The sequence below is a fragment of the Myxocyprinus asiaticus genome, chromosome 7, assembly GCF_019703515.2.
Source record: "Myxocyprinus asiaticus isolate MX2 ecotype Aquarium Trade chromosome 7, UBuf_Myxa_2, whole genome shotgun sequence".
Lineage (NCBI taxonomy): Eukaryota > Metazoa > Chordata > Actinopteri > Cypriniformes > Catostomidae > Myxocyprinus > Myxocyprinus asiaticus.
In genome coordinates, this window is record NC_059350.1 from 15,356,000 (window position 1) to 15,428,088 (window position 72,089).

The 72,089-nt window shown below is 39.4% G+C and overlaps 2 protein-coding genes across 4 annotated transcripts; both read right to left on the reverse strand.

The window, feature by feature from the left end:
- Positions 1 to 22,532: 22,532 nt before the first annotated feature.
- Positions 22,533 to 43,047, reverse strand: LOC127443892 (carboxypeptidase Z-like). 3 transcript variants are annotated; one of them, XM_051702926.1, is made up of 11 exons: positions 42,904 to 43,047; positions 41,834 to 41,863; positions 40,734 to 41,108; positions 39,941 to 40,156; positions 38,867 to 39,102; positions 37,803 to 37,964; positions 30,533 to 30,694; positions 30,287 to 30,422; positions 29,719 to 29,858; positions 27,190 to 27,289; positions 22,533 to 25,062 (listed from the first exon to the last, which is right to left on the reverse strand). In XM_051702926.1, the coding sequence occupies exons 3-11, from the start codon at positions 41,005 to 41,007 to the stop codon at positions 24,716 to 24,718; spliced, it is 1,773 nt and encodes a 590-aa protein (XP_051558886.1). In that variant the 5' UTR covers positions 41,008 to 41,108; positions 41,834 to 41,863; positions 42,904 to 43,047; the 3' UTR covers positions 22,533 to 24,715. The 3 variants fall into 3 exon arrangements, with proteins under 3 accessions (XP_051558886.1, XP_051558884.1, XP_051558885.1); XM_051702924.1 differs by lacking the exon at positions 42,904 to 43,047 and adding an exon at positions 42,499 to 42,749; XM_051702925.1 differs by lacking the exon at positions 42,904 to 43,047 and adding an exon at positions 42,499 to 42,749 and having other exon boundaries at positions 22,534 to 25,062; positions 38,906 to 39,102.
- A 2,342-nt stretch (positions 43,048 to 45,389) lies between these two features.
- Positions 45,390 to 50,742, reverse strand: LOC127443921 (G-protein coupled receptor 26-like). The gene is made up of 3 exons (XM_051702992.1): positions 49,730 to 50,742; positions 49,506 to 49,619; positions 45,390 to 47,629 (listed from the first exon to the last, which is right to left on the reverse strand). Exons 1-3 carry the CDS (start codon positions 50,395 to 50,397, stop codon positions 47,368 to 47,370), a joined length of 1,044 nt encoding a protein of 347 aa, XP_051558952.1. The 5' UTR covers positions 50,398 to 50,742; the 3' UTR covers positions 45,390 to 47,367.
- Between the last annotated feature and the right edge of the window lie 21,347 nt (positions 50,743 to 72,089).

A 72,089-nucleotide genomic window follows, 5' to 3' on the forward strand; every position in this document is an offset into this window, starting at 1 on the left:
CAGACATTTACACTCAGAGTCATTCAAACTGCACTTTTCATCAAGCTGTCTTTAGTCCATTTTGGAAAACAGCACAGGACACTGAATAACTCCCGAAAATATGACAACCAGGGCTTCATGCATTTCATATCAATTGCAAATTAAGTAATCCAAAGAAGAGTGCTGCCATTTTGTCATGCTATTTTGAATATTAATTTAGCAGCTTCTAAAACTCAGCTTGTATATATATTGTTGCCTCAGTATCTTGACTTACATTTTACGTTTGTTTCACTGGGTTTCAATGGCCTTTGGGCATCTAAACCATTAAGCTATTCAGAGGAGTTAATGCACCTATAACGAGTCACTGCATTACCTTGCAAAATGTTCGTCTGAGTTAACTTGGCAAATACTCTTTGTGGTGGAGAACAAAAGAAAGTGGATACAATAACACAGAGCACTCATTTTCTTTAATAATAAGGCAAATTGAAGATAAAGAAAAAATAAACCATGAACTGCATTTTCTTCATATCCTGTAAACCAGGTGGGATTTTGGAATGCCTTTCATAAGAGAGTTAGTGCTCCAAAAGGTAACTAACAAACTAAAGGTCAAAGTAAGGCCATAACAATATTATCATACAGTATGCATTTTAAAGATATGTAATATGCAGTATCTGCTTAGGATTTACTTATGTATATTACATGGATGACACACTAAATTCACCAGAATTTGCAGTGTACAACCAGATTGCAACAGTTATATTACATTTTGCACAATGCAACATGTCTGCCTCTGTTTGAGTTCTTAGTACATTTTAGTACCAGTAATCAGGCTAACATAGTCTTATGACAACTCGTAATAATTCATATGAGATGGCGAAATTGTAAGATATCATATGACTTGGCTCGTACGAAAAGATATACAACATTTAGACCAACCAATCAACAAACACAATTTCATAAAATTTTAGCTAGCTTCCTATCCAACACTTCATTTTATGAAAGGAAATGTCTGTGAACAAATTTGTTTACTCATTTCATATTTATTAATATAAAACAAATGACTAATGTATGTCAGTAACCTGGAATACGCTTCCTTCGTCTTCCCTGGTACAAAAGGTATTTTCCTATTAAAATCATGGTTAGGTTTAAGGTTTGTGTAAGAGCTTAGACTTTGTCCTCCTGAGACCGAGCGTGACTGCTGTGTGCATTTTCCATTTCCCTTTTTGATTTGTAACTAGTAGCACCTAATAAACATGCAAAAATTCTAAAAGCAAACAGTTTTCCAAAAAATGTATGTCCACATATGTGGACAGTGGGACTATGCTGTGAAATTTTAAATAATACCAATCTATAGAACGTCAGATGTTTATTTTATCAGATTATTTATTATGATTCCAGGAGTGTTGGTTATTCATGTTTTTAAGACATTACATACATTACAGCTAATTTTCTGTAAAGCTGCTTTGAAACAATGTGTATTGGGAAAAGCACAAATAAAAAAACTATACAAATAAAATTTTTGACTTGATTTGACTTTTATAGGGGGTTTTTTCTACTTTGGCAACAAAATCTCAATGTTCTCTCTATGCACTGTCAAACAAACAAGTGATAGTCAGTGCTGGAGCATTTTAATCAGAAATTAGCATAATTTATTCTGATACAAGTAATGGCCAGCATCATCCAATCACTGCAAACTGTGTTAAAAATAATTTATACATTATAAATTGTGAATCTACTGTATGTACTGATTACCATTGTCCCATGTCTGCCAAACATGCTGAGTGGTTCAAACATCATCTGCAGCCTGAAAATGAACTTTTTATAAGAAGTTTGGATCGAATGCACTTGGTTTCATAGGAAAGCTATAGGACGCACCTTATTTAGTGAATGACCTAACCTCAACTGTGCTGTCTGTATGGATTGGTCTCAGAACTGTTTGAAATGCACCGTATTTTCTTCCTAACACCATATAAAGCCTCTGAAAGCAAAATATTTTTCTTGATGTGAAAATGAACTGTAAATATAGGATTTCTAATGAAAACCCAGTGCTATTGTCCACTATAGTGTACATTGTGTTTAGCAGCATGGCGTTTTGCGATGAATGGCTTAAATTTTAAAAATAGCATATAGATGAAACTAGAGACTCTAATCTTTTGACTCAAACAAGTTTCAATGTAAAAACTTAATTAGGGTTTCTAACTAGATGTAGTTTTGTTGGCGATTCTCCCAAAGACAAAAGGTGTATTCGATTTGAATTGCATCTCAATTTACTGATCTGCGAGATTTGTCAGTTGCAGTCAGTGGAGGATTTGAAAAGAGAGCCGTCAAGCTGGACACTTTGCGCTTCCCATCATCTGCTGAACCTACACCAGTCACGGAAGATTGCGCAATGTTTGCAGACGAGGTTGAATTCAGATAGACAGATGCTTGAATTTTACACAAAATAATCAGAAACATTGATCATTTGAAAGGTTTATGTGCTGCTTAATACAGTGCTTGCTGTGTGTACAAGAAGAAAGTCCAGTAAAAGCCTGTGTTAATTAAATACCAATAAAGGATGTATTTTTTATCATTTTGAATGTTTTTTATGAATAAACATGATATTAATATGACAAGCATAATATAACATGATATAAACATGATGTACTGTTATAAAAACATGGATTTGTGAGAGTTTTCACCAAACTGGAGTTGTCAGAATAAACACCTTGGTAGTGGAAGACTACTTATTTCTGCCATAGACTGACATAGCAGAAGTAGTTAGAGTAGTATGTGAAGCATTCCATTGCGAACGCAGCCAATGAAACACTTGTAACCATTGTCACGTTGTGAGTCTGGCCAATTGTGAATAAGCTGTGTTGTCATTCAGAACTCTTGCAGTACTTTGATGGCATACGTCACGGTGATGCGGTGGTGGCACCGTTTCAAGTCGGACAAAATTTCTAACTGGCATGCACTGCTTCAAGTATGGCGACGATTGGTCTGCGCAGCACTGCATGAAGTCGAACACACCTAAACTCTGCTGTGATCGGCGCCATCTTGTTTTTTCACATGACGTGGATAGTTTAACCCCAGTTTTTTACTGACAGCCCAGAATTCTCTGAACTGAGATCAGCTGGTTTAAATTAATTTATATTATGCGTACCGTATAGCGAAGTCAAAATACAACGTACATGCATGTCTACATTGGGTTGCATGATGGTTAGTTAGGTTTAGGTTTTGGTTGGGGGTTACACATAATAACATTGTTAAAAGTAATAACATTTTTCGCTGGTTAAATTATTTTTCTCTATGGGAGTAAAAGTCGTAAATTTTTGAACAAGCCAACTTTCTTACATTACGACTTTACCATCTGCAATATTATTATTACAACGAGTCATGAGACCGGCTTGAATCAGGCACTTGGTATATCATGTGAAAACCATTTAGTATTTTATACTACAAGAGTATTTTACACTATTTAAAATCTCATTACACAGATAGACAGTTATTTTAAACATTTTTCTTTTCTTTTTTTTTCTTTTTTTCTTTTTGTTTTTGTTTAGTTTTTTTTGTTTTTTTGTTGAAGAATGATCTGTCTTAAAAAAATCATCAAGTTGTCAATTTGGTGGAGGCAAATGTGTGACAGTGTAATATCTGGGAATATTCCTAATGCCTCATGATTTTATGGCAGTCATTACATTCTAAACATCATACATTACTTATGTCAAAGGGATTATGTCAATTATCATCAAATCATATCAAATTACATATCAAATGTAGAATTAATACTTATCAGTTACCTTATCAGTAATGTCTGTAATTGTCTGGTTGAACTGCTTCAACAGGGAAAATATCAACAGAGCCTCAGTTCTCAAATAATCCCAAGACAAAAGGAAAGGAAAAATTCCAGGAACTTTTTATTTTCCTTTAATCAACCAGATATAGGAAAACAGAGTGTTAAAAATAAATCATAACAAATAGAGGGGAAAACGTAAAGGAAATATAAACAAACACTGTTGGTTGAAACCTCAACTGTGAAAAGACTTAAGCTGTCAAATTACTTTAGGGGTCAGAGCCTTAACTACGCATGTTTTGTCAAATGACCTTTGGTCGTCATGCCTCTAGAGCTGAAATCAAATAAAACAATACCCACATTTCAGAGAAATCAGAGAAATTTCACTAAGCACATGATGGCCATTGTGATTTAAGGATGTGTAACTACTAATGTGTTTTTGACTAAATTGACTTGCACACACACACATATACAAACCATCCAAAACCATCACAAGTACCTCTTGCTCCCTTTTGTGTTGGAGACAGTAACATAACAAAGGCTCAGCATACCTCTAACCTAACTAAACCTGGTTTTGTGAAGCCTCAGGAGTTGTGGACAATAGTCTCTTACAAGACCACAGTGTGTGTGGTCAGATCTGCATTGTTCCGTTTCTACTCTTGATCGTGTTTATACATATATCTGTTATAAGTTACCATATACTGTATATGCTACCCTTTTCATCAGCATAAGCACGTTATTGTGTTCAATTGCAACACATTTTGTAATGTGTATCTATTAGAATGGCTGTCTCTCAGTGTGGACACACATTTGTCTTTGTGAGCATGTGTTATGTAGCTTGTACTGGACAGAGCGTATTATCATTAGCTCTGCATCAGAGCTCCACCGGACCTTCGCTGATGCTGCGAGAGAGAGACAGAAGGAGAGTGGGGGGCATAGAGAGAGACAGACAGAGAGAAGGCCCCGTAATTACTGCCAATGAGCAGCAGGACTCAATTGAAGACGACACTGGACCTTTATTGCAAAATCAATGCTGTTTTTGCAAATTATGCTGGTTTGGCTGAACACAGAGAATCAGACCCATTGAGACTTAAATCATTCACAAAGTGCAAAGGGCTCGCCTTCTGCAAACTCAGCCCTGAACAATGGACACTTTTCTTTTCTTTTCCTCTCTTTACACAGAGTGGGGTGAGAGTTTTCGGCAGACGTTGAACAAACCACTTAATGCGTCTGAGTGACTGGTGTTATGAAAGCTATAGTGATGTGAGAAATTCTGAATTCCAATCCCAAATTTATGAAATTTGTTTGTAGAAATAATGTTCATCATGGTTCATCATGAACTCTGGACAAATAATAGACACATAAATGTTTATGATTGTGGGTAGTTACATTAAATACTTTTTGAAACACTTTTTGGAAGAACATGGAATATTTTTTTTACTTTTAAAAAAACATTTGTCACTTTGCTGGATCATTTATAATGAACTAGTGAAAGCAAAATGGAAATTTAAAATGGTTAAAAACTTATGAGAAATGATGACCAGTCAGAGCACCTAAAAATACACTTTCCCTTACACGTTCATTTAAATTTTAACCTCAAATCTTGATGTTGATTAAATAAAAAAGTTAATGGACATCCCTTTACGTTACTTTCTATGCTTCAGCTACATTTACAAAGATCCTAAACTCTATATAGAGCAATAGCAAATCTTACAATTCATTTGAAATGAATGTAAAGTATAGATTTTAGTAAAGAAAGGTGCCAAATCATGTTTTTATCCCTACAGCTGAATCACAGCTGTGCTGATGTGATGTTGTGATATTCTTTAAAGCTGAAGTACATACATTTTTTAGTGTTAAAAAAACAACTGTAAGTAGTTTAGTAACTGTAAGCTAAACAGCGATCTGTTTAGACCCCTCCCAACAACATTACTCAACCAGTGGTGTGGGTTGGGGGAGGGTAAGCTCTTTTAAAAACATTTTTTATTTTTGCAATTCCGTTCGGTGGTGCTAGTGTCGCAGAATTTCATACTTCAGCTTTAATTGTGAGTAGTGAATTCTATCCATCTTCTTAAAATAATAAAACATGTTAAGATTCTGTGTTAATTTGTTTTATGTATGTCTCCAATTTCCTTGTTTCATGATGACAGTACCTCATGTCAAAAACAGTAGGCTGCTTGGATTAAATATTTAAAATGTCTAAAACCAAAAACTGCTTGGTGACTTTTTTATACATTTTTACAATGCAGTTATTTTAAATGATACATATTGCATGACTGGCCTATAACTCAAAAGATCCACTGAGCTGTAGTGAGGTCTGACTGGTGACTTCCTACCTGTAAGCAAAAAGACATTAATTCAACATGGCAGCTGTGGGTTGGCCCCTGCATCTTTCTCAGCCTCCCCAAGTAATTGGTGGCCCCTGAACTCTAGCTCACATGGGGGGAGCTGTGTGTATGTGTGTGTGTGTGTGTGTGTGTGTAGAGAGAGAGAGAGAGAGAGAGAGAGAAATATTTTGAGCTCTCTGTATAACCCTCCTTAACAGCTTTCTTCTCATACTGTTGGGCCTCATGTACACAAAGAGGAGACAAAGGCAGGCCTACATACAGTCATAAAGCCTGACTGTGGCCTATACAAACACCCAAAGCCTGATAACAACAGCAGTGCCAAAATCAAACAATGGGAGTCCAAAACAGACTACAGATCCCATCAAGACTTGCGCACTTTACACCTAGGTGTGAAATTCTGAAGGATCAAACTCTCAACTTCTATTGGTTGAAACACACGACAAAAGGTGTCCCTCCACCATGAAGTCATCGAGAGTATAAAAACCTCAGAGATCTTTCTAAGCTTTGCTTAGGAGGTTTACATCTGGGCAGAGATAGATTATTATAGGGTGTTATTCTTGTGTATCAAGGTTCACTATCTGTCACTCACTCGATGTTGTGTCGATGTAGTGACACTAGGGGTCACTCTTGGGAGCCCCAAACACCTCTGCTTTTTGAAAAAAATGGGAATTGGCGAGTGGAATTTGCATGCCACTCCCCCGGACATATGGGTATAAAATGGGCTGGTATGCAACCACTCATTCAGATTTTCTCTTCGGAGCCGAGCGGTTCTATTCATTGAGCTGAATTCATCCGCCAAGTTCATTCACCTCATATGCTGGATTTACGGCGCATTTCAGCGGCTACTCCCCCTCTGCACCTGTGGAGTGCAGAGAACGCCCCTGGGCGCTTCGGCAGAACAACAAAAAGAGTATATTCTAAAAAAGAGTATATTTTCAATTCTAAAAGAGCGGCACACACGGAACGTCTTTTTAAAGATGCCTTTCCGTTTGTGTGTTATTCCTGGTTGCAGTCGTTATCTCTCCGCTTCTGATGGCCACGATTGCTGTTTTATGTGTCTGGCCGCTGCCCACGAGGAGACTTCATTCGTGGATGGGTCTTGTCCTCATTGCAAGAACATGACCATGGCAACGTTGCAGTCGCGGTTTGCCTTCGTAAGAAAGAAAGCCACCCCATCGGCTCCCCTCGGTCCTTCTACCTACGGGTATGAGGCCACATCGGTTAGCACTGGGGGCGATTTGGAGACTCCAATGGGACCACCTCCACCGGGTAACCCCCCACGGAACACCCATTCCTCAGCACGCTCGCTTGCCCCGGTCGGGCTCTTGGATGAGATCGACGGCTCGTTTCAGGGCGAGTTCGCAGCATCGGAGAGCGGGCTCATCCACTCTGAGCCAGAGGCTTTGGCTGGGCTTCCCCCTTTGGGGTGTGGTCGCCCAGTCTGACGGACATGCTTTCCTGGGCAGCCGCGAGCGTCGGGCTAGAGTGGAACCCTCCACTCTCCTCTGAACCCTCACGGCTCGATGATTGGTTCCTGGGCCCAGAGCGCCACTCACGGCCGCGCGCCGCCCCGGTTCCTTTCTTACCGGAAGTGCATGAGGAGTTGACAAGATCGTGGGGGGCACCTTTTACTACCCGGTCCTGATATTTCAGCTCCCCCGCTCTCACTACCCTCGATGGTGGGGTGGCCAAGGGGTATTCGGTGATCCCCCAGGTGGATAAGGCACCCTGCATGCCATGGCTCTCCTGCAGGTACACCAAGTCAAGGTGCTAAAAGAGCTGCACAAGGGTAGTTCTGACCCGGGATTGATGCAGGAACTGCGCTCAATGACCGACCTCGCTCTCCGGGCGACGAAGGTCACGGCGCGGTCTCTCGGGCAGGCAATGTCCACCCTGGTGGTCCAGGAACACCACCTTTGACTCAACCTGGTCGACATGTGAGAGGCTGACAAGGCACGGTTCCTTGATGCCCCCATCTCCCAGGTTGGCCTGTTCGGTGACACCGTCGAGGACTTTGCCCAGCAGTTCTTGGCGGTGAACCAGCAGACGGAGGCCATTCAACATATCCTGCCCCGGCGCAGCTCAATACCCCGCACCCTGTCTGCTCATCACCAAGGGCATCCTCCTGCAGCAACAGCACCGGCTCCGCCACAGCCCACCCCCATGGACCGGCCGGGCCCCGGCGTGGAGCCCACCACAGGAAGCAGATGCCAACCGTCTCATGGCCAGCTGCCAAGAACCCTAGGAAGGCTTCGAAGCGCCCCTGAGACGGGCAACCCAGGGATGAGGAGACCCGCTTCTACGGAGCTGGTAGACAGACCACTCCATCCCACGGTGTAGGGCCAGGAGAAGAATCTTTTGTTTCATTTTTCACTGCATTCCCAAGAGGCTGCGGTACCCAACACTTCAACAAAAGAGTGGTTTCCTTGTTCTCTGGGTCACATGTCAGGTGTGCACGGCTGTCGTCATGACCGCTGTCCACCGTCCCATTTTGGCAGGTTTGGCGCTCCAGCGGCAGACCCCCCGCCCCTGTGTGCCCAGCTGTGGCACAAACATGCCCACACCAGGTTGGTTTCGACGGACTGCGGGGACGATGTCCCTCCTCCCCCTCTTTGACCAATCTTATGGTGGGCGTCAAGAGCCAGGTAAGTGCTTGGATATCTCTGGACTCAGCATGGCCACGGGGTTCGAGCCCCTTCGACGTGGCACCTCAGACTCCGCCCTGCCGCGAGGCCACACCCGCCGGTACGTCCGACGTGATTATCCCCTTGGTCCCCCTCGCCCGGAGTTTGGACGCGTGGTTCGCGCTTTCCAACCCGTCGCAATGGCTGACCTGGACCATCCGACTCGGCTACGCAATTCAATTCACCAGGCGCCCACCCAGGTTCAGCGGCGTCCGCTTCACCTCGGTGAAGGGCGAGTAAAATAGGGGCAATATCTTTCTGTTCAATTCCAAACCAGGGAGGGGCTCTCTCAGGTGGAAGTGACCAATGAGCTAAATTTCTGAGACCGAGCGCATAATAATAAAACAAAATCTTGGGTAGGCCTAGCCCACCTTTGTCAATCGGCCTATGTAACTTGTTGCAATGTAACCTGGGACGCTTTCCATTCCAAATAAAGGACTTTGCTATACTATCAAATTGCTTAAAATAAGAGAGGGGGACATCTACAGGGAGAGACTGTAGTAGGTAGTTGAATTTTGGAATACAATTCATTTTAATAACATTAATCTTCCCAATCATCGATAAATGTAATGAAGCCCACATGTCCACATCATTCGAAAACGTTTTTATTAAGGGGTCAAAATGAACTCTAACTAAATCAGACAAATTTTCTGGGAATAAAATTCCCAAATACTTAATTCCCTGTTTGGGCCACTGGAAGGTGCCCGGCTGAAAAGCCGTTATTGGGCAGTATGCTGTCAAAGCCAAAGCTTCGGATTTAGACCAATTGACATTGTATCCTGAGAACTTGGAAAAGGAATTAATAATTCTGTGGAGGCAAGGCATAGATCTAGTAGGGTCAGAGACGAATAATAAAATATCATCTGCGTAAAGCAAAAGCTTATGCACCATTCCTCCCGCAATCACCCCTGGAAAATCATCCTCCTTTCTTATCGCGGCTGCTAATGGTTCCAGGGCAAGACAGAACAAAAATGGGGAAAGAGGGCAACCCTGCCGGGTGCCCCTATCCAGAGTAAAAAAATCTGAAATGAGTCCATTTGTTTGTACCGCCGCTACAGGATGTCTATAAAGTAGCTTAATCCAACCAATAAAAGTACTCCTGAACCCATAAATTTCCAAAATCTTAAAAATATAATTCTATTCTACCATATCAAACGCCTTTTCAGCATCAAGTGAGATGGCAGGCACCGGAGATTGTTCATTCGCTACTGACCACATGATATTGATGAGATGCCTAATGTTATCAGAAGAGCTACGGCCTCGAATAAACCCCACCTGATCTATATGTATAAGAGATGTCATAACTTTACTTAATCGATTAGCCAGAATTTTTTACAAAATTTTTACATCTAACTGGATCAGGGAAATTGGACAGTAACTTTTACACTCACTTGGATCTTTGTCCTTTTTAAGAATCAGACTGATCCGGGCTTGTGTCATGGTTGACGGGAGCTTTCCATTCTTTAATGATTCAGGATAAACTTCTAGCAAAAGTGAAGCCAGTTCTGTAGCATAAGATTTGAAAAACTCAGTGGCAAAGCCATCAGGCCACGGAGACTTGCCTGTAGGTAAGGCCTTAATAACCTCGCCAAGCTCCTCCAAAGTTATCTTAGAATCAAGAGAATTGTTTTGCTCAGTCGTCAGTTTAGGGAGATCTAATGGTTCCACAAAGTTTCTAATATCTTCATCAGTAGACGAAGACGTGGAACTATAGAGATCAAAGTAGAATTCTTTAAAAGCATCATTAATATCAATGGCCGAGGTAAATATTTCACCACTAGCAGATTTCACTGAGGGAATGGTAGAAAAAGACTCTCTCTGCTTTATATATCTAGCCAAAGTTTTCCTGCTTTGTCCCCTGACTCAAAGTATGACTGTCTTGCCCTGAATAGCCAAAACTCCACTTTCCGTGACAAAATAGTATTATATCTGTATTTCAATTGGGTCAATTCTCTGAGGCCATCAGATGACAAACGGCGATTCAGCTCTGCCTCTGCATTTTTAATATTTCCTTCCAACTCCACAAGTTCTCGTGCTTTGGATTTTTTGGTGAATGAGGCATCCTGTATGATCTGACCCCTAAGAACCGCCTTAAGTGCCTCCCAAGCCAAACCCACAGAGGATACTGAGGACCAGTTGGTCTCCATATAAACATTAATTTCAGTCTTTAACATTTGTTGGAAATCAGGATTTTGCAAAAGGGACACATTAAGGCGGCAACTATATGATTTCTTTTTCTCTGTATATGACAACACCTCTAAACTCACCAGGGCATGATCTGAGACTAAGATATTTCCAATTGAGCAATCAACAACAGATGAAATGAGGGATTTGGATAAAAAAAAAAAATCTATTCTAGAATAAATCTTATGGACTGTTGAAAAAAATGTATAGTCCCTACCAGATGGGTTCAAAAGTCTCCAAATATCTGTAAGACCAAGATTTTTACACATCCTGTGAAGCGTCAATGTTGCTCTAGGGGGGTTTACACACTTTTGCTTCACTGTGATCAAGGACTGAGTCCATCAAAAGATTAAAGTCTCCTCCCAATATTATATCATGAGGGGTGCCAGCGGTTTGCAGCATCCCTTCAAGATCTATAAAAAAGCCCTGATCATCAGCGTTAGGTGCGTAAATATTAGCCAAAATCAACCTTTGCCCTTGAATTTCCTCTAAAACAATAATGACTCTCCCTAATTTATCTTTAGTCTGTTTGAGACATTTGAATTTTAGATGATTATTAATCAATATAATGACTCCTTTGCTCTTACTTGAGCCAGCACAAAAAAAAAACATTTCCAACCCATATCTTCCCAAATTTTTCAGCTTCCTGCGGGGAGAGATATATATATCATATTTCTAACGTTTAAGAAAAGTAATAACCTTCCTTCTTCTTACTTCTTTGTACTATCTCTCTCCACATTCCATGTGGAGAGAGATAGTACACTCATATTAACATTTGACATTTTGATATAGTAGAAAAAATAAATTGTGTGTCAAAAACAAAATTATACAGACTACATTCCCCATTAGTGAAACAATCAAACCCCGAACTTCCCCCCGAACAAAACAAACAGAAAAAAGAAAAATGTGCGCATTAACCCCGCGCACGAAAGCGCCAAACAGCAACAATCCCTCTAAACTCAAAAGGTCCATGAACGCCCATGAGCCCCCAAGACAACTTTGCCATCGGATTGCTCAATTTTGCCTCACAAATTTGTGAGGCAAAATTACATAACAGAAAATACTTTGTAAAATAAACCCCAGCCAATAGGAAGAATGAATACAAAGAACGTCTCAAAGGTGTGATCTTCCACAAAACAAATTCCAGCTGAAATAAAACCGTTCAGATATGTTCAGTGAGCCGGCTGTTATGAGTTCAACGGATGACGTAACCATTCCAATGTCCAGTAAAAATACTCAACAAAACAAACTACAGCCAGCAGGAGGAATAAGCACGAAGAAAGAACAGATTAATCCACAGCTGTTCCAAAGGAGTGTTATTCAATAGAACAAGCTCCAGCCGCTAGGCGAAACCAATACAAAAAGAAACAAAAACGGCATCCCGTTTCCCCAGATGGTCGAGTCAATTCACTCGGAGTCTGCATAAAAGTATATACCATGACTTACACAATATGTCAACTTTATAAAAGACATCCTTTGTGTGAGCATGTAGATATTTTGCGGTCATCCGTAGTGTCCACTCTCAAACTGGCCGGGAACTTCAATGCAAAAGTAATCTTTCGTCAATGCAAAAGTTTCTTTAAGGAAAAGTGTTATTCACAAAACAAGCTCCAGCCGCTCGGCGGAGCCAACGCAAAAGGAAAAAAGAAACCAAAATGACGCCCAGCTTCCTCAAAAGCCAGAGTAAGTACAGCGAGTCGACCCACTCACATGAGAAACACCCAATGGTTTACTCACCCATTGATTCAATAAAAGACATTGCCTGATTGGGACATATAAATACTTTGCGACCATCCTTCGTTTCTATTCTCAGTTTGGCCGGAAACATCACAGCAAAAGTGATCTTTCGCTGATGTAAGAGTTTCTTACATTCCCCGAACCGATCGCGTTTCTCTCTTGTCGAACTCGTAAAGTCCGGGAACAAGAAAACATTACGGTTCTTCCAAGAAAGCTTCCCTCTGCTCCTCGCCTGGCGCAACACAAGATCCCCATCAGATGATCCCAGAAATCCGGCCAGAATAAATTGGGCCTATCTCCCTCAGCAAATCTGTGAGCTGGGACTCCGCGATCTTGCTCGACCTCCAGCCCATGGCCTGCAATGTCGAGCAGACTCGGGAAAAGCCCATCCAGGAACTTCACCACATCTCTGCCCTCCTTATGCTCAGGAACTCCAACAACTCGAACACCACTCCTGCGGCCTCCATTCTCAAGATCTTCAAGCCTTTAAAGGAGACGTTCCAAATCATCTTTGGTCACGGGCGGATCAGCAGCCAACTCCCCCTCCGAAGATTCCAGACAATCGATTCGTCTCTCAACATCAGTCACTCTTGTAACTATCTCAGAGAATTCCATTTCCATCGCCGCAATTGATCGACGCACCACAGCGAGATCCTCCAAGTCAGCAAGAACCCTCGCCAACATCACCAACACGTTAGAGAACCGACGCTGGATCATCCCTACCGCCGCGCCATCCAAATCGAGTCCCCGGTCTGTAGGCCTGTCGGGGCTTTCATCCAGAACACGTAAGTGTCTTTTAATGTCTCCAGAGCCCAAGGATTTTGACTTCTTTGCCATGTTTTGCCTCAAAGAGCAAATGTGTAACTGGGTGTATCAAATTTCACCAGATTATAACATGAAAATAATAAAAAATTTAGCAAAGTGTGCAGAGCTTGTCACTCACACGTCTGTTTCTTGCATGGCGTCACGTGACCTCCGATATTCATCCTTATTAATATTCTATTGATTTTGATAATTGATAATTATCTTTGATGAGTGTTGATTTGAAGGATCAATAAGTTGATGTTAATTCTAAGCAATGTTCTATTGATTTTAATAATAAAAACTATATTTGATAATAATTAATATTCTATTGAATTTGATAATTGATGGTTATCTTTGATGATTGTTGATATAAAGGATTAAAAATCTAATGTTGATTCTAATCAATGTCCAATTGATTTTAATAATTAATAATTATCTTTGATCATTATTAATTATTGCTAATAACCAAACCCGCTCCTGAACGAAGTGCCCAACAATGCTAAAATGCAATGCGATTTAAAAATAAAAACAGTTTCGTTTTTTAAAAACTATATTTGGCATAATAATTGCTACACATTGTTGACATTGACAATTTAACATTATACAGTTGACAAAAGTTTCCTTTTCTCACCAATTCACAATAATATGCATCTCACAATTTTAGAATCTACTTGTTACCAGTAAACAAGAAATCATATGTCGACAAAAATAGTAAACTAGTATTAGTTTGGTGTATTTATCTCTTGGGAACCTGATCACACCAGTCTGCATCAGTGTTTGTACAGTAACTGACAAAAACTACAATAAAAAAATATATATATATATTGTGAACTACTTATTTCTGTGACGCAAAAGTGTATGGTAAAGTGTATGCATGCTGAAAATGTGATAATGCTTTCCCCACAAAAAAATAAATAATAAAAATGGTGCATTATTTGACTCAATGAAATCCAAAAACCCAAGCCATGGGACCTCTGTGATCTGTAACAAATTAAGGGAAAAAATATATTCACTGGCGGCCAAAAGTTTGGAGTAATGTACAGATTTTGCTCTTATGGAAAGAAATTGGTACTTTTATTCACCAAAGTGGCATTCAACTGATCACAATGTATAGTCAGGACATTAATAATCTGACAAATTATTATTACAATTTGAAAAAAAAATGTCAGAACTTCTTAAACTACTTCAAAGATTTCTCATCAAAAAATCCTCCTCATGCAGCAATGACAGCTTTGCAGATCCTTGGCATACTTAGCTGTCAGTTTGTCCAGATTCTCAGGTGACATTTCACCCCATGCTTCCTGTAGCACTTGCCATAGATGTGGCTGTCTTGACGGGCACTTTTCACACACCTTACAGTCTAGCTGATCCCACAAAAGCTCAATGGGGTTATGATTCATAACACTTTTTTCCAATTACCTGTTGTCCAATGTCTGTTTCTTTGTCCACTCTAACCTTTTCTTTTTGTTTTTCTATTTTAAAAGTAGCTTTTTCTTTGCAATTCTTCCCAAAAGGCCTGCACCCCTGAGTCTTCTCTTTACTGTTGTACATGAAACTGGTGTTGAGCGGGTAGAATTCAATGAAGCTGTCAGCTGAGGACAATTGAGGCATCTATTTCTCAAACTAGAGACTCTGATGTACTTATCCTCTTGTTTAATTGTATCTGGTCTTCCACATCTCTTTCTGTCCTTGTTAGAGTCAGTTGTCCTTTGTCTTTGAAGACTGTAGTGTACACCTTTGTATGAAATCTTCAGTTTTTTGGCAATTTCAAGCATTGCATAGCCTTCATTCCTCAAAACAATTATTGACTGATGAGTTTCTAGAGAAAGCTGTTTCTTTTTTGCCATTTTTGACCTAATATTGACCTTAAGACATGCCAGTCTATTGCATACTGTGGCAACTCAAAAACAAACACAAAGACAAAGTTAAGCTTCTTTTAATGAACCAAATAGCTTTCAGCTGTGTTTGATATAATGGCAAGTGATTTTCTAGTACCAAATTAGCAATTTAGCATGATTACTCAAGGATAAGGTTGTGGAGTGATGGCTGATGGAAATGGAGCCTGTCTAGATTTGATCAAAATTACTTTTTTCAAATAGTGATGGTGCTGTTTTTTACATCAGTAATGTCCTGACTATACTTTGTGATCTGTTGAATGCCACTTTGGTGAATTAATGTGTCAATTTCCTTCTGAAACAGCAAAATCTGTACATTATTCCAAACTTTTGGCTGCTAGTGTATAAACAAACTTTTTTTTTCCTTTACAGAATCTGTAAAAAATAAGCAAAGCTTCATCATTATTATATTACTCATGATATTGTTTTTTTTTGTTTTGTTTGTTTTTTAACATTTTGGAACTTGTGTAGCTATAGGGCAGCCTGGTTCTCTATGTCACCAGGGCTATATCTCAGTAACTGCAGTATAGGTTTTGAGTCAAAAGTTTAATTACACAAAATCTTGTTTTCTCTAGAAGTGGCTTGGAATTTTGGCCTCAAACAGCTAGTTCAAAACCTAATTCTTAAATTGAAAAATAAAAAAATATATATTTTAAATTCCAGTATCATTATATATATATTTGTAATAGCTCTGGGGCAAAAACAAAATAACATATTTAACAACACTGGGATACATTGAAGCAAGGTTCAACTATATATATATATATATATATATATATATATATATGAAGGTAGATTTTAACCAAAATGTTGAACTGTGTCCTTAGGACACATATATCAGGCCAGGATGTCACATTAATTTTAAACAATTTATTAATAACAAAATTAGTTGACCAAAACAATGGTTTGATGTTTTTGTTTTACCTTTTACATTTTTGCTTCATTATTGTTTCACTGTTTAATTTTAGCTTAAAAATGCCATTAATTATCCTAAAAAATGCTATTTACAGGTAGGATCCCATTGTGACAATTTACATACAGTGTACAGTACCCCGCTATTTGGACATGTTGTCACAAAAGGTCAAAAAGTGTAAAATTAACTGCCTATCTGCTTTCTTTGGCAATAATGGTGGAAATGTATTTTATTTTTATTTATTTATTTTTATTTTTTGGTAGCCAAGACCTCAAGGTATATGCAAATGACTTTCAAAATAACTGTTCTATGAGAAATATTCACTGGAGTGAAAGTGTGACTAGCCCCATTCTCTTCTATTTGCTAATTTATCTCACTAATTCTGTGAACATTATCAAGATATTTGACTGGAAATTAGCTTTCAATGCCACACTGACACCTCTCTGTGGTAGAATAAATTCATCCTGTCATTCAGTTGTTATCTTTGTTTGAAAAGACTTGTCTTTGTCAAACTTCAGTTTTCCAACTTTTTTTTATTTATTTATTTTTATTTTTATTTTCAACTAAACTCTAATAAAAACACATATTTTTTTGTATACACATTTTTAATGCATTTTAGAAGTACTGGTATCCCAACTCTACAAGTACAATTCCTCCCAGAGATGTTAGTCAATGCAAGCATTTTTTTTTTTTTTTTTTTTTACTTTTTATTATAAAATTTGACTATTCTTGTTCAGCTTAGGGTTAAGGAACTACCATGGGCTAAATATCACACCAATGTCAAAGGGAAAAAAAACTTATGATGATAAATGTAAAACTAGGCCTACAGCATTGGTCAGGTTGGTGTCTATCATAATAAAAAGTGTCCAGTAGTGTCAAGTTACTGGTACAGTCATCCACACAGGGCTCTAACTTAGTAACTTTGAAGCAAACAAAAGTTCCAACACACTTTCACAGAAAAAATAGTACAGATTCATACTAGTTGGCTAAAGAGTTGGCTGAATTGTATGAAATCGAATGAGTGGGGTCATACAAATTCATATAACATTTGCAACAGCCAATCAGGTGACTCTCCCTCGTCTCCTTCTGAAATGTGACAATTACTTTCTTCCGTCATACAAAACATACTCTTTACGCTTCATATCATCCTTACAGACTACTCTATGGTTAGGTTTAGATACAATGTTTGGGGTAGGTCATAAAATTCTTAAGCATTTACACAACATTTGACACTCAAACTTTCGCTTACTTCCACTTGACATATTTGGGTATTTACATTTATGCATTTGGCAGACGCTTTTATCCAAAGCGACTTACAGTGCACTTATTGCAGGGACAATCCCCTGGAACAACCTGGAGCTAAGTGCCTTGCTCAAGGACACAATGGTGGTGACTTTGGGGATCGAACAGGCAACCTTCTGCTTACCAGTTCAGTGCTTTATCCCACTACTTCGGAATTCGTACAATTTCATACGAACGATTTTCTATAATTTAGCCAAATCATACAAATTGGTACGACTTCTCATGAGATCGGGTAGACAGTTCACATTGCCCAAACTGTTTTCTCTTAGGTGCACCATCAACTGAGTTCAGCAGAGAGTGAATGACAGGAACAGTGCCATTGTCTGTCAGACTTTGGCATAAGCAAGTTAGCGCTGATCTGTCTGAGCTGCTTAGAGCGCACTACATTCTGACTGTCGCTTTATGCTGTACAAATCAATTTGTCTCCACTGATGGAAAATAATTGCAAAGCAAACAAATTATCTCTGCCACATTGAGCACACCTCACCGCCGAGAGAGAGAGAAAGAAGAAAACAGAAGAGAGCAAAGAGCTCTTTGACACAGAAATGTAGGCCTAAACTATGGATTCCAAACTTACTTGTTCTAACTGAAGCGGTATTGATGATGTACTGCCTCCAATATTACAGAAAAAAATAAACTGGGGAAGGGTTTGAATTGCTCTTCAATGGGAGGGGAAAATAAAAACTGAGAATGCAGAGAGAGAGGTTGATGTAAAGTTGGAGATGAGGAGTGAGAGAGGAGAAAACAAGAAAGAACAATATTACCGTTGGTCCATATTCATTGTATATTCATGATATGCTAAAAAGAGTTAGAGTGATAACAGATGACATCAGAGTGACCACACAATACTTATGGGGAATAAGATATTAAGCTTGTGTAATCAGCTGTCCAAAACCCAGAAGTAAATCCATATTTTATTCTGTTAAAAATTAACTCAACTGCAACACATCTGGAGAACCTCCAGAAAACCTTTAAAGGAGTCTCAAATATCTGATTTATGTACTCAAAGAACTTATTTCAAAAGCCTCAAAACTTTTCCCTAACTTGACTGTGCAAAAGCCTAAAAATCTGCCATCAGAGTTTTGGTCTGATGTCATCCAATGAGGCTTTTGATGACATCAGTGGCATACATGTAATTGCTATTTTATGAAGATTTTCGTAGTCTCGCAGTATGACAGACAGCAAAGAATGAAGGCAGTCGGAAACATGCATACACCAGAGGACAGAAAAAGTGTACTATTAAATGTGACTAAAAATCTGTCCCAATACATACCCAATGAATCTGCACTATTATACGTATGCAGTTGCTGAGGAAGAACGTGGACTGTAGACTGCAGAACGTGACAAAGCAGTGTGAAAAAGCCACTTAAAAAGGCACCTTTATTAAGATACTTTGACCACACTTAGATTATTCTTCAGGCTAATGCGTCAAAAGTTGTTCTACAAAATGGACAGCTGGTGTCATATACATCCAGGGCACTTAAAGATGCTGAACACAATTATGTGTAGATCAAGAAGCAAATCCTAGATGTGTGGTTTGCTGCATTTAAATTACATTAGTATGTGTTTTGATCTCATGTGGTGATGCAGTTGGATTGCAGGCCATTGGAGACTCTCTGTACAAAGTCACTGTGACAGACACGAGTGCAACTGTAAAGAATAGGCCTGCTGCAGCTGCAACATTACATATTGCACATTAACTGCATTGTAACTACTCCAGGATAGGCCATGCAGATCGCAGATGTCTTATTATAAAGGGCATTCATCGCTGAAAAAAGACAGGAAAAGTACATGCATGTTATCTACGCAGTGAATGGGGCATTGGCACAAGAGATGCAATGGGCCAGCCACCAAATTACACACAAATACGCACAGGGCCATTCACACCAAACCTGTTTTTACTTCCATCTGCGCTGTTTTTCAGTTGTTTATATACTCTGATCAGCCACAACATTAAAACCACTGAGAGGTGAAGTGAATAACATTGATTATTTTGTTACAGTGGCACCTGTCAAGGGGTGGGATATATTAGGCAGCATGTGAGCAGTCAGTTCTTGAATTTCATGTGTTGGAAGCAAGAAACATGGGCAAGCGTAAGGATCTGAGCGACTTTGACAAGGGCCAAATTGTGATGGCTAGACGACTGTGTCAGAGCATCACCAAAATGGCAAGTCTTGTGGGGTGTTCCCGGTATGCAGTGGTTAGTACCTACCAAAAGTATTCCAAGTAAGGACAACCAGTGAACCAGCGACAGGGTCATGGGCACCTAAGTCTCATTGATGCGCGTGGGGAGCGAAGACTAGCCCATCTGGTTTGATCCCACAGAAGAGCTACTGTAGCACAAATTGCTGAAAAACTTAAAGAGCCCATATTATGCTCATTTACAGGTTCATAATTTTATTTTAGGGGTCTACTAGAATAGGTTTACATGCTTTAATGTTAAAAAAACAAAACAAAAATTTCATAGTGTACATTGCTGCAGCACCTCTTTTCTCCCTCTGTCTGAAACGCTCTGTTGTAGCTCCTGTCTCTTTAAAGCCCCTTTTCCAAAAAGCCCAGTCTGCTCTGACTGGTCAGCTGGCCCAGTCTGTTGTGATTGGTGAACTGCTTAGAGCGTGTGTTGGAAATATAACGCCCCATACCATAACCGAGTTTCAGCTCCGGAGGCTTCCTGAGCAGCGCATTCCTGAGGCGGGCTTTATGCAAATGTGTTACATAGTGACGTAGCTACTGTATGTCACGGAAGTAATGGCTGGACTGCAAACCAGTCGTTTCAGGCAGTTCAGAAGCAGTGTTTACTGTGGGAGAGAGTAATTCCCTTTGGCATGGACTTTGTGCTTTGTAACTTTGCGGACCTTTAACATGCACAAACAGCTATATTACACACTAAAGGAAAGGTAAAATCTCAAAAAGCATAATAGGGCCTCTTTAATGCTGGCCATGATAGAAAGGTGTCAGAACACACAATGCACTGCAGCTTGCTGAGTATGGGGCTGCGTAGCCGTAGACCGGTCAGAGTGCCCATGCTGACCCCTGTCCACTGCCGAAAGTGCCTACAATGGGCACATGAGCATCAAAACTGGACCATGGAGCAATGTAAGAAGGTGGCCTGGTCTGATGAATCACATTTTCTTTTAGAACATGTGGACGGTCGGGTGCGTGTGTGTCGTTTACCTTGAGAAGAGATGGCAGCAGGATGCACTATGGGAAAAATGCAGGCCGGCGGAGGCAGTGTGTTGCTCTGGGCAATGTTCTGCTGGGAAACCTTGGGTCCTGGCATTCATGTGGATGTTACTTTGACACGTCCCACCTATCTAAAGATTGTTGCAGACCACGTGCACCCCTTCATGGCAACGGTATTCCCTCATGGCAGTGGCCTCTTCCAGCAGGATAATGCTCCCTGACACCCTGCAAAAATTGTTAAGGAATGGTTTGAGGAACATGACAAAGAGTTCAAGGTGTTGACTTGGCCTCCAAATTCCCCAGATTTCAATCCGATTGAGCATCTATGGGATGTGCTGGACCAATCCGATCCATGGAGGCCCACCTCGCAATTTACAGGACTTAAAGGATCTGCTGCTAACCTCTTGGTGCCAGATACCACAGAACACCTTCAGAGGTCTTGTGGAGTCCATGCCTCGACGGATCAGAACTGTTTTGGTGGCAGGAGGGGGACCTACACAATATTAGGCAGGTGGATTTAATATTGTGGTATGAAAACAGGCGCCATGTTGATGTAAGTGACCATTGCGTGTCTCGTGTAGGAGCTCCACATTTTTCAGACACCGTGTCAAGGTAAAGAACTTAAACGCTCATAAAGGCATCTTGATACACCTGCGTTCTGCTACACACTAGCTTTTTTAATGAAAAAAAATGAGTTTGGTCTGAACAGCCACTAATATGTTAAACAGAGAGCTGCAGATATACTGACCTACAGTATCAGAGACACAATTAGAATCTGTGGTTGGTTAGACATTACCTTTACTTGTTCAGACTCAGCTGTAGTTAGTATGTACATTTCTTCTCCACCAGCGACAATAGTACTATTCTCATACATATTCGCTCTATGCACTATTCTCATACTCTTTTTATTTAATTTATTTATTTATTTATTTTTAACTAGTGGCATTTGGTTTGTAAATGAATCGGTGATTTGAATGAATATTTTAAGTAAACTAATCATTCTCGTTCATTCTCGTTGTTTTGGTTGTGAACAAATTGAATCAACTGATTCAACAGATCACTCAAAACACAAAAAAATGCACATTGTACAAAGGGGCCTCAGTTTGTTCCTGGAGGCAGCCGATGCCCTAACCCTGACCTTACCCTAATCCTAATGGGCCCTGTAAGGCTGAGTACCCTGCAAGGAACAACCAGATGCACCTTTCTTCTCTCGCAATGAAAAATGCAAATTTGTCGCCACCTACAGGCGTAAATATGTAATGCACAGAAATGGTCACTGTACGAATTAGTGAAAGAAATCAAATTAACCCTAAAAAAAACATTGAAAAACTAATTTTGATCTTAAATTTCATCAAAATGCCTTTGGGTTCTCCTCAACTTTGACTAAATTAATATGTTAAAAATAAGTTTTTAGGTTTTTACAAAACGTGTTTATATTTATGGAATGTCAAACTTTTGGTCTAGACCTTTTATGTCCAGGTCAAATCTGAACCATGGGTAAATAGTGCTGGTTTTCAATATGTTTTCATAAAGAGTAACACAATAAGAAAGAGCCATATTAAAATATGATGGAAATGCATACTCTGTCAGTTCTCTCTCCTTATCTCTCTCTCTCTCTCTCTACATACACACACACACACACAAACAAAAGTCTGTTGTACCATATTTTATACACTCATTTGAACATGATTTTTGTATAATGTATGAGTTTTTAACCAAGCACAAGCTGATTCAATTCAGCAAATACTCATTTTGAAATATTAGTAACACTAATAATGTTATTGTTTCTTTTACTTTATCAACATCTGCAAAGATTTCACAGCAAAAATACATCTGCTTCATAATATGAAGGCAGCCATTTTAGAAATGATATTACAAGGTCTTCTACTTCCAGAAGAGCACAGAAACCTTCACCAGGAGGCAATAGACATCTAATACATTTCATACAATAGGTTTTTCAGCTTTATGGGGTTGACATTTGCAGATTTCACTCAAGGCAGTCACGTTGGTTAGAAGAAAATCAATCATTCCGAATCATTTTTGTTGCGGTAGGATAGGCTTTTTATCCATACATTGGTTAACATACTGAATGTGTGAGCAGACCATGATACATTTTTATTGTATATATGTGTTAATTATGCACATTAATTATAACATTTTTAAAGCCTAAAATATCCAAAGAGTTCAAAGCTCCATGGGGACTTTGTCCTCCTTAGCCATTTGCACTCTGAAAGTACTGCTATACTCAAATTATTGTTATACACTTTACATTTAATATCGTACTCTTAATTAGGTGTGCAGATTATTGTTCTTCTCTGGAGGTGTAATATTCAGAAATAATGCTGATATAAAATAGCTTTGGAGACTAGAGCCAACTGAAAAACAATATAATACCCCTCCTGTAACACTTGGCGTGTAAATGTAAAACAATAATTCCTCTCCTTCAACACTTGGCTAATATTGTACTTACTCTTTCATCTACAGGAGGATCCAAGTATATGAATTCTTATGTATACATTACTATACTATAGGTCTTTCTAAGATTAATTAAAGTGATTGGGGCATTGGATTAACCTGTGCCACTGGTTCATTTATGGGTCAGTAATAAAGTGGTTTGAAGGCAAATGTATAGTGGTTGTGCTTACAACTATGACTGCTGAGATAGAGCAAAGATCAGTTCAAGGCACTGTGGACAATCATACAGACAAAACTATTACTGTTTGTAATAATATAACAGAAATACTTTGAATATTGTGTTGTGTTGATGGTTATAGTAACTAAATAACCAAAGTATAAGAATGTGAAAAGTCATGAAGTTTATAGTAAATAGTGACTTTACAGGAATTCGCCAAGTTCTAGAGCAGAAATCGTGCAGTTTTGTTCGAACTGTGTGATAGACGAGGTCTTAAAGATTCCAACAGAGCTTTTGTTAGCATGATGTTAAAACTAATAATTTATTTTACATCAACAAAATGTGCTCAAATCAAACCAATAGCATTCTCAGTAGTGGCTTACACTTGTGCTATGTAATCTTACCCTTATAGACATCAGGCACAGCTGGACTTCATTATAAAGACTTTGTTGCCATCTAGTGGCTTAAGAAAGTAGCATCCAAACTGCATTTAACGTTCATGACATGATTTTACATAACAGCCTACTAAATACATGTTTATATAAATAAAAAAACACTGAGTATTATAAAAGAGACTTAACGAAGAACACTTATTTTAAATCTACTGTTAACGAACATGACTATAACAGGGTTTTTAAAATGGTATTTCTTGATTTGCATGACATTTGCTTGCCCCATCGTATATAAATAATTGCGGTAATCCAATTCCAATGCTAACAGAATGAAAAAAAAAACATAAATTGCATAGAATTTGAAAATTTGTTCTTTTATTCATCTTGCACAAGCTAGCGGATGTTCCGCCCTCATGTTTGAAGGGCAATACAAAAAAACTAGTGGCTTATTTAAAATGAACAGCACTTATAACACTTTAATAACAGCCTCAAAAGTAATGTCCTGATTATCTGTGCTAAAACAAAGTCTAAATGTACAAATGTGCCCTGATAAGAACAAACCCCATAAGCCACAGCAATGCTATCATTTATCATCTTACAGCCAACCATTATCTAGCTGCCAAACTTTATCAGAATAAGATGTTTATAGCTACATTTGGGGGTTTGTGAAAGCCACTTTTTCTTTTATAGCAGGATTCTGTAACTATGATGCCAGTCCGATATATAAGACAGTATTTATGGCAATAATACCTTCACAATGCCCTGTGGTAATCTGCACATCTGGTATGTCATATGGAGTAAATGTTACCCTCATAATGGAAATCATCAAGTAGGGATTGGCTGAAAAAAGTGGATCAAGTTGCTCTCCAGTGGTGTCCTGAGGGTCCCTAGTAGTTCCGTAGAAGCCAGGTAGGTGCAGATATGCCTAACTGGCTGAAATAAGCCCACCACCACGGCTTTTCAGTCCTCTCCTCTCCATTCTCTCCAAGCTCCCTCTGGCTGTACTGCTCAAACTGATTAAACGGGTCGAAGCGCTCATAGTTGTCCAGTTCGGGGATGTTGAAGTAGTCAAGAGAGGGTTCTCGTGGGACCTTCTTCAATACAAAGTCTACCCGGCCCAGCTGCGTGTTTCTTGGCAAGTTAATGCGCTTGGTCACTTTAGAGTAGCCAGAGGCAGCTGCGGTCACAATGTGGACACCTGGATTCAACAATCTCCAGTAATCACCATCCTCAGCTATAGAGAAAGACAGCACTCATTAACATTAACAAATGTTCATTTCAAGTTATTTGCAAGGTACACATTACATTTGAAAAAGTCTGTTGGAGGTTTAAATCAGGGACAAATACTAAATGTTTTTCATTTCAGTTAGTTATGAGCAAAAACACGCTCAAAACTCATTTGCCCTTTCCGCATCTAGAATGAAATAAAAGAAAAGTTAATAAAGTTATTTGTTAAATGACAGTACACTGTGCTAAGGGTGGGTGAAATACCAGTTGCAGTGTTGCCAGATCCTGCAAGAAAAACAAGCAACCTGATCTGAAAAAACAAGCCCAAAATACATTTTGCCTCACCAAAGTGAAAATAATCTTATAATACTTATAATAAGAACTTATAATATGCATATTATTGAGTAGCCTATATAAAATAATGTATTTTCAATAAATGTACCCAAAAATAATTTAAATATTTTAAATACACACTCTCATTTCTATAGGGTCTTTAGCTGTAATAAGTAGGGATGTCAGAAAATATCGATATTTATTGATTATTGATCGGCACGTTATTTTATCGATATAATGTTGAGGTATTGACATATCAAAATTAGCCGACAACTAAATTAAAAGCCTAATTTGCGTGCTTTCCAATTAATTCAGCTGGCCTCTGTGTAACAATCTGCCGTAATACAGTTGGGAGACCATAAGAGGGTGATATAACATTTACTGAAGCCAATCAATGTATCACACACACAAACAGGACGAGCTGATGAGGCGCAGCAGATGGCAGTCTTAAGTTCCGAAGGTTTTTGTACTTCTTCAAGAATGAACATAGTGAAGTTGATGAGCCTGCAGGTTAGTGTATGAAACTGGTGTAACTGCGCAAACTAAACGATTAGAAATGGCGACGTTTATTATGCAATTTCTCTGTATGTAGCATTGAATAGGGTTCATTCAAGCTGCCAAACCACAAAATGACATACTTGTAACTCAAAATACATTGTGTAGGCTGTATGAAAGATACATATACACAATACAGCATCCAGCGATGGCTAGAGTAAATAATCTTTGAACTTTGATAATGATTTGGGACCAATTTAATGGAAAACTATGCGAGTTGTGCTCCATGGCACTTCAGAATTTTGACACTGAGCGTTGGCGGTGTGTGCGTACTTTCGTAAAAAATAAGTGTTTTGAATTTTGGAACGCACCATGTCGTCCTCCAGACACGTCCGGTGTCCCTTTAATTTACCCTGCCACTTTCACTTTACCAAAGTTGTGTTGAGAAATATGTTTGAAAAGACAGACCACTGTGCAATGAGCAGCCCTATTTATATCTGAAAAAATCCGGTTATACAGCGATAATCATTGGGAAAATCTTCCAATTATCGATGTGTGAAAAAGGCATAAATCCCAAGCCTAGTAATAAGCCATATGTAACCGAACATTATAACAAAGTAAGGCCTAAATAAAAAAATTAACTGTATGGATAATTACATTTTACTTTCAGGTCTTCTCAGTCAAAATCCAGCAGCATTAAATCTGTATAAATGCATGCATCATATCTAACAAAATTCGGTTAAGACTTTAACTGAACTTGAACTGAGGTGCCTTTTTAAAGTGTCATTCGCAGATCTATTTTCAGATTAATTGCACCTAATTGGATAAGCGGGTAAATACTGTAACATCTGGATAAACCATGCATGCATATGTAGTAATTATATATATACTATATATACTGTATACAGTAGTTGTCACGGAATGCTAAATTCACAACATGCAACTAGGCAAAGAAATGCGTGATGCAGCGGTTTCCTTATCATATTCAACTACAAAGAGAGAAGCCAAAGGAAGTGGTGTATCTGGACATTTCCAGCGATACTGTGTTGTCTTTGGTTTCATGAAAAAAAATTATCTGAATCAAAATAATATTGTTATTAACCGGTTACCAGCTTTTAAAAAGAAAGTTTTCAATACATAACAATTAAAGGGAACATTTTCAGATACATTCTGCAATGTATTATAAGATGGGTGCGCAAAGATAAAATAATGAAAAATGGCTAAGAAAAAATAATGCATTATGACTGTACAACTGCCAAAATAAGAAGAGTATATTTACTAATTAGACCACTTTTAAAATTATTACCTGTAGTGATGTCATGCCGCAATCCCTTAATAGATATTGTGGCTCCTTTAATGCCATTGCCGTGCTCATCCTTCACAATGCCCTTTATGCCTCTGTGGACCTGCAGGACAGGAATATATGAATCACAGCTTGCAGTGATGAAGTTTTCATCTTCCATATGTTACCATTCTTGTCCATTAACTATACTTTGTTCAGATATCAGTAGATATAAACAGATCTTTACTGGCCAATCCGTAGACGTTAAAATAATCGCTATTTCAAAGTATAAAATACATTAAAAATATGCATGTTTACACGATTTTGTTGTGATAAAACCGCTTGCTAACCTTTTCTGTGTAAAGTTATTGCCAGTTTTACAAATTTGTTGTCATGACGATATAACATTGTACACCCTAAAACAACCTTACGATTTAAACAGCATTAGAGCTCTGTTAACAGAATGAATATACAGGTGCATCTCAATAAATTAGAATGTCATGGAAAAGTTCATTTATTTCAGTAATTCAACTCAAATTGTGAAACTCGTGTATTAAATAAATTCAATGCACACAGACTGAAGTAGTTTAAGTCTTTGGTTCTTTTAATTGTGATGATTTTGGCTCACATTTAACAAAAACCCACCAATTCACTATCTCAAAAAATTAGAATATGGTGACATGCCAATCAGCTAATCAACTCAAAACACCTGCAAAGGTTTCCTGAGCCTTCAAAATGGTCTCTCAGTTTGGTTCACTAGGCTACACAATCATGGGGAAGACTGCTGATCTGACAGTTGTCCAGAAGACAATCATTGACACCCTTCACAAGGAGGGTAAGCCACAAACATTCATTGCCAAAGAAGCTGGCTGTTCACAGAGTGCTGTATCCAAGCATGTTAACAGAAAGTTGAGTGGAAGGAAAAAGTGTGGAAGAAAAAGATGCACAACAAACCGAGAGAACCGCAGCCTTATAATTGTCAAGCAAAATCGATTCAAGAATTTGGGTGAACTTCACAAGGAATGGACTGAGGCTGTGGTCAAGGCATCAAGAGCCACCACACACAGACATGTCAAGGAATTTGGCTACAGTTGTCGTATTCCTCTTGTTAAGCCACTCCTGAACCACAGACAACGTCAAAGGCGTCTTACCTGGGCTAAGGAGAAGAAGAACTGGACTGTTGCCCAGTGGTCCAAAGTCCTCTTTTCAGATGAGAGCAAGTTTTGTATTTCATTTGGAAACCAAGGTCCTAGAGTCTGGAGGAAGGGTGGAGAAGCTCATAGCCCAAGTTGCTTGAAGTCCAGTGTTAAGTTTCCACAGTCTGTGATGATTTGGGGTGCAATGTCATCTGCTGGTGTTGGTCCATTGTGTTTTTTGAAAACCAAAGTCACTGCACCCGTTTACCAAGAAATTTTGGAGCACTTCATGCTTCCTTCTGCTGACCAGCTTTTTAAAGATGCTGATTTCATTTTCCAGCAGGATTTGGCACCTGCCCACACTGCCAAAAGCACCAAAAGTTGGTTAAATGACCATGGTGTTGGTGTGCTTGACTGGCCAGCAAACTCACCAGACCTGAACCCCATAGAGAATCTATGGGGTATTGTCAAGAGGAAAATGAGAAACAAGAGACCAAATGAGCTGAAGGCCACTGTCAAAGAAACCTGGGCTTCCATACCACCTCAGCAGTGCCACAAACTGATCACCTCCATGCCACGCCGAATTGAGGCAGTAATTAAAGCAAAAGGAGCCCCTACCAAGTATTGAGTACATATACAGTAAATGAACATACTTTCCAGAAGGCCAACAATTCACTAAAAATGTTTTTTTTTTATTGGTCTTATGATGTATTCTAATTTTTTGAGATAGTGAATTGGTGGGTTTTTGTTAAATGTGAGCCAAAATCATCACAATTAAAAGAACCAAAGACTTAAACTACTTCAGTCTGTGTGCATTGAATTTATTTAATACACGAGTTTCACAATTTGAGTTGAATTACTGAAATAAATGAACTTTTTCACGACATTCTAATTTATTGAGATGCACCTGTAAGTGCTTTTATACAATTATAAGCTTCTCATTTCTGCATTTAAACCCTCCAAAAATTGGCCCCATTCACTTCCATTTTAAGTGCCTCACTGTAACCTCGATTTTATTTGAGTCGAAATTATTTTTTGTAGTAATCAACATTATGACACAAATGCAGCTGATTAAGCTAAACATTTATTGAACTTGTAATATTCCTTTAACAAAATACCATAGTTAGACCGGACGCACAGCCTTTACATCAACAACAAACAATATAGGAAGTGTTTTCTCTTCCCTTTACTAACTTGATAAGCCAATTTATTTTGCTATTTCAACTACACAGTTATATGGTTAGTTGCATTATATTTGCATTAAGCATTGTTTTTCTGCTGCTATCTGTGACCCAATAAGAACAGACCTGCAACCCACCAGTTCAGAACCACTGCTCTAACTGACCTTGAGGAAAAAATCATTAGCTACATGTTAAATATATGCTGAGCTCAATGATCCAATAGAAAAGTGACTCACAGACTCCATGAAGCTGAGCAGTGCCTCCTTATTCCTGAGCCATTCAGGGTAGAGCTCCACCTCAGAAGGGAATTTATCACAGCCCAACTCCACAGTGATCTCATAACAGTTACTGTGCAGGTAGTTAAAGTCTGACATCCCTGACACAATTACAGAGACATATATGGGAAATAGAAAATGAAGGATCATACATGTATGGACAACATATAGACTTCAATATCATATACAAGAGTTGGCAAAATACCATTATGAAAGTTTTCCTGGGTATGTGTCTCTACCTGTCCAGGCAGATGGAAATTTTACTTGACATAAATTGCTTGCTCATATAATAAAACTACAAATATATTTTGGGAGGTCAAAGAATACTAAATCGTAGGAGGAGTATCACAATGGGGTGTGAGTCAAAACACCTTGAAATGTGCCTCTATTTACATCACTTATTTAAATTACCAATGCCATAAACTTTATTTTTTATTTTGTTTGATTGCTAAGTTTAACATTAAATTGAATTAGGCCTCAAAACACAAAGACTACATATCTTCCTCCTTTACTAAGGGAAATATTTTACCTCCAGCAAAGCTATACCACTGTGCTCCATTGGTTATCCCTCCTTTATTGGCAAATGAGGCTCCACATCTCTCTGTGTCATTGTTGGACATAGTGGCATGGGCATCTGCATATATCCTAGCAAGCTGCCTAAAAATCTACACACAAGAAATATTTGTTAGGCAAATATGACAATATCCATAAACTTAGTTGGTGCTTGACATGCAACAAAGGTACATAATTACACTGGGAGCATTTATTATCTCACTTGTTCATCTGGTGTTGGTGAGAACATCTTCTCTTCATCGGGATGTCTTGAGAAGTCAAAAGGATATGAGATGACCAGTTCTCCTCCATGCATACTGGCAGATATAACAAAAGGTATGGATCTTATCCACTTCATTATAGCATAGGTCTCAGGTGCAATCACCTGAAAGAAAATACCCATTGGTGTGAGTTCAGAGAGATGTTAGGAAATTTCTCACTGTTCTCTTAGAAATCATATTTTCTGATTTTTTTTTTTTTTTTTTTTCCACATCAAGTTTCACTGTATGATAATTGTTTTAGAGAGAAAATATTGTTCTTGGCACAAAACATAAGAACTGACTGTAAATAGCGTTGTGTGGTAGTGTTGGACATTTTTGATGAGATTTTGACCCTGTAACATTCAACCCCTAAACATTTTCAATGTAATAGGGTTGGTGGGAAAAATTACTTCTTGAGAGTTAAGCTGTGACCTTTTCAAATGAAATGAGAAAATAATAAAAATTCTCTGGAAAGTTACTATCACAAATGGCACCATTCCTTGAAAATAAAGCACATCCATTCTAGCATGTTAGCACAACTGCACATTAATCAAATTTATTTTTGTAGTTAGTGCTGCGTAGATTACTTCTGTATTGTAAACTGGTACTGATTACCAATTACATAACAAAAAATTTAGTTAGTAATCTATTAGATTACATTTTAAGGTAATATAATCGAAATGCTTTTTGATTACTTTTGGATTACTTCTGACCTAATTCTTGTTTATTTGATGTCATATGCATTTAAGTAGAATAAACTTGTACAATTTTGACAATATTGCTTAAAAGGATTAAAGAAAACGTCATGGTTACTTTCGTAACCTCCGTTCCCTGATGGAGGGAATGAGACGTTGTGTCGATGTAGTGACACTAGGGGTCACACTTGGGAGCCCCAAACACCTCTGATTTTTTTAAAAAAGGCCAATGGGAATTGGCGAGTGGAATTTGCATGCCACTCCCCCGGACATATGAGTATAAAAGGAGCTGGTATGCAACCACTCATTCAGGTTTTGTGCTGAGGAGCCGAGACCAGGTCCCGGCCATTTCAGCGGGTAGTTCAGCACTGTGGCAAGAGGAACACAACATCTTGTTCCCTCCATCAGGGAACGGAGGTTACGGAAGTAACCATGACGTCTCTATCTGTCACTCACTCGACATTGTGTTGATGTAGTGACACTAGGGGTCCCTATACAAAATGCCACAACTACCTGAACTGTGATACGTGAACTGGCGGTGCGTGACGGGCAGACCGCTGTGTGCCTCATAGCCAGCGCACCAGGCCATCACGTAATCTCCCGGTCCTTCAGGAACAAGTCGACTGCCCAACAATAGGGACAGGCTAGCCCAGCCATGGCCTCTTTTCCTCTTTTTTCTCCCCAAAAAGAGTGGAATTTGTTAACCGACTGGGAGCCATAAGTGTCTACGTCGGGGGGTGTCCCTCCCAAGGGGAAGACACCGCGGAGACCACACCCCACCCAAAGGGGGGGGGGGTATTTTGAGTGGAATACGTCACATAGTCTTACCGAGTCTTGTCGAAAGTATGTCATGTGGAGAGGTCCCATGGTAGGTCCTACCCGAAGGGGGAGGAGTTTCTACAAAGCATGGCGGCCGGGGGCAGAGGGGCCTCTGCCCAAAGAAGACGCAGTTTACCGACAGGGAAACGATTTTGCGGATGATATCACATGGGGTCGCCTTCGGGGAACCAGCACATGTGGAGCACCTACCTCAGTACAGGGTCTCATTAGCACACGTACTGGGCCGGCAGCAAGTTTCTCCGCAAACTCAACTGCCAGAGGGCTAAGGAGGAAAGTCATCCAGGGGTCACAGTCTGTGAACACGACTGGGAGTCAAGAGTGCACGTCTTCACTTCAAGGGAGGGGAAAGGCGCTATGCGCAAGCGGTACACCCAGCTGTCGCGAAACTTACCTGCTTGTGCCTGCCAATACACAGGACGAGACCGGCTCAACCCGGAGATTGTTGGGTGCTGCCCAACCCGCTGCTCTGCAGATGTCTGCCAAAGAGGCACCACTGGCCAGAGCCCAGGAGGCCGCCACACTCCTGGTAGAGTGGGCTAGTAACCCCGCAGGGTGTGGCACGGTTTGAGCCTGATATGCCATCGTGATGGCGTCAATGACCCAGTGGGTGATCCTCTGTTTGGAGACAGTGCTTCCTTTCCGCTGTCCACCAAAGCAGACAAAGAGCTGCTCTGGGCTTCTAAAGCTCTGTGTGCGATCCAAATAGATGCATAAAGCTCACACTGGACACAGCAACACCAAGGCTGGGTCTACCTCCTCCTGGGGCAGCGCTTGCAGATTCACCACCTGATCCCTAAAAGGGGTCATGGGAACCTTGGGCACATAGCCCGGTCGGGGTCTCAGTATCACATGAGAGTAACCCGGACCGAACTCCAGGCACGATTCGCTGACAGAGAACGCCTGCAGGTCCCCTACCCTCTTGATGGAAGTGAGCGCAGTCAGGAGGGCAGTCTTCAAAGAGAGTGCCTTAAGCTCAGCTGACTCCAAGGGCTCAAAGGGAGCTCCCCATAGACCCCAAAGAACTACAGAGAGGTCCCACGAGGGGACGAGGCACCGTCTGGAGGGATTCAACCTCCTAGCGCCTCTCAGGAACCTGATGATCAAGTCGTACTTCCCCAAGTACTTAACATCTACTGCATCATGATGAGCCGAAATAGCGGCTACATACACCTTCAAGGTGGAGGGGGACAGCCGCCCCTCCAGGCTCTCCTGCAGGAAGGAAAGCACCAATCCGACTGCGCATCTCTGGGGGTCTTTGCATCAGGAAGAACACTACTTAGTGAAAAGACGCCACTTCAAGGCATACAGACGCCTCGTAGAGGGAGCCCTAGCCTGAGTGATTGTGTCTACCACCGCGGGTGGTAGGCCACTTAGGTCTTCCGCATCCCAACCAAGGGACAGACTTGGAGACATCTTGGGACTCGAGTCTGAAGCCAGTGCTGAAGCGGTCTCATATGCATCAACCCGAGCGGTGTGGCCGCCTCTGAGGATGCCATATGCCCCAGGAGCCTCTGAAAAAGTTTCAGTGGAACCGCTCTCCTCCGTCTGAACGCCTTCAGACAGTTCAGCACCGACTGTGCGCGCTCGTTCGTGAAGTGCACCGTCATCGAGACTGAGTCCAACTCCAAACCAAGAAAAGAGATGCTCTGAACCGGGGAGAGCTTGCTCTTTTCCCAGTTGACCCGAAGCCCCAGTCGGCTGAGGTGCCGGACCACGAGGTCCCTGTGTGCGCACAGCAACTCTCGAGAGTGAGCTAGGATTAGCCAGTCGTCGAGATAGTTGAGGATGCGGATGCCCACTTCCCTTAGCGGGGCAAGGGCTGCCTCTGCGACCTTCATGAAGACGCAAGGGGACAAGGACAGGCCTAAGGGGAGGACCTTGTACTGGTACACCTGGCCTTCGAAGGCAAACCACAGGAAGGGTCTGTGTCGAGGTAGTATGCATCCTTCAGCCGCAAACCAATCTTGATGCCGGACACTCGCTAGAATGCGTTTTTGCATCAGCATCTTGAACAGGAGTCTGTGCAAACCCCGGTTCAGTACTCGCAGGTCCAGGATTGGTCACAACCCACCACCTTTCTTCGGTACGATGAAGTAAGGGCTGTAGAACCCTTTCTTCATCTCAGCTGGAGGGACAGGCTCTATCGCGCCCTTGCGCAGAAGGGTAGTGATCTCCACACGCAAGGTAGCAGCATTCTCGCCCTTCACTGAGATGAAGCGGACGCCGCTGAACCTGGGCGGGCGCCTGGCAAACTGAATCGCGTAGCCGAGTCTGACAGTCCGGGTCAGCCATCGCGACTGGTTGGAAAGCGCGAGCCACGCACCCAAACTCCAGATGAGGGGGACCAAGGGAATGATCAAGCCGGACATACCAGCGGGTGGGGCCTCGTGGCGGGGGCGGAGCTCAAGGTGCCACATCGAGGGGACTCGAGCCCCGTGGCTGTGCTGAGTCCAGGGACATCAAAGAACTTACCTGGCTCCTGCCGCCCACCATAAGATTGGCTGAGGAATCTCGTCCCCGTAGTCCACCGGAAACAATCCCGTGTAGGCGTGTTTGTGCCACAGCTGGTTGCACAGGGGCGGGGGGTATGCCGCTGGAGCACCATACCTGCAAAAATGGGACGGTGGACGGTGGTCGTGACGACGTCCATGCGCACCGGACATGTGACCCAGGAAACAAGAAAACCACTCTTTTGTCGAACTTTTGGGTACCGCAGCTTCTTGGGCATGTGGCAAAAAATGAAACAAATTATTCTCCTCCCGGCCCTCCACCGAGGGATGGAGTGGTCTGTTCACCAGCTCCACAGAAGCGAGTCTCCTCGCCCCTGGGTCGCCCGTCTCAGGGGCGCTTCGAAGCCTTCCTCGGGTACTTAGCGGCCGGCCATGAGACGGGTGCCGTCTGCTTCCTGCGTTGGGCTCAACGCCGGGGCCGTGCCACGGGGGCGGGCTGTGGCAGAGCCGGTGTTGTTGCTGCAGGAGGACGCCCTTGGCGACGAGCAGACGGGGTGCGGGATCTTGAGCCGCGCCGGGGCAGGATGTGTTGTATGGCCTCCTTCTGCTTCTTCTGGGCAAACTGCTGGGCAAAGTCCTCGACGGTGTCACCGAACAGGCCAACCTGGGAGATGGGGGCGTCAAGGCACCGTGCCTTTTCAGCCTCTCGCATCTCAACCAAGTTGAGCCAAAGGGGGCGCTCCTGGACCACCAGGGTGGACATCGCCTGCCCGAGAGACCACGTCATGATCTTCGTCTCCCGGAGAGCGAGGTTGGTCACCGAGCGCAGTTCCTGCATCAATCCCAGGTCAGAACTACCCTTGTGCAGTCCTTTTAGCGTCTTGGCTTGGTGTACTTGCAGGAGAGTCATGGCGTGCAGGGCAGAGGCGGCTTGTCCAGCGGCACCGTAGGCCCTGGTCATCAAGGACGATGTAAACCTACAGGCCACAGACGGGAGCTTCAGGCGCCCGCACCAGGTGGCGGCGCTCTGCGGACACAAGTGCACCGCGAGCGCCTTATCCACCTGGGGGATCACCGAATACCCCCTGGCCGCTCCACCATCGAGGGTAGTGAGAGCAGGGGAGCTGAAAGACCGGGACCGGGCAGTAAAAGGTGCCACCCACGACCTTGTCAGCTCCACATGCACTTCCAGAAAGAAACAAATGGGGCGGGGTGTGGCTGTGGGTGGCACCCAGAGTCCAGGAACCAATCGTCGAGCCGCGAGGGTTCAGGGGAGAGTGGAGGGTTCCACTCTAGCCCGACGCTCGCGGCCGCCCGGGAAAGCATGTCCGTCATTTCCGCGTCAGCCTGAGACTGGGCGACCATTCCCAAAGGAGGAAGCCCAGTCGAAGCCTCTGTGTCCAACTGGATGAGCCCGCTCTCCGATGCTGCACTCGATAACTCATCGTCTTCCCGGTCTCCGAACAAGAGGTTGAACTCGCCCTGAGACGAGCCGGCGGTCTCGTCCGAGCGTCCGACCGGGGCAAGCGAGCGTGCTGAGGAATGGGAGGTCCGTGGGGGGATACCCGGCAGAGGTGGTCCCATTGATGTCCCCAAATCACCCCCAGTGCTAACCGACGCGGCCTCAACCCCGTAGGTAGAAGGACCAGTGCGGGGAACTGTCATTGTCGTTGTTCTCGCAATGAGGACATGATCCATTCACGAATGATGTCTCCACTTGGGCAGCGTCCAGACAGGTAAGACAGCGATCGTGGCCATCAGAAGCAGAGAGATAACGACTGCAACCAGGAATAACACACAAACGGATAGGCATCTTTAAAAAGACGTTCCGTGTGTGCCGCTCTTTTTGTGAATGAAAATATACTCTTTTAGAATATACTGTCTTTTTTCACTCTGCCAAAGCACCCAAGGGCATTCTCTGCACTCCACGGGTGCAGAGGGGGAGAAGCCACTGAAATGCACCGTAAATCCAGCAGTTTTGAGGTGCGTCTTTGGAGGGAAATTCAATTCAGTGCACTGAATACAACCGCTCGGCTCCGAAGAGAAAATCTGAATGAGTGGTTGCATACCAGCTCCTTTTATACCCATATGTCCGGGGGAGTGGCATGCAAATTCCACTCGCCAATTCCCATTGGCCTTTTTTCAAAAAAGCAGAGGTGTTTGGGGCTCCCAAGAGTGACCCCTAGTGTCACTACATCGACACAATGTCGAGTGAGTGACAGATAGGGAACTTAATGGATCAAAATATGAGAATTGATATGATTTTTTGTGTACATGTTTTACTCGCCGTTTGTTTTTGAGTGAAATAAAAAAGGCATTTAAAATGTTCTTGCTCCGGCAATTTGGGCATTTTAAACGCCATCCATGTGTGATAACAGCTCAGACCACTTATATTTGTGAATAATAATAAAACATTTTTAAAAAATTCTAAAAAGTTGTCATGAAAGCAAAAGCACATTCATGTACATTTTTGAAGCCGAGTACAAATACAATTCACGAAACTAAAACTAATCCATCTTCAGTGTAATTATGGTTGTTGGCTAGTATAAGGTCTGAGGGTGCAATTTAGAATTACAAGTTTTAATTATTTAAAAAGAAGACAAAGGGACATTTATCGCAGATCTCCCAAAATATCGCTTTCCAAACTGCATGATTGTGAATCATTTGTGAATCAAACTGTCTTTTGCCCCAAACTGAAATTAAACATAGCGTTTCAGTCCTTGTCCAGCTACAACCTTTTTTTTTTTTGCTTGGACGCCATGCTGTTTTGCCTCGAGGAACTGTGTCGGAACTCAATTATGTACAACACACAAGGCTGTTTCAGCATAACGACCGTGCATAAATGACGAAAACATGCCCATCTTGGTAATTTCTACAGACATTGCATATCTCGTGAGATTGATAGTAAATGTTACAGACGTCCTCAATAACAATTATTTACAGACATATGTCCGTAAAACTACGTCCAAATAGGTCTTAAAAGGGATCAGTATATTATGAACAATTTACTACCTTTGCCTTATTAATATGTAATCATGTAATCCATAAAAGTAACTGTAATATGGTTACTGTAATATGAAGTATTTTAAAATGTAATCTAATCTAACTACAAGTACTTGATTTTTTTGTAATCTGATTATGTAATCCAGATTACATATAATCCGTTACTACCCAACACTCTTTGTAGTCCAACCATATAGTATGTTTGATAACAATGGCTGTAGATGACATACTGTATGCACTCTTACCTTATTTAACCAGTAGGAGTCAGGGATAGGAATGTGGTCACTACGGAAATGTCTGAAGCGACGGCGATTGTAGAAGATGAAGGTGAGGTCAGGGAAGTTGCGGTTCAGATCAATATTCTGGGCATTGGCCCGGCCGCTGGTCCATCCATTGTACTCATGGCCCTAAACGTTACAAATCCAACCAGTCAAGAACACTGTGCAAATCTTTAATGGGGGTTTCAAAGAGAGTCCTTGAAATATTTATATAGGAACATTCCTTTTACTCTATCTTCAAAGACTTAGGAGCATGAATTTCCATGTAAGACATTTGCTACACATCAAACTATGTATCATTTCTTCCAATTGAGGAGTTTGGATGAATCTGAAAGCTGAAATGAGAGCCAGACAGTCTGATAAAATGGGAAGATGAGGGCAAGTCTTCAAGGACAGAAAACAACAGAACCAGGCAAAGATGTCTGTTAGTGTTAAATGAAGGGACCAACATGGTTTTTGTGTCCTATAAACTAAGATTCAATCACAAATTAACTTAATGTTTTAATGTTAGCAAATATAAAATATTTTTCATAGAATTCATTTAAAATGTAATTAATTAATTAATTAAACTGAATGATAATATCACACTAACATGGAGTTGTCTGACTGTATATTCTAAAACATAGAGAAGATTTAAAATAATCTACCATTAGTTAATGTTAAACGAATAAGGTTAATACTTCTACAAGCTAATGTTAATATATTGCTAAGTATTATATGACAAAGACAATGCGGGAATCATCTATTAGAGTGGTTAGTCAAGGCCTCCCTCTACCAGCTGTCCTTTTCAGTTTACAGTGTCACTGGAGGAATATTACAAATTTTTAATTTTCTCCATTAGTTTTTCAATGCTTTTCATTTCAGTGAAAAGTGAAAACTCCACAACAACAAGGGCCCTTGACAACAGCTCCCTCTGAGGCCTGGCCTGCTGTGGAAGACACTCTCTGGTGCAGGGAGTTTTATTTGGTCAGTCAGCTGACAAACAGGCAGGCAGACAGACTGAGCTCAGACATGGACAATGGGATATTTACTTCATGGTAGATGTTTTCAGGGTCGTTCCTATCGGCTACCTCAGAGGCGGCAATCTCATAGCCATCAGGATTCATGGAGGGCAGAATATGGATGCGTGTGGTGTTAATGATGGTCTGAATCCGCTCGTTCCCCAGCATATACTCAGAGCACAGATACTGAACCAGATAGATCAGCAGCTGCCTGCCCAGCACCTCATTTCCATGCATGTTCCCAATAAATTTCATCTCGGGCTCCACTAGAGGGCAGTGAAGAAACAGATAAAGTAAAATAATTAAATCCGTCTGGTAGTAGGAATCAAACATAGGGTTGCCAACTTGAGCACTTTGAGCACTTCAATGCGGGACATGGGTCCCTCAAACCTTTTGCTGTCCAATGTGGGGTCGTACAGGATGTCATTATTTCCAAGTAGGTTTAGCTGCAGGCCGGAGATCTCCAAATGGGAGTGGAATCTCCAAAAGGGGGTTGTGCCAACTCCAAAAGAGGCCATCACTTCCACTCACAGTTAGGGTTAGGGAAAGGGTTAGGTTAGGTTAGGGGCTTCCTATATCTTTCGTGGCGGATTGGAGTTCCCGCCCCTTTTTGGAGCTCTGCCTGCAGCTATGTCCTTCTCGTTATTTAATATTTTCAAAATACGGGACAGTTTGCAACCCTAATAAACAAATACATAGTTTGTGCTGACCACAATGTGTTTATGCAAAACTTAAAATGTCATTGTTTGATTTTAAAGACATTTTTGTTATGTTTTTTGAACTACAAACAATTCTGGTACTGTGTTGGGTCACCACTTTCTGTCCAATGTAATATCTGGGTCCTGAAGGAAAACCAGAACCTTTGGAGAAATGTGGGGCAAAAAAATTAGGGGCATAACAGTTAAAAGGAAGGAGTGTGATATACTGTAGTAACCCATTTCTGCGTCAGCACCACCTGGTACTAAACCTGCCCACTTTTTGTTTCTACTCCATAACCTCAACATATGCCACAACTAAGGTGCAAGAATTAACAACAAAGAAATAATTCACTGTTGATGTACTTCTACTGTAAAAACACAGTGTCGAAAAGCACCTGGTACTCACATAGGTCATGTTGTCCAGGGTTAGTGGAGAATTCAATAACCAGTAAGTCTTTGCCCTCCACACTGCGTCCAATGCTGTATGTGCGTGAGATATGGGGGCATTTAGCTGCTGTCTTCTTCAGAATACTGAACATCTGAGAGTTTGAGTGGTAAGTGAACTGGAGGACAGTGGAAAGTCCACCATCAGATATGTTGGCCAAGGCCACCTCCTGCTTTTCTGTGGCGATAGAAAATAAAAAATGAGGAAAATTATAGTTACATAAAGAAGCTATACATTTCAAATATGCCAAATACCTGATATATATGATATATTATACAGTATATAACCTAAATATTAAAAAAACTTTTAAAAAAAAACTTTGCTTGTCTGTCTCTTTCTTCTGTGCTAACTTCTACACTACTCCAGCTACTCGAGAACTTGGCAGTGTGATACTGCAGATACTGTTGACTTTTTTATGACAAATTGCTTGCTATGTTCCTCATTTGAATAAAAGCACCTGCTAAATGACTAAATGTAAATATATAAAGCTAGTAAAACTGTTAGTTTACTTATATTTATGGTTAAAAGTGCAATTTAGCCATATTGGCTTATGCCTATAATTAAAGGCTGTTTAATTTTTATTTCTTAAAGTGAAATTTGTAGAAGAATAAGACATACACATCTGGGATGGCATGAGGGTGAGTAAATGATGAGAGAATTTTCATTTTTGGTTGAACTAACGAACTAAAGTTTAACAATTGATTTTCATTGAATTGGGATTCTAATTTTACTTTCATTCCTTCACAACTCTTACCTCTCAGCTCTGACAATGGGTCATAACAACCCTCCTCCTCACCAACAAAGAATCGGTCACAGTCCAAAAAGTATGGCCATGCCATTTCGATGGCTTCAAAGGCATGAACACAGCTCTTTTTCACCATCTCACACGAGCTTCGGCATGGCTTCATAAGTCTGTCATCTTGACAACGGGGAGCCAACACTGAGCAGCCCAACAGACGGATGTCTGGAGAACACTCCCCATTCAGCAGCCCATGGATCACACTCAAGAGTAGGTACTCTGCACCCATCTCTAAATCCTGCCGTGTACGGTGGCCCACAATGTTGGGGAATGTGGTGTAGCTGTAGGGCACGTCCTGGCAGTAGCCGAGCACCAGGTCTTTACACTCCACTAGGGATGGAAAAAGACAGGATTTGGATTTAGGATCAGTTTGGGATTGGTTTATGAACTGTACGGTATGGATGAAAAATTTGTTGTCAGACACTGTAGATATCATGGATTATTCTATTTGAAATCTGCTCACAGTAAATTAAATGGAATGTCATCTGTAGTGGAATGTTTTAAATACTTTAATTTTAAAAGGGAGGACATCATGAATCAAATATTTGAAATATTTTAAAGATTAAAGAGGGAAATTCATGACTGCTTCACCTCACAGCCTATTAGAGGCAGTTTAATAACAAATACTTTTTAACAATGACAGTGTGTGGCACCCATCATGACACGGCCATCCCATTTGACATAACAGATACATTTGTATTATGGATTTCTATGTAACAGTAAGTTATTAAATCCTTGACCCTAAATCACCCTGAGGCCTTTGGCAATATATCACTTCTTTCTCTCTGTCTCTCACACACTCCCTTTACGTAGACAAGTTCCATCTTGCAATGGTGTACTGGTATTTGGAGTACCTTTCTCCCCCATACCTTACAGACTAGAGTTGTGTAGCACTAGAAATGTTTGAAACGTTTTAAGTTTAGAAAAACTAACCAATATGAAATGACAGTTATGTGGTACATTGAACTATACTGGTACACACACACACACACACACACACACACACACACACACAACCTGACTCAGCATGCACAATAGAGAAAAACCATCCTTACCTCTCTTTTCTGCAGGTGTTCTGCATCTTCCTGAAAAACAATTATTTACAGAGGATGGTAAGCAAGTGGAGTCGCAAAGGTCACTGAAGGCTAGATGGCAGTAGAGTACTCAGTATGGAAAGAAATGCATTATTCTGCATGGATATTTCATGACAATTTCAAGTCATCACACACTTGGACTAACTGCTGCGTGCATAGCCTATTGTTAATTTAATTTTTTTATTTTTACCTCCTTATTTTTTAGCATTTATATTCTGTAGAGTTTGAAACTTTTTTACGCAAAAAAGCATAAAAAGAGATATAAAAATGATAGTTGAAAAAAAAAAAAAAAGATCCCCAGCATTTAAAATCGATATGAAGGATGTCAACACTTAATGATTTACCATGATTTTCCATGACTTTCCATGATTACTTGATAAGGTTTTTAAAATCATAGAATGCATCCACTAAATAAATTTCACTTTCAACATTTTCATAACTTTTCCTTGGGGATCCATTTCCATGACTTTTCCAGTCCTACACAATTAAAACAATATATAATATTTTCAGTTTTCTATTATTGTGGGAACCATTTGCATTTAGGCTATTATCCCTATAAACGTCGAGGGTTCTTTCAAGTTAAGCATTCAAGTACGTGCAACGCTCTTATTGAATGTTTACATTACCTATTGCTATTTCCGCCGGTGCACATTGTCGTTGGGCGCTCATGCATGTCGCTAGAGCGCTCAAAAGTATGAAAACTGTTAGCATTTTGTTGTCCATAAACAGAATGATGTGGCAGTCGCTACGACGTGCAAAGCTGATCATCTTCCGAAAAGTCCCGCTACCCCCATCGCTTAGGAGAGATTCTGCCCTGAACACCGCTGCCAAATGCTCAAATTACAGCTAAACTTTTCCCGCGGTAGGCGGCCGCTCTGCTGTCTGGGATTCACTGTAATTACAGTCCATAGAAAGCCTTAATTCAGAACCCTTCAAATGGCCCTTTTTGTGGTTTCGACAAAATAATTCAGGTAGACTATTTAAAGAGATAGTTCACCCAAACAATGAAATTTCTCTCTTAATTTACTCACCCTCATACCATCCCAGATGTATGACTTTCTTCTGCTGAACAAAAACGAAGATTTTTAGGAATATATCTCAGCTCTGTGGGTCCATACAGTGCAAGTGAATGGTGGCCATGAACTTTGAAGGTCCAAAAAGCAAGTAAAGGCAGCATTAAAGTAATCCATTTGACTGAAGTGGCAGGGGCGTTTCCAGTTGGGGGGCATGGGGTGGCCCTGTTGTGGAGTCAAAATATGTGAAAGGAATTAAAGGAAGACAATCACAAACATCAGTGAAAGAGAGAATATTTGTTTTATTCAACTGGGCTGCTACACACCGTTGGTTTAAATCGGAATGGAAAGCAGTGTCAGGAAATGATAGTTATTCGACTGGACTCGACATAATGCATCGGGAGCTGAGGAGACGTTACGTTCAAACGCTGGATTTAAAACAAATGGCGGAGAACCGCGGGGCGGAAAGCTGTTTTCAACAGTGAGTGCGGTATACACAAAGAACATTGCTCATTGTGCTTAAATGCCGTTTGTTTAATCGAACTTGAGTGGATTATTTTCACGGTTGTTGTTGTCACGTCATATATTCTGGTCACGGGATCATGTGTTCACTCCCGTATGTTAGTATGTCCGAATTCTATTCATACTGCCTCTCGCATACCTAAAGAGCGTACTGTTTTACTGGCCGAGAAGTGCGTTTCTCATCAAATACAGTACATACTGTGACAGTACACGGTTTCGGATATAGAGAATGTTCACCCGTTCTCTGCCCACAGTGATTTTCTTCCCAACCGCTCATATTCCATCAACCCCGCATTTGTTTTCCACATAGGGCAAAAGCCATACAAATAGACAACAAGTGTACACGAAAACATATTTTTTTGTATTATTGCTATTATCAGATGACGCGTGACATGATGCCCATCTGACTTGCCTGAGGTTGGTTTCTTAACGCTAAATTGACCATTTGTCCGAGTTACACATCCTTTCTGACCGCCTGCTCCCATTCCATCGCGTCCACATCTCATGGAATCACTATCCACTCCCACCTTCAACGCGGAAATGTAATCAAGCACCACAAGAAATAACCTGCGGGAGCTCTGCAGGAATGCACCTCTATGTCCCGTCACCAGTGCTTGAAGTGAACAAGGCAGTACTCTCTTCAATCCCAACTAGACAAAAACTGTAATGCTGTAATCTTCTGCATATTTCATCATCTTATTCTAGCCAAGAACCGTTCATTCATTCAGATATGAAATGTCTGACTACTTTCCCATGTTATGTTTGGGGTGTGTATAACATCGATGTGTGCATCATAAGTATTTTCTTTCAAACATGCGTGGATATCTAGTTTACTTAAAAATATCTGCCTCAAAGTTTTTAAAAATCTTTAAAAAAGATACAGTCACATTTCCACGAAACTTGTAATCTTTAGGTTCTTTATCATAATCATGTGTTGGAGTTAAAATTAAATTAATACACCAATCAATTTTTTTTAATTAGCAGAAATTGGGGCCTAGGTAGCTCAGCGAGTATTGACACTGACTACCAACTCTGGAGTCGCGAGTTCGAATCCAGGGTGCGCTGAGTGACTCCAGCCAGGTGTACTAAGCAACCAAATTGGCCCGATTGCTAGGGAGGGTAGAGTCACATGGGGTAACCTCCTTGTAGTCGCGATTAGTGGTTCTCGCTCTCAATGGGGTACGTGGTAAGTTGTGCGTGGATCGCAGAGAGTAGCATGAGCCTCCACATGCTGTGAGTCTCCACGTGTCATGCACAGCGAGCCATGTGACAAGATGCATGGGCTGACTATCTCAGAAGTGGAGGCAACTGAGACTTGTCCTCCGCCACCCAGATTGAGGTGAGTAACCGCGCCACCACGAGGACCTCGTAAACAGTGGAAATTGGGCGTGCAATATTGGGGAGGAAAAGGGATAAAATAAAAATAAATAAAAATAAATTAGCAGAAATTTAGTCTTCTTATAGCCTATATTCATTTCCTTTCATAATGTAATGCATTCAGTCCTAATTCAAAGTATGTCTCTTAAGAAAAGATGCTAAATTATTATTATTATTATTATTTTATTTTTGGAGATCAGGAAAACCATTTTAATATCAAATTAATAAGTTGTTTTTAAAGCATTGTTTAATTAAATAATCAAATTACTTTTGGCAGTCCAAATATATGGCTAAATTGAATAGCCTACACAAAACTGAAATCCATGCTCATTCTTTATGTGTAGGCCTATGATAAGTGTAAGAAATATCTTCAATATATTCTTTATTTACTCAAAACAATAGCTTACTTGATGGTATTACATCACGCCATGGTAGCATCATCTCTCCAACTCCAAAACTCCACAAAATTGCACAGAACTAACATGTTCATATTAGCAGTGTCCATAACATTTATGCAGTTTAAAGACACACTATATACATACAAAATTATACTGAAAAAAAATAAAATAAATAAAACCCAATGCTATTTGGGGTCTTCTGTGTTTTGCAGTATTAACATTTAATAACAATTAATCAATTATTTAGCTAAGTAACATTTGACTATTAAAAAATCCTGAAAATATACATTTCTTCTTCTTATTATTATTATTATTATTAATATCAGGGATGTTGAGTTACGCTTCATGTCACCCTTGAATAAGTCTGTGCCCCACATTGGCCACCCCAGTCAAAAAAGCCTGGACACACCATTATCCAGTGGTAAAATTCACATCTTCAGAAGCGATATAATAGGTGTGGGTGAGAAAAAGGTCAATATTTAAGTCCTTTTTTTCTATATATCTCACTTTGACTTCTTTAGTTTTTGACGATTTGCATTATTTGTGCTGGGCAGGGAGGAGAATTTATAGTAAAAAAAAAAAAAAAAAAGACTTAAAATTGATCTGTTTATCACCCATCCCTTTAAAACCTATAAGGACTCTGTGAACGCTAGATCTGAAAATATGTAATGCCATGAATCGCTTTTGCAACAGCAAACCTTGTTTGTTTTTGTTCTTATTCCACCAAGTGTGCATTTTCCATAGTTTGTGCCAGCACATTTTCACCACAGCATGTTTAAAAACTGCCATGAGGGTACTGATGTTCTACTAGTGTTATTTGTTTACACAATCATTGAAGGTGTTTATGCTGTGACATGTGGAAGAAGAACTGGTATTCAGCTCTTAACTTCCTTCAAGCATTGAGGACATAGTAAGGTCTCAGACTAATAAAATGTGTACAATTTCAGTGCTAGCCATGACGAGAATAAATACCATTGCCTTGCAGTATGTGCATCACTTAAATTTGGCTAAAAGCCTGGTTTCCAAACACGTGGATGTTAATAGGCAGGTACCTAATAGAGGTTTTCCATACGTGATCCTCAACCTGGACTAAAAGGCGGTGGTGGCAGTGAAGCAGTCAGATGGTAGTTCTACTAACCCTGTCAATTAGCAGCACAATTATCTACCAATTAATAAGAACACAGTGCTCTGAATTTCTCTTCTAGAGATCCCTCTAGCCTTCTGGCACCAGGCAATACAATATAGTTTATCTAAAAGACAGGTGTCCTTGAGTTTGTCATGCCTGGCAAAAACCAGGTACTATCATTTATAAACAGGTTGATTCCATATTCATAGATAAATATTGTGTTGATGTTGGTGCATCATGCTGTGGGGATGATTGTCAGTGGCAGAGACTAAAAGATGCAATATTCAGGGAAAGCTGAATCCAATCAGAAACAGCAATCTTAGACTATAGGGCTTATTACTGCAATCCTGTAAAACTGATGTACATTAGTGATGTACATTAAATTAACATGGCAGCGAGTGGGTTAATGCCATGTATCTTGACCATGGACAGTTTATCCAAATAAGTAAATAAATAAAAGTTACTAAGTAAATAACACAATTCTTACTCTTCTGCTAACTGATTTTATTTCAGTATGTACATTATAACACACATTATAGGACTGTTGTAAATAAAGAAAATCCAGTGATTGGCAAAAGTTCCCCCTTTACAAAAATGAGAGCTTGAAAATGTGTATGATAAATCGTTTTCTTTTAGTAGGAGCTGTTGGCCCTCTTTGACATGTCAATTATATAAATATAAAATCAGTTCCAGTGATTGCAATCATTAGGAATCTTTCTTCCCTTTTCTGACTAGCAGTAATAAGGGTAACAGTGGTGTGTGTAGACAGAAATAAGCTTTTCATATCTTAAATGACTACGGCATTGTCCATGTAACTGTCCATGCTGAATGCATTAATCAGCCTCCTCTTCATAAATGTAGACAGCCTGTGGCCTCACAAAGAATTACACAGTGCAAGCCATTATCTATAACAAGAGGCCAATTCAGTATACATTTTCATTTTAATTTGAAATCTACCTCAAATGAATTATAGGCAGTTTGATTTGGAAATAACTTAACAGAACCCACTACTACAGTAAATGCATACTTCCCAAGGTGTCAGTCATTTTTTCGCCTACTTTAGTGACAGTTATCCTTTAGTAGCTTGGTAACCCTCCGGGTGTAACATTCATTTTCTGTGTCTGAGGGGCTGCTGTTACTAGAGAGCATGTATGAGTGCCGTCCCAAAATCCTATTGCAGACTCCAATGAGGGCCTTCTTATATTGTTGCCGTAACAAGGAGTAGACGAATGGGTCAGAGGCAGCTTTGCTGTACACCAGGCACTTACTCACGATCCCCCAATAATGGTCGATCTTTACTGAAGGAACCAGTTCTGTCAATCTATGGGAAAATAATTATCTATTTTGTTATACATACATTAAATTGCATATTTATGAGCATGCTGGAAACTAATTCCAATAAATGAGTGTCTTGTGTCAAGCCTGTACCCATGTGGTAGTAGGACTAAAACAGAGGTTGATTTAACTGTCATATTACATAATACATGCATAGAAACATGCTTTAGCCCCATCCTTTTTCCTAGCCAGTAAAGTTTCAAATGTTCAGTAGCTTTTTTGTTGCCAAGACTTTATGGTATATGCCTATACAGAAAATGACTTTCTTATAATATACCTACCCTACAAGAAATATTCACTACATGCAGTAATAAGTGACAGACAGACCTAGTCTACCCTACAGTATTTGTACTTATATAAATATAAGCACTTCCTATAGCCTTATCTGTTGCTATAGATGTCACACCAATGGCAAAACTGTCTAAATTGATATGAATTTTCCATGCTCTTGTCTCTCCCACACACAAACAAACTCCAGTGCTCCATATATAACTTTAAGGAATATTCAATATAAATTAAGCTCAACCGACAGCATTTGTGGCATAATTTTGATTAACACAAATTTATTTTGACGTGTCCCTCCTTTTCATTCAAAAAAGCAAAAATCCTGGTTCCAGTGAGGCACTTACAATGGAAGTGAATGGGGCCAATCAGTAAACATTAAAATACTCACTGTTTCAACAGTACAGCCACAAGATGTTAACAATATGCATGTTAACATGATTGTAGTGTGATAAAATCACTCACCAACCTTTAATGTGTAAAGTTATATCCAATTCTATAACTCCGTTGATATGGCAATGTAACGCCGCAAACCATAAAAGGACCGTTAATAACAATTTAAACAACTTTACAGCTCACGTTTTATCAGAAGAATAAATTTAAGTGCTTTTCTAAAATAAGCATAATATAAGCATCCCATTTCTACCGTGAAACCCTTGAAAAATTGGCCCCATTTACTTTCATTGTAAGTGCCTCACTATAACCTCCATTTTTGCTTTTTTAAAGAAAGGGACGGTCTAAATTATTTTTTGTGGTAACCAACAATATGCCACAAATGCTGCTGATATATTGAGCGTAAAGGGATAGTTGACCCAAAAATTTAAATTCACTCACCCTCATGCCATCCCAGATGTGTGTGATTTTCTTTCTTCTGCTGAACACAAACAAAGATTTTTATAAGTGTTTTATCTCTGCAGGTCCATTCAATGCAAGTGAATGGGTACCAACATTTTGAAGCTCCAAATGCATATAAAGGCAGCATAAAATTAATCCATTTGACTCTAGTGTACTTCAGAAGTGATTTGATAGGTGTCGGTGAGAAACAGATTAATATTTAAGTCCGTTTTTATCATGAATTCTCCTTTTTACCCAGTAGGTGGCGAAATGCACGAAGAATGCAAATCACCAAAAACAAAAGAAGAATGTGAAAGTGAAATTAAAAGTGGATATTTATAGTTTTTTTCACCCACACCTATTATATCACTTCTGAAGATGGATTTAACCACTGGAGTCTTATGGATTACATTTATACTGTCTTTATGTTCTTTTAGAGCTTTGAAATTTGGTACCCATTTACTTGTATTGTATGGACCTACAGAGTTGAAATATTCGTCTAATAATCTTCGTTTGTGTTTAGCAGAAAAAAGAAAGTCAAACACATCTGGGATGGCATTAGGGTGAGTAAATGATGAGATAATTTTCATTTTGGAATGAACTATCCATTTAACTTGTACTGAACCCGGAATGATCCTTTAATGACTTACTGACATGTTTTAAAGTCTATCTGTAGTTAAAATCAACAACAACAAGAAATAAAGTCCCATTCCACTAAAATGCATAATATTAATGTATTAGCCTACCGTGTTATGACATAGGGGGCGAAACACAGGATGAATGACCCGATGAATATGCATATTTTCTTGGTGGCTCTCTGTCTTCGTTTTTTCTGCTCCAGTAAACACCGTTGTTTCACACTGAAAAGTTGTTGTTGTTGTTGTTGTTTTAATACGTCATAAATACACATTTAACTTAGTATTTGTGTTGTGTACAACATCTGTGCTATCTGTTTTAAATAAATCTGTACCTTGGGTGAATGTCGACTAGTAGCAAAATTGTCTGCACCGTTATAACATCTATCCTCTTGCAATGGAATCGAGCAACCTGTAGTACTTTCAGGTAGGTGAAGCACAGGATGAAAAGCGAGAGTGCAAAAGTCGCTGCGTGAAACACCACGGTGAACACCATGAACTGACCACGGCCGCCCTCTTCTGCAAGGTGCACCGTGCAAGACGCGTACGCGGGACTGTAGTCGACACACGACAACAGGAGAGCAGTGAGAGAGAATGCAAGCGAGTGTAGCCAAGCGTAGCTGACTATTAGTACGGCATCTTTGCGTCTCATTTTGCTGGAATAAGTTAAAGGAAAAACCACCGCTATCCAGCGGTCAATACTGAGAGCTGCCATGCTCAACATTGTGTTGGTGGTCAGAAAAGTGTCCATAAAGCTCATTGTGTAGCATAAGTAGTCGCCAAACGGCTTTTGACGTTTTACGACCCCAAGTAAGGTAGAGGGCATGTTGAGAACGGCGATAAGGATGTTGCAGAAAGAGAGGTTCATGATAAAGATCCCGGGCACCTGTGCACGGACTCCCGCGCTGCAGGTGAAACATAGTAGCACCAGCAAGTTCCCCACGAGCGACACGATGGCAATTACGACAATGAGTAACTCCAGCAATGCTTCCAATAAGTTCATGTCTCTTTCCAAAGTCAATAACGGCTGATGTGTCGCGGGTTTTTGTCCGTGATATCTTTACCGGTCCTCTGTGGGTCATTTTTACTGGTTTCCATTGTGCCTTGGTAAAAATGAACGCGGTTAAGTATCAAGTCATTGTGGAGGAGTGCTGTCCAGTGTGCTGAAGAGAGCTTTGAGTGACTCGTTGAGCTTAATTAAGCTAAATCCAATGTCTTCCACACTTTATCTTTGCACATTGTTTAATTAGGCACTGTAATGCAACATGTTCGACAGCAGAAGGTGAAGTGAGAGCGTGGATTTCACGCGCTCCCACACAGTGCTCATGCGCAATAACATTATTCTTCTCCTAGCGCTCCAGACTCACGTGCAGCCAGTTTGTTACATGTGACGTTTGCTCTATAAACAGAGAGAGAGAGAGAGAGAGAGAGAGAGAGAGAGAGAGAGAGAGAGAGAGAGAGAGAGAGAGAGTGTGGATGGAAGAGATGAATCCTTCTGAGCCAAGGAAGTGTTTCTTTTCTTTCCCCTAGACACTTCGTAGCGTGCATCACCAGATAATTAGGTATTTGCCAATTTTGTCCTGTAATGTCATTGTTGTATTTTAAGGTAGACCGGGGACATCAAGTTATAAATTCAATTACACAAATAGTTTCTTTTCCTTAGCTGTAGTTCTGTATATTGGTTTCAAACAAGGGTGTAGATTTGGCTTGAACATTGGGGGGTTACAGCGTGAAGCGTTTACATGTTTCCATTGATCATGGTATAGCTACTTGTGTTGAATGAACATCTTTTTCCTGGGCAATAATGGTACAAATGTCCAAAAGCTTTTTTGTACCCAAGACTTTACAGAAATATACACTCACCTGCCACTTTATTAGGTACTCCTGTACACCTACTTATTCATGCGATTATCTAATCAACCAATTGTGTTGCAGCAGTGCAATGCATAAAATCAAGCAGATACGGGTCAGGAGCTTCAGTTAATGTTCACATCAACCATCAGAATGGGGAAAAATGTGATCCCAGTGGTTTTGACCATGGCATGATTGTTGGTGCCAGATGAGCTGGTTTGAGCATTTCTGTAACTGCTGATCTCCTGGGATTTTCACACACAACAGTCTCTAGAGTTTACTCAGAATGGTGCCAAAAAAACAAAAACAAAAACAAAAAAAAAAACAGCCTATGAGCGCATTTCTGTGGACAGAAAATCTTTGCTGATGAGAGAGGTCAACAGAGAATGGCTAGACTGGTTTGAGCTGACAGAAAGGCTACGGTAACTCAGAAAACCACTCTGTACAATTGTAGTGAGCAGAATAGATGAAGTTACTGTTTACAAACAAACGCTCCACCCCTTCCGGGTTCATTCGGTAGCCCAGAAAAGAACTGCTGTCTATGGGCACTTTGCTCAAATTGCGCTGAAACTGCCCAAAAAGTGCTGTTTGTGGGGTTGGAACACCCTGTTTCCCACAGATTATTGGAGAGTGGGGCTTCTTTAAATTTCCACCAGACCGTTGCATCAGGAAAAACACAGGATTTTACATAAATGATGATACTTCACCGGTCACCATCACTGTTATCGCGTCTGGTCTATTAGACCCAATTGACCCGCAGCAGCTGTTGTTCGATATTAACTTTTTTACGAAGAAATTACGTAAACTCTGATTGTAAACTGCTTTTTTAATTTCCAAAGTGCTGTCACTGTGATAGATATGAGGTAAAATCATCTAACAATGATCTTATGATCAAGACCACCATATACGATATAACAGGAGGAACAGATCCCATCTTCACCACTGCCGTGCATGGACTATTGTTTGTGAAAGGATAAGTGAATAAAAATAATGTCATACTGCTAAAATGATGTTTTTGCATTTATTTTGAATGCAGTAAATAATATTGTTCAGTCGAAAACAGCTGTTATTAAGTTTTGATTTGGAATGTGATCATATTGAAGTAAAATATTATTTATTGTATGTGGGTTAATAATTTAAGCAGTAAAGACACATATTGTATGTCTAGTGGTAGTTTTTATTTTTATATATCACATTTCTTAGGCTTTAGAAGTGTGTTAAACATGTGAGGATGTGTATTCATCAACCTGTTACATGTCCGACATAATCATACAGGCTCACTGAAACACGTTTAAACTTGTTTTGCTGATATTTCAGAAAAGAACCCACATAATTTCTTCACTGTAAACCATAGATATTCCATATAATAGCTTTTATTAACATTAACAGACATTATTACATTCTATAAAGCTTAAAAGATGATTAAAACTGCAGCGCTGCCTATTTCCACCATTGAAATCTTCTGCTCAAAAGAACCCAGAAGTGCGGTTTCCTGCGGTGTGACGTCAGAGTAATTTAATCTATAGCATCTCAGAATGACAAAAAGCTGAGGCCGCAGTGGACCTACAATCTGTGTACCTCAGCAGAAATCTAGACTCGTCAGACCAGGCCATGTTTTTCTAGTCTTTAACTGTGCAGTTTTGTTGAGCCTGTGCCCACTGCAGTCTCAGCTTTCTGTTGGCTGACAGAAGTGGAACCCGACGTGGTCTTCTGCTGTTGTAGCCCATCCGCCTCAAGGTTCAACGTGTTGTGCATTATGAGATGCTAATCTACTCACTACATTTGTACAGAGTGGTTATCTGAGTTACTGTAGCCTTTCTGTCAGCTCGAACCAGTCTGGACATTCTCCGTTGACCTCTCTCATCTACAAGGCATTTCCGTCCGCAGAACTGGATGTTTATGGCACCATTCTGAGTAAATTCTAGAGACTGTTGTGTGTGAAAATCCCAGGAGATCAGCAGTTACAAAAATACTCAAACCAGCCCATCTGGCATCAACAATCATGCCACGCTCAAAATCACTGAGATCACATTTTTTTCCCCATTCTGATGGTTGATGTGAACATTAAACACTAAAGCTCCTGACCTGTATTTGCTTGATTTTATGCATTGCACTGCTGCCATACGATTGGCTGATTAGATAATAGCATCAATAAGTAGGTGTATAGATGTACCTAATAAAGTGGTCGGTGAGTGTACATCCTATACAGGAACTGACTGTCAAAAATAAACCTGAGAAATATTCACTAGAGTGAAAAGTGTGACAACTTGGCCCAACCTCCCATATCATCTAAATGAAGACCTCAAGCAATAGGCACATCACATTTTCCATTTCCTTCTGCTTTCATTTATTTCTTAGGAGAATACATGTGAAACACATGTTTCTTTTATACGCACATGCAAACACACACACAGCTGCCCCTCTCAACAGATCAAGCCAGCCACTTTTTTTTTTCATCGCCATGGAAACTCACAATGGCCAACATTGACTCTTGTTTCGATGCTGAGTTATTTCAGCCCTTACTGTTTTATTTTGTTAAACATTTAGAAAATGCATCTGTCATAATAGTATTCTGATGCCAATGTAAATACATTAGTTAAAGATTTTTTTGGTACAATATCCTAAAATGTGCATTATGTGTTAACATCTAAATGAACTAGTTTTATTCAAACCAAATATATTATTTAATCTGAGTAATATAACTGACTGAATACATTAGGTTACACCAATGAAAGTACTTCTTGAGAGTCAAATCAGGTAGCTCCTCAAGATAAGAACTGCTTGTATTCACTTTTTAAACTGTACATTAGCTGTTACTTTGACCAGCACTTTATGTATGGGTCATCTGAGAAAACCAATGCCTGACCCAGCTTAGCTAAACTCCAAATGGCACAAACATAAATGAAAAAGAAAAAAAGTGCTGCATAACGTTTCTCGGCTGCTCTTATAAAATACATCAAGGCCCTCTACTAGTAATCACAGTTGTATTCTATGTGTGTTTTCCTGTGATTTTCCCTCTCAGAATAGTTAAATTACCTTTACATATGAAAATGCCAGCCTCTGTCTGTCATATTTTATTTAAGATGATTTTAGACAAGACTCTTTGGCATTTAAGTGCCCTGTGAGAGCAAGCTGGAAAAAAACTGTGCGTTTCTTGTTTGAAGACAAAGTACCAACAAAATCTAAGTGTTATTTGAGGTCGTCCTGTAGTGGATTTTGCCGAAAACGATAACTAAGGTGGTGGAAAAAGGCTGATAACCGATTAATCTGCCGATAGGTTGTCGAAGATAGAATGTAATAAAAAATCTAGTCTTTCCTTACTATGATGGGCACTGACATAGGGCTGATTCATGATTCACGAGCAGAGCTAAAGTCGTTCTGACGTAAATTCTCAGATTCATGAAAGTTTTCATATTTTCAAAAGTTAGTTGGTACAAACAAAATGTACACCGTCTCTAGCAGAAGTTCAGATAGATTCATTGTCCTTTGTTAGTTGGCCGATGAAGGCTTTTGTTGGCAATTAAATTATAGTCTACTTATTCCATTTTAAGTGTGTAGTCCATCAATAAACAAAGGTGATGCAGGCAGAGATAAATGAAGTGCATTGCAGTTCAACCGGCAGGTCATTTCGGTGAGGTTCGGTGGGGTCCATCCTAAGTCCAATGTTCAGGCAGTGGCATATGAAGTATCCGATGTCTTACAGTTGGAGTTGGCATCAGTTCATCCTCTGAAGTCTAAAAGACTGAAGTGATGTCTGGCTAGCACCAGCTGCATTTAGTTATCATCACTCAGAGACACATAGCAGTGGAGTCTGACACCAAGCAGGAATGGAGCTGGATCTGGCCGGCTCTGATATGAATCCCGAGGTTAAGACATGGAAACAAATAGAATAATATTAGCGTAGATGTCATTCAATTTTATGTATGAGTTATAGATCATGATAGATGTTTCTGGTTCCAGCAGACCTAACTAAAGCAGCCTAATTGTGAGTTGATGGATAAATTAGGTGTATGCCCGGCTAAATAGATGAGTCTTTTGTCTAGACTTAAACTGAGTGAGTGTGTCTGCTTCCCGAACAATGTTAGGGAGACTATTCCATAGTTTAGGAGCCAAATGGGAAAAGGATCTACCTCCTTTTGTGGATTTTGATATTCTGAAGACTATATTTATATTTTCTGTTATTACATCAAGTTCTTCTAGACTTTTTGTCTTACTGAGTATGTGAGACAATTCTGGAAGATTATTAGTGAAGCTATTTTTAGTAGTCGAAAGAATAGTTCTACCTGAACAATAAGCGTGGTGTAGATTGAGTGACGAGGTAATGATCTTAGATGTCATCGCTCTTGTATGTCTGCTCATTTACTTAGATATGTTAGTTATCTTTATATTTATAACATCATTGGTTCTGATAAAATTAAACTGGAAATGCACATAGGACGATGTTATTCATAACACACGGACTGTATAAAGGTATGTGATAATTGTAACATGTTGTAATGAATGAAAAAGCACTATAATGTGAATATATAGTATATACTGTATTTAATGTGTATATACTAATGCTAGTCAATAAACAACACATCATAAGATTATGTAGCGCAGACTTTATTAACACCGCCAGACTACAATGTAAACATATTATTCATATTCACTAATATATGCCTCGGTTGATTTCTGTGTTTTTTCATGAGTTAAAAGCAGCTCTTACATTCATACAGATGGGATCATCACAGACGTTTTGTAATATTTTGACCAAATCAGGGCAGAAAGTAATACAAGCATTTGTAACTTCTGAATGAGAGATGTTTACAATGATGTACCGATAGGTGTGTGCACTCGCCGGTCACACATCAGACTCTCCGCATATGGAGATGAATCATTGATAAAATATATATAAATGTCCGCGAAAGTCAAATTTGGCAATATTTGTGCTGACCTCAGACCTGAATACACCTTTCCTGGGACTTGGCATTGATAAAAAAAAAAAAAGTGACGTCACTGAAACAGGTAAATAAACTGCCTCTTCGGTAGCCATTTTCTTTCTATAGCTCAACCGCTGTGGATCCGCAAGCACAGGATTGTGGGATTTGATTGTGGGATTTCAAAAATGTATCAGAAGAAAGTATCTCATTAGACAGGATGTGACATGAACATTGGATTCGGACGTGCCTTGGTCCCTTACTACCTCTGCATACAAGGCAGCATTTTCCTGGTTTCAGACGCAGTCAGTGTATGTTCTGACGGGGCATGTTTCTATATAATCGCACTTTTCTTTGCATGGCCTCAATAAAATTTAGGATTGAACTAAAGTAAGGATAAAAATAGGGATTCTTTTTGCAAAGATGAGAGATTTAGATATCGCAAATCCCCACAAGGTGTCAGTGATTGTTTTTATTTCACCTCTAGAGGCCACTGTTGTACTGTACAACCAAGCAGTTCTAACTGTAGAATCCTCTATTGCCACAGAAGAACACAGATGAATAATAAAAAAAATTTTTTTTAAACTATTGGCAACTATTGGCATAGATTTTTGCCAATAACAAAAAAGCAACTATCAGCACAGATTAATCGGTAAAACCGATAAATCGTTCTACCTCTAAGTGTTACAACTTAATTTACACTTCGCTGTTATAATAAAGGATGATGGATTCACACAGCATTTTTCTTAGTAATGATACAGGCTGGATTGAATTTTGATCCAGTTTGCTGGTAAACGTAAAACACCATTTAAAACATAGAAAAGACCATGTTCAATAACTGTGAAAGTGCTTAAACAGTTTACTGCTGCTGTGCCGCTCACTGAGATAATAAGTGCTGTTTTCTCATTGCGTGATTAGCTATTAGCTCTGATTGAGGTCATTTTAAATATCTTGACGGGAAACCTCTTTACAATGCACAGGAAGTGCCCATTGGTAAAGAAGAAAGTTCACATGTCCAGATAGACCCTGAGAGGATGTTAAGCAAGAAAGTGCTGATGGCAGAAGCACTCAAGATGTATGTGAATGTGTGCCAGCCTTCGGATTTGTAATGCACTTATCTTGACTTCTAGATGTTCTGTTATGTAATCCCTCTGCCTCTCTGCCTCTCTCTCTCTCTCTCTCTCTCTCTCTCTCCATATATATACACAGTATGCATATATATATAAACAGTTTTCAAAAATGTAAGCTAAAATATAAGCTAAAATATGCTTCTCAAACACACACACAAAACATATAATCATTTATCGTTTTAACAACAGTAATAAACCTACATTTGATCCAATCCAGCTTCAGAACTGTTTATATATTCATGTCTTTATCAAATCAAGTACTGTATTTTGACACAATTTCATTCAATTTACACATACCATATCTAAGGGCACAGTAATAAACCACATTGTTGTTTTAAATGAACAATAATAGAGTTTAATTTGACTGATGTAATAAATATTGGTAATGACGTATAAGTGGAAGGAACACACATGCACCCACATTTACAGTACAAGATAAGAGCAAGAGTGGAAGGGGAAGAGAAGACTGGTGCTGCTGTTATGACTGCAGTTATATTAATAAGATAAGACAGGTTGAACATCCAGCCATCCACCCCCTTCAGCTTCCCTGCACCATGGACACAAACGCACACACGAGCACGCACAAATACACACACACACACTGACCAAAGATGGAAGTTAATATTATGATCACATAAGCTAAATACAAAGGATATTCCTGAGGAGGACTTTTAGATACAGAAATCTGAAAATTACAGAGCTGTTTCCTAAAAAACAAAAGTCACATAAATATAAGATGCACTGCACTGTAGACATCAGTGTATGGGAGTAAATAATTCATAAAAAATTCCTGTAAGTTGATGCACATAGATAGGTTCAGAAGAAACCAACTGTGCTCTTGTGTGTGATGTCATGTGTGTAGATTTTCTTACTTTATCAATGTGTAATTGTTTTTTAAAGATTAAATATTAAGTTGTGGCGTAGTCAACCTGGTCTCAGAGAATCATGTTACTATACTTTTACGGGGCTCATTGTACTTATAGTGGCAGCTTCCTTGTAATATGTACACTAGAGGCACGACAACTATAATGACTTTTATTCTCTTTCACACAAATCACGAGTAAAAGGGCAGAATATCAGTCCATAAACACTTACATTTCACCCTGTTCCTCACACATGCTATCTTAAGACATTTAAACACTTTTAGTTTAGTGTGTGACTTGTAAGACAATACATTTGAATGTTTGTGTTACATAACCAATTTAAAAGCTTGTTCAAGCATTGTCAGATTGCACAGATGCTCAACTGATAGAGCATTGCACTTGAGTTGCAAAGGACTGGGGTATGAGTCCTGAACAGCAGTTGAAAGGGTACTGAAAATCTTTACTTAAGTAAAAGTATTGCTACTAAAGAAATAATTCACTTAAGTAAAAGTAGAAGTACTGAGAAATAATATGACTCAAGTAAGAGTAAATCAGTAGTTTGCCAAATTACTTTACAAATTACTTTTATTAAAATTATATTATACTGTATATAGTAAAAAACCTTCCACCAAATTTTGGTGTTAAAATGGCCAAAAAGATATACATTTCTCCTGAAAGTCCTCATTCTACTGTTCTTAGAGAGGTGAATTCTTTTTTTCATGCACTGCTGTTTTGAAAGAATAAGTCAAACCAGGTAAAACATGGATCAAACCAGGACAGAGAGGAAGTGGATGTCCCAGATGCACAACAACAAGAGTACACGTACACCAGAGTGTCTAGTTTGAGAAACTATTTACAGGTCATAAACTAGCAACTTCTACACTCACCGGTCACTTTATTAGGTACATCTACTTATTCATGCGATTATCTAATCAGCCAATAGTTTGACAGCAATATAATGTATAAAATCAAACAGATATGGGTCAGGAGCTTCAGTTAATGTTCACATAAACCATCAGAATGGGGAAAAACTGTGATCTCAGTGATTTAAACTGTGGCATGATTGTTGGTGCCAGACGGGCTGGTTTGAGTATTTCTGTAACTGCTGATCTCCTGGGATTTTCATGCACAACAGTCTCTAGAGTGTAAAGAGAATGGTTTGAAAAACAAAAAAAAATCCAACCAGCGGCAGTTCTGTGGGCAAAAAGATTTGTTAATGACAGAGGTCAGAGGAGAATAGCCAGACTGGTCCAAGACTGGTTACAACAGTGCAGAAAAGCATTTCTAAATGTACAACAAGTCGAGGGTTGAGGTAGATGGGCTACAGCAGCAGAAGACCCCTCCAGGTACCACTACTGTCAGCTTGGAACAGGAAACTGAGGCTGCAGCAAGGGACTAGATGGATTAAGACTGAATGCATTACATGAAATAAATGTATATATTAAGAAGCATTTTGGACAATTTAGTAATTGATATTAACTCCAGAAAACATGATTATAAAGAACCTGAAAGGTTTGTGGCATTGTATCTTTTTAAAGGTATTTAAAAAAAAAACAAAATTGTGAGTAAACCAGATATCCCTGCATGTTTGTCAAACTACACTGTGTTAACATGTGTAAAACAGTTAAAACAAACCTTTAAAACCAGTTCAGTTCAGTGTGATTGGTGGTTAAGATGTCAGTCAGACGGTCCATTAATTTCTAAATGAACAGTTCCTTTTCAGAATAAGATGATGAAATACGCTGAAGATTACAGTATTACAGTTCTTAGCTGTGTCCGAAACCACCCCATCCACTAAATAGTGCACTATTTCGGGTGTCTGCCATTTTGTAGTGGTGTCCGAATTCATTCCCTACATCTCGTTCCCTACATTTGTTCACTCATTCTTACCCACAATGCAATCAGATTTCAAGTGTACATACGATGTACACTCTCTGACCCTTATTTCCCATAATTCAACGCAAAGACGTTGCAGGCAGAGTGCAAAAGAAAATTGCGAATGGTGGACGCAAACACCGGAGGAGGCAATTTTTACAAATCTAAGTAACTATTTTATTAATAAAAAAAATACATCTGTATCAAGATATAATGAAGTAAAATTATACATATTGATGGATTAATTTATGATTGGCCACTAACTCTGATTAAATGTAATTTTTGACTCGTAACTAGCAAGGGTTAATTTTTATGGTCGGGATTTCACGCAGCAAATGATAATTTGTTGGATTGTTCACATATATTATTTATCACATGTAACTACTGTATTCACATACACTTTTGAAAATAATGTACCGAAGATTTTCTATTGTTTTAGGGACGGATGAAGGTGTAACTAGGGTACCCTTACGTCCTCTTTTTCCCAGACATGTCCTCTTTTTCGGACCTCAAAAATGCATTCGGCCGGGATTTCTAAATTTGTGAAAATGTCCGGGATTCGGCTTTAGTTGCATTATGATGTGCATCTGGTCTAATACTTCACTGTGTGCGTGCGCATATTTGCATTGCTTTGTAAGTCCTGCCTTCTCGCACACCAATTGGTCGATTATAAGAGGTTTGCAGCAACTATTGGCCAAATTCCTGCCTGTCAATCTCTCTGCGAACGCACGAAGCGCTGTTGTGTTCGGCATCAAATAGTTGCTTGACAGGAACAGCAAATGACAGCTGAGTGGAAACAATGCCCAAACGAAAGTGCAAATTTACAGAAGATTTGCACAAAAATTCCCATGCTTTCATCCAGGTCGAGATCCATGGGAAGTAGAATGTATGACATGTAAAGCTGGCACTTATGTGTCAGATGCTAATAAAGATGCAAGTGATTTAGAAGCACACATTAGCTCTGCAAAGCATAAAGGGTCAGCAAAAGGTGAAAGTTCATCAGGTACATTAACAGACTACTTTCTGCGACCAGGTAAAATTGTTATCACATTGCTTCATTTTTTGCATGGCCATTCAAATTAATAGTAATAGTAAATGAAGGTACACTCATGGCATCAAATATTTTATTTTAGTACATGGACATTCAAAAGAATGTTGGAAATGTTTATTTATTGATATATATTTATGTTATGCTAATAGAGTGTCTTTTTCACTGTATTAAAGTTTGTATTCATAGTAACACTGTTTTGAACCCTATTATTCCTATATATATATATATATATATGCACTACCGGTCAAAAGTTTTGAAACACTTATTCGTTCTTTATAATAATTTTTTTTTCACATTTTAGAATAATAGTAAAGTCATCAAAACTATGTAATAACATAAATGGAACTATGGGAATTATGTTGTGACTAAACAAAATCCAAATAAATTAAAACTGTGTTATATTTTAGCATCTTCAAAGTAGTCACCTAGAACTAACTAAACTTTGCCTAGAATTTGCAGACATGTACTCTTGACATTTTCTCAACCAACGTCTTGAGGCATCACCCTGGGATGCTTTTTAAACAGTATTGAAGGAGTTCCCATCTATGTTGGGCACTTATTGGCTGCTTTTCTTTATTATTTGGTCCAATATTTTTTAAATAAAATTTTAGTTTTATAATGAAATAAATTAATATGTTGGCATAATTATATTTTTGTCTACAAAACTAATTTCAAACATTTAAGCATACGCCTTCAGATCAAAAGATTTCAAGGAGTCAAGTGTTTCAGAACTTTTGACCTGTAGTGTGTATATATATATATATATATACAGTGTTGGGGAGTAACTGAATACATGTAACAGGATTACGTATTTAAAATACAAAATATAGGTAACTGTATTCCACTACAGTTACTATTTAAATCATTGGTAATTAGAATAGAGTTACATTCAAAAAGTATTTTGATTGCTGAAGAGATTACTTTGCATTTTATTGTCATTTGTTTCATTTAATATTTAGTCCTTTCAGATGGAAAACATTTATACATATAAATGATGCGATCCAAAGTGCATTTGAACTGCAGTGAAACACTTTCTTATTATGTGTTACATTCATATGAGCAAGTGTGAAGTAAGTTTGGAGCAGAAGAAATAGAAATAAACCTTGTGTAAATTGTCAGCTTTATGCTAAGCTAAAATGCTATTTCTATCCATTTTACATGCACGTTACCAGGCACGATCATATTTTTTATCAAGAAAATACACGTTGGATTATAATGTATTTTTTCTAGTAAGACCTTTGATATTAGGGCAAAAATAGTATTCTTGATGATAATTTTGTATTGTTTTCCTGTAAAAATATCTAAAAACCCTTACAACAAGATCAGTTTGATTTATCTTGTTTTAGAAACAACACTGCATAAGATATTTAGGTTTTTCAGTGAATGTATTTTTAACGTGTATTTTGTCTTACTGTACTGGCAGAGTTTTAATAGTCAAAACAAGTGAAAAAATCTACCAGTGCTGAAGAAGTAATCCAAAGTATTTCGAATACGTTACTGACCTTGAGTAATCCGACGGAATATGTTACAAATTACATTTTACAGCATGTATTCTGTAATCTGTAGTGGAATACATTTCAAAAGTAACTCTCCCAATCCTGTGTGTATATATATATATATATATATATATATATATATATATATATATATATATATATATATATATATATATATATATAAAGATTACAGAGATGATAAATTCATGAAGCCACATAGGTGAAATGTTCATGACAAAATGTCTGCGACAGCTCCCGAGTGCTCTGACGCATGGAATTTACGTCAGCATCTGAAATCGCTCATTTCGTTCGCTCCCTGCTGAAATATAATGCACTCCCTGCCATTCACTATATAGGAAATAGTGAATGAGTGAACGAGTGGGCGAATTCAGACACAGCTCTTGTCTAGCTGAAAGGACAGACTATCTTGTGGTGAAGGGAGAGAAAAGTACCACAGGTAGTTTATGAGAGCTGCCTGTAGCCCATGCAAGAATAATTCCTGAGACTGTGAAAAGCATTGCGGATGAGTAGGGCTCTCCAGTACGCACCGGCCCACTTCGAGAACTGGTTACCACAGTATAAAATGTGATACATTTTAATAAGAATGTTGTGTAGTTTGAAAAGCCTTGTATTTCATTTTGGTACATGGCAGTATTATCTCCTCTTTTTTTTTTTTTTTTTGTCTGTGCTGTTTAGAATGTCGAAGTTGTCTAGCCATTTCAGATGTTTGACTTCTTCCATAGCACTTTCAAATACAGCATTCTCTGTAGAATTCAAATGGATCACACAAGTTTTGTGCTCTGCGTCACACTGATGTGAAGCCTGGATGACTCGCAAAAGAGATGACTTGCACTAACCTTCCGTCATGCTGCGAAGATGCACGTTTAAGTTTGAAAGCATACAGTATTTAGTTCTTATACCTTGCCGAACATTCAGGGATGTTATGTTTATTTATTTTCTATTGTGATTGTGGTTAGAAATAAATGTAGCGATGTTGAATACTTAATTTTAATCAACTTAAGTAAAAGTAAATATACTGTAATTATTTATACTAAAAAATTATAGAAAATGTGACAAATATATTCAAATACTGTAAAGAGAGTAGTTGAAATGCGTTACTTTCCACCTCTGTTCCTAAAGCGCACGTGAGTTGATACGTAAGCTGAAAGTATCATATAAGCACCTCAAAATGAAGTGGTTGCTTCAGTTATTGCATTTTTCAGCTCACATTTGCTTTTTATGACACTTTTGCTTAGGTTTAGGTTTAAGGTTTAGGGAAGGGAGGTAGGTTTTGTTGATTTAAGACTCGATAGAGCATTAACCTTAAAAAGCTAATCTGTTGGGGAAAAAAGTATACCCGCTTTTAGTGCCATACAGTGGACATTTCACCTTTGAATTACTGTGATACATGCAAGGAACCACGCAATATCACTTTGCAAAAATGTCGCCACAGTCATGTAATTTTCATGAGTATAATATTTAATATTATTATAGTTTAATTCACAGTATGTCCAATTTACCCTTACCAGTTTAGAGAAGGCTTGCTTGTTTCCTCCTTATTATAGGGTCTCATCTGCATTATTTAGACCCTTGTGTCATATTTACTGAGCTATCTCAGAGCATCTTTCATACAGACACAACCAGAAGCTGTAAATTACCTCAATAGACCTGCCTCTCTACAACAGTCAGGTAAGGTGAGAGAGAGAGAAAAGGCGTAAAAAAAGCATGCACACGTGTCTATTCAGTAAGTGACAATGAAAAACATTTGAGATTATTATGCTTTCATAAATTATTCAAGTTGAATATGAGATAATAGTAATTTCATATCCGTAGGCTTTGTCCTTTCGTTAACTGATAGTGTAAGCATCTATACTGTATAGCACATTACGTTTTTCTCTGGAAAACTGCGTCTTTTTTATTTTAACTAAGTGTTGAAAACCTACTCATTCCTTTTGTGAGTGCTTTGTGTGGCTTTAATGGCCTAAAACCCCTCCAGATGTTTTATGTCTGAAAGTGGAGGAGGATGGGTATCGTCTCACAGCACAAGTTCGAAAGAATGAAGTTGATGAAATAACACAAGATTTAATCAAATTGATTGAGAGCTGACCCAGAGCCAGGCTAGCCTGGAGTGAACTCAAAGCCCATTGTGAATTACTCCTCCCCAAAAATCCCATTAAATTTCCAGCCTCTCAAGCACTCTGGTATTTGAGGGAGTTCACTCCTGTGGGTGATATTTCCCATCTAATCCCTTTGTTAATGCTGGGTGTTACACTAAAACAACTGGAATTTCAGTTTCACAATGAACTTGTTTTCCCAGCGATTTAATGGGGCCTAATTTGTGTTTGGGTGGGTGAGGGTTTGTTCACTCAAGATTTGTTCCAACATATACTTACTTTTAAATACACATTACAAAACATAATAAACATCCCGAAGCCCAGAGGTTCATTTGACATCATAACTACTGACAAACTCCAACTGACATCATATCATATCATCTATCACATAATAAGCCACACAATTAGCACTTAAATATCTGCCAAGTTTGCAAAACATCAAATCTACAATAAACATTTTTGCCCCTGCACAGCTTTTTACAGCAAATACTAGGGATGGGGCTATATAACCAATTTCACAATTATCACAAACCAAAATAAATAACGAACCATATTATATCGAGGCAAAATTTCATATTTCGAAATTTTAATATTTGTTTTCTGTACATGTGATCATAAATCAAATTACCCATCATCAAACATCAAAATCTATATGTCACTTTTTTCTAGCAGACTGATCTTACAGTAAATTTGGAAACAGTAGTTTGCCTTTTCTTGAACTAAACTTGGTATATGCTTATCGAAATTCAAACCCTGCCCCCAGTGGCCTTAGTGTGAATTGTTTTCTGAGTGAAATGCCCACAGATGGGCGCCAAAAGTGAGTTGTAAAGTGTGTTGTTAATGATATAAATTAGTGAAGAGGAATGCATAATTTATTAACTCTACTCACAAACCCCAACCCTAAACCTAACCGTCAATGAAGTAAAAATGTAATCTTACCTGCGCCCTCATGCCTACGGCTGAAGTCGTGCTGATATATGGAACAACAGCACTCTTGCTCATGTGGTACTGCTTAAGTAACAACTGTATCATGTATTTGTAACAGCAAGTTACAAATAATTTGTATTTATTTGATTAAATAAATTCTTGCCCTGCCTATGAATCCCTAAAAATTTTCCCTTGTTTTTATTTTTTATTTTTATTCCATTCATCACCAGTAGGGTGGACTACTGCAATGGACTCCTCACCGGCCTTCCCAAAAAGACCATTAGACACCTGAAGCTCATTCAGAATGCTGCTGTTATCACCCAAAGCAAAAAATCACAGCATATTGCTCCAGTCCTCAGGTCTTTACACTGGCTTCCAGTTACATTTAGAATTGATTTTAAAGTACTATTACTCGTATATAAATCACTTAATAGCCTAGGACCTAAATACATTTCAGATATGCTTGTTGAATATAAACCTAACAGACCTCTCAGATCATTAGGATCAAGTCAGTTAGACATACAGAGGGTTCACTCAAAACAAGGTGAGACAGCGTTTAGCTATTATGCAACCCGCAGCTGCTTCCAGAAGAGGTCAGATGTGCTCCAACAGTAGCCACATTCAAATCCAGACTGAAAACACATCTGTTTAGCTGTGCATTTATTCACTGCGCACTGTGGTGCACTTACTGATTGCACTGCATCATTTTATTTCTGTATTCTTTTTCTTATTTTTTAATTCATTTTAATAATTTTTACGTATTTTTTACATTCAATTTATTACTTTTTTATTTTATATATATATATATATATATATATATATATATATATATATATATATATATATATATATATATATATATATATATATATATATAAAATTTTTATTTTATTTAATTTTTTTAATCCCCTTTTCTCCCAATTTGGAATGCCCAGTTCCCACTACTTAGTAGGTCCTCGTGGTGGCGCGGTTACTCACCTCAATCCAGGTGGCAGAGGACAAGTCTCAGTTGCCTCCGCTTCTGAGACAGTCAGTCCACGCATCTTATCACTTTGCTCACTGTGCACGATACCGCGGAGACTCACAGTATGTGGAGGCTCATGCTACTCTCTGCGATCCACGCAAATCTTACCACGCACCCCACTGAGAGTGAGAACCCCTAATCGCGACCACGAGGAGGTTACCCATGTGACTCTACCCTCCCTAGCAACCGGGCCAATTTGGTTGCTTAGGAGACCTGGCTGGAGTCGGTCAGCACGCCCTGGATTCGAACTTGCGACTCCAGGGGTGGTAGTCAGCATCAATACTCGCTGAGTTACAAAGGCCCTCTTCAATGTATTACTTTTTAATCTCATTTCTTGTACTTACTTGGTTTTAAAATGAATTTTATCTTGTATTTTCTTTATCATTTATATGTAAAGCATTTTGAATTCCCATTGTGTATGAAATGTGCTATATAAATAAACTTGCCTTGCCTTGCCTTTGACAAGCCAAGTTTTTTGCCAAACTTCTTTTTTAGCTTGTTTAAGATGAGATTGCATAAGCTCCCCTGCAATGCATTCATAACAAACAGCACCTCAGGCATACAATATCACAATCCTTTAATATTGGCCATTACACATACAGTTAACATACAGTAATGAACCATACAGATTAAATGTATTTAACTATTACTCGCTGGTTTAAAAAAAAAAAAAAAAAACTGCATCAAGATCTGATACAATGAACATGATGGTTAGTGTTTAAAGATGGAACATTATTTGCTGTTTTGCTGTAGATTGATGAGAGAGAGAGAGAGAGAGAGAGAGAGAGAGAGAGAGAGAGAGAGAAACATGTGGAAAGGAAAAGAGCTAAAAGGGGGTTTAATAATTGACAGGCTTGTGAGCAAGGAAACAGCACAGTTAAAAGTGAAACTCTGCAGTTGTTACAGTACCTTAAGGAGCCATTTCTACCTTATCTGACCCTTAAACATAGTGCGGTATAACCTAATGTAGTAATGTTGATTTGGTATTATTAAACGTTTTTTTTTTACTTAATTAAATGCAGTTAATTTAGATGTTACCACATTACCTAGAAAAAAAAAATTATAGTGAGGGCTTGTAAGAGGATATGAAAAAAGCAATGGCTCAGCATCTAAACAGAGTGGGAAATAAAAAAGTCTGTGTGGAAGGGGGATGAGCTTCTTTTTTTATTATTCGATTTAAAAACATTATTATTATTTGAATAATGCATTTTGAATTTTTGTTTTTTAAATGATTAGACTGATTTTTTCGTTTATTATGTGTGACAATGGTAATTTCTTATTACAGATATACTTATGACAACTTAATCACACAGGATCTCGACATATTGCTACTGAATGTTCCGGTACCCTGTCATCGACCCCATTCTGCTGAATTACTGACAAGCGGCATCTCCCATTAGATATTTTTGCATCCTCAGTCTCAGAGAGACGGGTTCTGGTCCCATGGAAACCAGGAAGTAATTACGTTCCAGCCTGATCTCATGAAATTTAAATGACCATGGAAACATTTTTGAAAACCAAAATGATGTGCTGTATTACACGTTTTGCTGCAGTTTCCCAGTGAAATGTCCAGTGGGGAGCGACAAAAGCGAGAGAAATTATGTTGTAATCAGACAAGGTTTATAAGGTGAATGTTAGATGGAGGCTGAAATGAGTAAAACATACCTACCTAACCTAATACTTTAGCCTAAACCTAACCAATAGTGTTTTAAAAGATAAATGAGAGGTTAACAAAACAGACATCCTTACCCTAAACCATTACCTAAACCTAACCGATAGTGTTTTAAAAGCAAATGTGACATGAAAAGCAAATTTTCTGAAGCAACCATGTCATTTCATGTCACTTCTTTGACACTTTTGTCTCATGTGTCAGTTTTCATACTTGTCTGGTCTTGAGCTGCGGTCTTCTAAGTTCAAAGTCCAACAATCTATCAGGTGAGCTACCACGGAAGCTAATAATATTGGATTAAGTGTGTAAATGTTGGTTGGTCTGTATTATAAGCATTAAAATGTATAGTGTTCCAAATGATGCGTTAGAGGGAAAGTGTTTCAATACCATAACATAGCAGTGTGCGAGTATCAGAGCAAAAAAATAAGTGTTTATAAAGTCATAATCAGCCATTCAACTCATTATTACAGTTGTTGTAGCACCTCCAGTGTTAATTTCACCAGGAAACTGCGGCAAATCGTAGAACATGGCGTGTACAGTACACCCGGAAAGTATTCACAGCGCTTCACTTTTTCCACATTTTGTTATGTTACAGCCTTATTCCAAAATGGATTAAATTCATTATTTTCCTCAAAATTCTACAAACAATACCCCATAATGACAACGTGAAAGAAGTTTGTTTGAAATCTTTGCAAATTTATTAAAAATAAAAAATGAAAAAAATCACACGTACATAAGTATTCACAGCCTTTGCTCAATACTTTGTTGAAGCACCTTTGGCACCAATTACAGCCTCAAGTCTTTTTGAGTATGATGCTACAAGCTTGGCACACCTATTTTTGGGCAGTTTCTCGCATTCTCCTTTGCAGGACCTCTCAAGCTCCATCAGGTTGGATGGGGAGCGTCGGTGCACAGCCATTTTCAGATCTCTCCAGAGATGTTCAATCGGGTTCATGTCTGGGCTCTGGCTGGGCCACTCAAGGACATTCACAGAGTTGTCCCGTAGCTACTCCTTTGTTATCTTGGCTGTGTGCTTAGGGTCGTTGTCCTGTTGGAAGATGAACCTTCACCCCAGTCTGAGGTCCAGAGCACTCTGGAGCAGGTTTTCATCAAGGATGTCTCTGTACATTGCTGCATTCATCTTTCCCTCGATCCTGACTAGTGTCCCAGTTCCTGCTGCTGAAAACATCTCCACAGCACAATTCTGCCACCACCATGCTTCACTATAGGGATGGTATTGGCCAAGTGATGAGCGGTGCCTGGTTTCCTCCAGGCATGACACTTGCCATTCAGGCCAAAGAGTTCAATCTTTGTTTCTCATTGTCTGAGAATCCTTCAGGTGCCTTTTGGCAAACTCCAGGTGGACTGTCATGTGCCTTTTACTGAGGAGTGGCTTCCGTCTGGCCACTCTACCATACAGGCCTGATTGGTGGAGTGCTGCAGAGATGGTTGTTCTTCTGGAAGGTTATCCGCTCTCCACAGAGAAATGCTGGAGCTCTGTCAGAGTGACTATCGGGTTCTTGGTCACCTCCCTGACTAAGGCCCTTCTCCCCCGATCGCTCAGTTTGGCCGGGCGGCCAGCTCTAGGAAGAGTCCTGGTGGTTCCAATCTTCTTCCATTTACGGATGATGGAGGCCACTGTGCTCATTGGGACCTTCAATGCTGCATACATTTTTCTGTACCCTTCCCCAGATCTGTGCCTCGATACAACCCTGTCTCGGAGGTCTACAAACAATTCCTTGGACTTCATGGCTTGGTTTGTGCTCTGACATGCACTGTTAACTGTGGGACCTTATATAGACAGGTGTGTCCCTTTCCAAATCATGTCCAATCAACTGAATTTACCATAGGTGGTCTCATGTCAAGTTGTAGAAACGTCTCAAGGATGATCAGTGGAAACAGGATGCACCTAAGCTCAATTTTGAGTGTCATGGCAAAGGCTGTGAATACTTATGTACATGTGATTTTTTCGTTTTTTATTTTTAATAAATTTGCAAAGATTTCAAACAAACTTCTTTCATGTTGTCATTATGGGGTATTGTTTGTAGAATTTTGAGGAAAATAATGAATTTAATCCATTTCGGAATAAGGCTGTAACATAACAAAATGTGGAAAAAGTGAAGCGCTGTGAATACTTTCCGTATGCACTGTAAAACTCAATTAGCAAAAATCTAGTTAAAGTAATGTTTATTCTATAAGACTAGGTTGTCGTGTTCACATAATTAATGATGAGCTCGATTCAGAGGTTGCATTTTCTCTCTAAGATTACATTTTTATTTCAGTGACAGTTAGGTTAGGATTGAGGTTTGTGATAGGTCGTACGTTAATACAATATTTGGGCTGTCAATTGATTAACATTTTTTATTGAATTAATTATTTGAGATGCAGATTATTTCATAAAAACTCATTGCATATATTAATATTTGCTGAAAAATGCATTTATAGATAAAAATAATTATAGAAACAAAGATTAATAAATGCTGTAAAAAAATATATTGTTCATTGTTAGTTCATGATACCTAATGCATTGACTAATGTTAACAAATGGAAACTTACTGTAAAGTTTTACAGATTAGACAAAACAAAAAGTAGCTTTAGAGGTCAATTTATTTTTTATTTCCATATCACAGCAATAAATGTTGCTATTGTCAAATTTGTCAGTCTGTCCGAGGTTCTCACTGGATGCGTTTTTGTGTCTGTCAGCGCTATTTTTGTTGGTCTGTGTACACATGCATCAGAAGGATAATTTTAAGCAGCTCAAAGTGGTTGTGTCGCATTTCACTGGTTTTTTAGCTGTTCAACCATAGTTAAATGCAGTTTTAAACTTTGAAAATGAGCCTAGAGTCCCCTTATGGAATTTACGTACAGTGAGGGGGCATGATTAATTGTGTAATTTTTTTTTTACACTTTCTTTTTTATATAATAAATCACACTGAATTAACAAGCTATATCAAAACCCTCATAAAATATGCATTCCTTCTGACTGTATTACATCATTTATAGCAAAAAAAACAAAACAAAAAAACTTTACAACTTAATTTTGGTGCCACTCTGTGGCCATTTCACCTGGAAACTGGGGCTTACACTTCCAGCTTCAGCCACTGGGGGCAGTGGTATAAATTTCAGTAAGCACAGAACGTTTTCAACTCGAACTGAACACATACTCACACATCCACATTTACACAGTGCAGTGGTGGGCTGGCTTTGTCTACCGCTTCACAGCAATCAACAGCCTGAATGTGGCAAGTGAGAGCAAAGTAGTTGACATGTTGTCCTTATCACCCACAAGCACCTGCTGCTCTGAGAGACAATGGGTCTGTTACCACTGGAGTGACATAAATAGAGAACTAACAGAGCAGACGTTCTTTCCCTGTTCCTCTTTCTCTGTGGACCTGAATTAACTGAATGAAGAAGAGTGTGGCTGGAAAGACGTTCTTGGACAAAGAGAAATGAGATAATGAAGAGTGACAAACAAAAAGACTTCTATACAGAGAATTAAAGAGACAGAGGTGGCTTTGAAAGAGTATGTGTATGGCCCTCATAGGATTTAACAAAAAACAGAGTAATAAGCTTCCTGGAAGGCCTTTAATTTTGGTAAGTGCTAATGGAAAATGTGTCTGCTACTTTATATCTTCAAACAATGTCAATTTTTAGAAAATTATAAGGGAAAATTAAACACACCCTATTTGCTCTGCCTCATCATCCCCATTCGCCACCTTTGCTATTTAATTTCTCTTAATGCTTTTATATAATATTTTCATGTGTCCAGAATAGCT

What these genes read in the sequence shown, in the direction of transcription:
- LOC127443892 (XM_051702924.1), bottom strand. Translation starts at nt 42,640, where the DNA reads ATGATCAGCTTTGCACGTCGTAGCGACTGCCACATCATTCTGTTTATG. An exon ending in AACACCTGCAGAAAAGAGAG is followed by an intron (nt 41,109 to 41,833) that starts GTAAGGATGGTT and finishes TTCCATCCCTAG; the next exon opens with TGGAGTGTAAAGACCTGGTG. An exon ending in CACCAACACCAGATGAACAA is followed by an intron (nt 30,423 to 30,532) that starts GTGAGATAATAA and finishes TCTTGTGTGTAG; the next exon opens with ATTTTTAGGCAGCTTGCTAG.
- LOC127443921 (XM_051702992.1), bottom strand. Translation starts at nt 50,397, where the DNA reads ATGAACTTATTGGAAGCATTGCTGGAGTTACTCATTGTCGTAATTGCC. An exon ending in CTAGTCGACATTCACCCAAG is followed by an intron (nt 49,620 to 49,729) that starts GTACAGATTTAT and finishes ACAACTTTTCAG; the next exon opens with TGTGAAACAACGGTGTTTAC. An exon ending in GCCCCCTATGTCATAACACG is followed by an intron (nt 47,630 to 49,505) that starts GTAGGCTAATAC and finishes ATTTTCCCATAG; the next exon opens with ATTGACAGAACTGGTTCCTT.